Below are 72089 nucleotides of genomic sequence, written 5' to 3' on the forward strand. Positions count from 1 at the left end.
TGTGTGTGTGTGTGTGTATGTGTGTGTGTGTATAAGAACTGATGGATTGTCATATGGAAAGTCACTTATTCTGTGGGTACTAAAGAAGTAAAATCAAGACCAATCTGTTTAAATGACAAAGTAAAATGCTCCAGCAATTTTTACTCAGGAATAAAAGGGAGAAACAGAGTCCTATGCATCCCAGGGTAGAGACGTTTCTAGGAAAATTCAATTATTGCTCAAATAATATTAGACTAGTTGACTTTTAAGGCTTGTTATACCTTAAAAATTAAGCTCATACCCATTATATGTCCTTCATGTTTACATATGCATGGATATACATATATTGTATCAGAACATATTAACTGAAACTGAAAACGTGTAAGATCCCACAAAATGAGTGCATGCACACACAAACACAATTCTGAAAATTTAGATCCCCCAAATATCACTTTACAAGAAATCATTTTTTACCTTTTCTTTTACTATTGCTTAGTCATAAAATAGAAATACCTACTGTTTTTAAAGTATTGGTAAAATAGCTACTCATCTTTCCACCCCCAGATAAGCTATCTGGTTGGTGAAATTGAGAAACTGGAATGCCCATGAGCTTGATGGATATGCCTCTGGTTTTGCACCAAGGTAGCAGTGTGCCAAAATGGGAGCCAGGACCTGCCTTTCTTACTCTTGTCTGCAATCTGAGATCAGCTGGTGTGAGGTTTAAATGCTTACAGCTGGCTGATCACATGCTTAGGTGTGACCTCCCAAATAAATTTTGGGCAAAGGATTAGAAAAAAAGATGCTGTCTACAGACCAAATCACATCCAACACAAACATCCTAGAAATGATGATATTCTGATCACAATTTTTCTGATTATTTCCCAATGGATTCATAATACCAACCTCATCAGTAAATAATGGGTGCCATCAAAACATAAGAGAATATTTTTAGTTACTCCCTGATTTTCAGATTTCTCTTGTTACAGTTAAAACCACAGACCATAAATGGACTTGTTTATGCTAAGCCCTACATCACCAAACTGAGACTTAATTACAATTTTGTCTTTCCCAGAAATGGAATCTTAAACCAGTCAATCAGAAATCACCATAGGAGCCCCTGGGTGGCTCAGTCGGTTAAGTGTCTGACTCTTGATTTTGACTTAGGTCACGATCTCATGGCTTGTGAGTTGGAGCCCTGGATGGGGCTCTTTGCTGACAGTGTGGAGCCTGCTTGGGATTCTCTCTCTCCCTCCCTCACTGCCACTGCCCCATTCATGTTCTCTCTCTCTCTCTCTCTCTCTCTCTCTCTCTCTCTCTCTCTTTCTCTCTCTCTGTCTGTCTCTCAAAATAAATAAATACACTTTTAAAAAAGAAATCGCCTGACCAGCATCAGTTAGGTACAGTAAAACCTCATTTTTGCAAGCATAATTCATCCTGAAGCATGCTTGTAATGCTAAGTGCTTGTATATTAAAGCAAATTTCCTCATGAGAAAAAGTGGAAACTCAGATGATTTGTTCCACAACCCAAAAATATTCATACAAAATGATTATAATACAAAATAATAAAGAAAATACAAAATATAAAGAAAAATAAACAAATTAACCCACATTTACCTTTGAAAACTTTCGTGGCTGGTGTGAGGGAGACAAGAAAGAGGAGGGTTATCGTGTAGGACAATTTTCACTACCACTAATGGAATCACTGTTATCTCTTGACTCAATGGAATCTTTTCTTGCATGGGGACCATTGTATATGCTTGCACAGATGTTGACTATAGTACACTATTAGTAAACTCTGGTCACATACTGTATTTAATATAACTGGCAATAAGGCAGCAGAGGAAAGGGTCTATATCTGGCAGCCTGACCTAGAATGAAGCAAAGCATTCCTAAGCATACTCATATGGAAAAGCAAAGGACCATCCAGAGGTGCTTTGAACAGACAAAAAAAAAAAAAAAAAAAATACACTAGTGCCAGTTTGGGACATCTTCCAATGATTCTGAAAAGTCACTGATTTCTGCCAAACGCCGCAGCCTATGACCGATCATCCAAGCATGGGAGACTATCACCCATCATCCCGCAGGCAGAGAGAGAGAGAGAGAGAGAGAGAGAGAGAGAGAGAGAGAGAAGAATCATTGGCTCGGTTGTGATCATGTAGCATTTGGCATCACGTATTACTCACATTGCAAGAAATCACTCGTTTGTCAAGTTAAAATTTATTAGAAGTGTTTTCTCGTCTTGCAGAACACTCGCGGAACAAGTCACGTGCAATCCAAGGTTTTACCGTGATCCATCTCGTAGACCCCTGCCATCCCCTACAGGAAAGTAACCTTGCAATAACCAACCTGCTTTTGTGCCTACTGTAACTTCCCTGTTCCCACTCCTTCTGCCTATAAAAGTCTTTCAATTTGTATAGCTCCTTAGAGTTCCTTTCTCTCTACTAGATTGGATGTTGCCTGATGCATGAATCACTGAATAAAGCCAATAAGATCTTTGTAATTTGTTCAGCTCATTTTTTTTCTTTCTTTTTTTTTTAATTGAAGCACAGTTGACACACAATGTTCCATTAGTTTCCTGTGTACAACATAGGGGTTCGACTATATGTTATGCTCTGCTCACCCCAAGTACAGCTGCCATCTGTCACCACACAACACTATTACAATGCCATTGACTATATTCCCTATGCTGTACCTGTGATCCCTGTGAATTTTGTTTTTTAACACGCTGAAGGAACATAAATTACATAAGAAATACATATGAATTTCATATAGTGCACTTATGGGTGGAATCTTAAAAAGAAGAAGTCAAACTCAGAAACAGTAGAAAAGTGGTTGCCTGGGGTTGGGTGGGTGGGGAAGATAGGAAACGTCTGGTAAAAGGGTGTAAACTCTCAGCTACAAGTTGAATAAGGTTTGAGGATCTCAGGTAAAACAGGGCGACTATAGCTATAACATTATATTGTATATTTGAAATTTGCTAAGAGCGAACTAAATGTATGCAGCCCCCACCCCCTCAGAAAAAAAGATAAATATGTGAGATGATGGATGTGCTAATTAATTGGATGGTGAGGGGAGGGATCCTTTCAGAGTGTATACATATATCCAATCACCACATGGCACTCTTTAGATATCTTACAATTTTATATGGCAATTAAAACTCAATGAAGCTGAAATTTAAACGTATACATTAAAACCTTGGATTGCAAGTAACTTGTTCTCCAAGTGTTCCACAAGAAACACTTCTAATAAATTTTACTTGATAAATGAGTGATGTCTTGCAATACGAGTAGTATGTGATGCTGAATGTCACATGATCACAACTGAGCCAATGGTTCTTAAAATTCCCTTCGACACCTGAGTACTTTGGATTACAAGCATGTTTCTTAAGACTATAATATTTTCCTTGGTGATTAGTATGAAAGGAGTAAGTACTAGGGACAAGGCAAAGAGACTTCCTCATTCCTGGATTATCCTCAATGGTTTAGGGGTGGGGGGGACCATTTAGTGTAAAGGGAAAAACATTAAATTTGGGACCAGAGACTAGTACAGTAAAATCATTGTGGTTTTTTGGGAGTTGGTTAGTTTTCTTTTTATTTCTTTCGAAAAAAAATAAAGAGAAATTATGCTTAATGAGCAGTTTTCTAACAGATTGACCCCCCATGACTGCTCAAACTGTATTCTGTAACTCTTTCCTTCATTAACCACAGTGACCATTTTGCTCTTTGTGGAATCTGTCAGCTGATTTCCTTCCACCATTTACTCTCCCTCCAAAATGCTTTTGAGCTCCCCCAAGAACTATTGTCTCTCCACCATCCTTCGGAACCTTGATGAAATGTCACGTTCTCAGTGAGGTGTTCTACCTCCTTAGCATTCTGCGGGAAAAACTGCCTCATCCATGTCATAATCTTTGGGGATTTCATTTCTCCCTTATCTGTACATTGGAGAAAAAGATATACCAATGTTACAGAGTTTTAAGACTCTTGCCATGATCACGACGCATGTCTGTATCACCATCTAATTGACACGTATTATGCACACAAAACACATTTACTTATTTATTGTTTTCTGTCTCTGTATGAGAATATAAGCTTCATGAAAGCAGGCTTTTCATTTCTTTTGTTTCCTGCTATATTTTCAGTGCCAATGACAGCAACTGACATGTGATAGGGTTTTCATAAGTTTTTCTTGAATGAATAAAGAAATATATACATAAAGGGAAAAAATTAGAATTTTAGGCCAAGTACGTCTGACTCCAAAGCTAACATTTCTATCTCCCCTTTGTATGCTAACCTGCCTCTTTTCTCTTCAGAAAAGAGTCATTTTCTTCAGCAGAGGATTTAATATCTGATGTGAATCCTATTAACAAAATATTATAGTGTGAAAATGTTCATTACTCATTACATAGAAAGTCAGCAGTTCCCAAAAAAGTTCTTAAAAAATACATTCAACATGATACTTGTAATCCAGACACAGAAATGTGCATTCTATCCAGAAATCTATCCCCAGATATGAGTCCAGAAAAACCCAGAGACACAGACACAGCCATGCATAAGAATCCAGGGTATAATATAGGCAGAGATCATTTTGAGTTACAAAACACATTTCCACTTTTGATGCCAAGAACTGTTGGTGTCAGCATGGAAAAACATGATCTTATTTCACTCTTGTAGGCTTGGGAGAGGTTCAGAATGCCAACCTTATTGGATATTGGGATTTTTACAGAATCAGCAGGGAGATAGGGCTTTCTCTGTGGATTTTCACAGAAGCTCAGTCAAAAATAATAAGAATTTGAGATGGATTTCCTCATCCTTAACAGATAATACTGATGTCATCTTCTATACTCAGAATGTTTTCCTAATTACCCGTTGTTCAGAGTGAACATAGAAAGCATACAAAAACCACTGACTTTTAATTTTTAATTTTAATTTTTTTACCCTACAACCAGGCAGTTGCACAACTAGGTGTTTATCCAAAGGTATAAAAATGCTGATTCAAAGTTGCACATTCACCCCAATGTTTATAGCAGTCCTATCAACAATAGCCAAATTATGGAAAGAGCCCAAATGTCCATCAAGTGATGAGATTGATAGAGAAGTTGTGGTATAAGTATATATGGAATGGACTTTTACTCAGCCACAAAAAGGAATGAAGACTTAGCACTTGTAATGACATGGATGGAACTAGAATGTATTATGCTAAGTGAAATAAGTCAGTCATAGAAAGATAAATACCACATGATTTCACTCATGTGTGGAATTTACAAACAAAACAGATGAACATAGGAGAATGGAACAAAAAATAAAATAAGATAAAAACAGAGAGGGAGGAAAATCATAAGAGATTCTTGACTATAGGGAACAAACTGAGGGTCACTGGAAGGGAGGTGGGTGGGGGGATGGGCATTAAGGAGGGCACTTGTTGGGATGAGAACTAGAATCCCTGGGCTCTACTGCTGAAACCAATACTACACTGTATGTTAACTAACTGGAATTTAAACAAATAAATAATTTTTTTAAATGAAATCACTGGCTTTTGAATGAAGCAAACAGATCTGTTTCAACAGTTCTGTACCCCTTACTAACCAAACAAAGGAGTATTTCAACTTGAATTTTACTCCCCTTCTTTCTGAATGGTTTAATAGTACCCAAGTGGCTTGCTTTGAAAGTCCCTAGTCCTAACCACCATGCTAGGTGCATGTTAGTCCTTTTACTTCAAAAGGATCCCACTCTCTCCTTTCTTATCCTTTATATTATTCGCATGCCACTTCTTTCAAGAAATGATTTCTGACCCCTCGGCCCAGGTCCAGGTGCGTTACCTACTCTCACGGTGTCTTATGCCTTTCTTTGTAGCACTTTCTATGTTTTGTAATTTTTCTTCCACTTTCTATGATTATTTTATTATCATCTGTCTCCCAGGTAGACTGTAGGCTTTGTGAAGGCAGGGCTTTTGTGGGTCTGCTGAGAAACACCCTCAGTATTCAGCACAGCACCTGATGAGAGCAAGCTCTGAGCAAATGTGTTGAACAGACACATAGTGCATATGTTAAAATACGAAACAATGATTGTATTAGCAACTTAGAGGTCATCCCTCTGTAGTCTTTTTTATTTTTTTAAATATTTTTTATCTTTTAAATACAATTTATTGTTAATTCAGCTAACATAGAGCATATACAGTGTGCTCTTGGCTTTGGGAGTAGATTCCCATGATTCATCCCTTACATACAACACCCAGTGCTCATCCCAACAAATGCCCTCTTCAATGCCCATCACTCATTTTCCCCTCTCCCCCACCCTCCCCCCCATCAACCCTCAGTTTGTCCTCTGTATTTGAGTCTCTTATGGATTGCTCCCCTCTGTGTTTGAAACTATTTTTCCCCCTACCCTTCCCCCATGGACTTCTGCTAAGTTTCTCAAATTCTCTATAGTCTCTTTTAAATTCCTTTCATTCCCTGTGTTTCTGCCTGGACCCAGGAGGGTAACTGATTCCAGTCTGTGCTTTGAGTCATGCTAACAGTGAACCAGGTTTCAGCACCCCCATGCCCACTCTGAGTCACTGCCTGGGGAGAGATAATTAGCATGGCCAGTGGGCGAGAACTCCAGCCTTAGGTGGTGTTTAAGAGCTAACAATCCTCATAATTTCAATTACAAGAGGGCCTGAAATTACCGTATTATATTCACACTTTCTCCCCATTTTCCTGGCCCCCACATTAGAGCTGAAAAGCAGAACCCTGTCCTCCAGCCCCAGACTCTTCCTACAGCAAAACAAAGATTATAGACCTTAAATGAATCTCCCTGTGTTCCAGGAGTTAATTTATAGCTTGGTTACAGCTTATGAGGCTGCATAAGTCAGTTCACAAAAGTGAATGTAGGGAGAGATCAATCATGACCGTTATGTGTTCAGTGTGCTTCTCCAAATGCAAGGAGAGCTATATTTTCTTTTTTCTTTTGATGGACAATGGGCACCCAGCTCTCTGAGCTGTTTGGGAGCTCAAGAAATGATATAATCTATCGTCCTGAAAACTTACCTGCAGTGTTCTAAAATAACAGTGCCAGAGAGGACTCATTCTTTTCTTTCTTTTCTACTTTTCTCTCCAACTGCATGTCTTGAGGACTGAACAGATTTTTTTTTTTATGAGACTTAGTTTAAACCCAACATGATTACTTAGAGGCAAAAGTCTATATATTCATAGTGAAGGAGGATTTAATGGAAGGGCCGAGCTTAAGGAGAGGTAAAGCACAGGTCTGGATGTAAAATGTAAGGAAATGCCCCAAACCTCAGTAATCAAGACACATAATATTTTCATGCAAGGTATGAGAAAAAAATCAAAATAAAGCCCAAGCCTCCATGATGAGCAAAATGTCAACATTTTATATAAAGACACGATTAGCATTACTGATTTTTCCTTTTGCCTCAGGCTGCAGTATTGCTTAGTACATCAAGCCTTTATTTAAATTTTTGATATCTGGCTCACTGTGGAAGTTTTTGCTTTTTAAAATATTACATATCATATTATTTACCTTGATTACTGATGATTTGGATTTCCCTTGAATTTTGTGCCCGACATGAGTGCCTTATTAGCCTCATCTTTGCCTGGGCCTGGATCTGCCTAATGGAAAAGAAGTTAAGAGACGAATGATTCCAGAGTCATCCGTGTGATTTGGGGAAAATCAGAAGATTTCTGAGTTACTTTTACTTTCCTCTCAGCAGCATTCATAGAGGTCTGTCACCTACAGACGCAGCCTCAGCCAGTGTCTGAGTCAACTCTCATCAACCCAGGAGCCAAGGGCTGATACTAGTACATGGATAGGATTTAAAATAATACCAGTAATAGCTAGTATTTACCTACAACGCTTTTATGTCAGATTCCTGTATGTAGATAATAACAACAGTATTTGAAAAAAAAATTCAAACTGTTGCATTTTAATTTTCTTTTTTTCTCTAATCCTGAAGTTTTATTTTCCCCAGATAGGTGGCAGAGACTTAGCCTCCTTAGCAGGTCATTCAGCTTGAAAGCAAGGTCTGGAAGACCAGATGAACGGTTTCCATAGAAAGAATGTAGGAACAGTTATAGTTAACACAGCCCGCCTACCAAGTACTGTTGTAGGCACTTTTCATATAAAACCCACACACACCTTTAAGAATCTTATGAAATAAAGAATGTAATATTTCAATTTTCAGATAGGAAACTAGGGTGTGGGAAGTTAGTGACTTCCCCAAAGTCAAAAGGTTATTAATACTCTACCCGCTTAATTCCTATTCCACAGAGCCTCTTTGATACAGATGTGAATATTGAGACAGAAGATAGAAGCCCATTCTGGCTCTGGGATGAGTGCAAAGAGAAAGAGGGGATAATAGGCTGTGTCATGATGTGCTGCACTAACAACAAGTCTCAAATGTCTCCATTTAATTCTGAATTACAGACAGTCCCTTAAGGTCTGGTAGCTCACCAGACAACCATGTTTCTGTGACTCAGTGAATGAACCAGAATGCTTCTTTCTCATGGTTCCACCACCATCACGAGGTTTCCATGATCACTCATGGTAAGGGAGAAATATATTGAAGAATCCTTCAGGGATATTTCCCTACCACAGTGTAGAAGTGGCTGAGGTCACTTTGCTTATGTTTCATTGCCCCAAAATAGTAACAAGGCCCTAGCTAAATGAAACGGGGGTTGGAATAATAGTCTTTCATATGCCTAGACAGGAGAATTAGATTAAACATAGGAAAGCACTAGGGGAAAGGCAGGACTTTGAAGCTGCTTTGGTTTTTCTACCCCGAGTGTCCAAATCCCTGAAAGGAGACTTGCTGTGTTGTGTTATTTAGGTAAATACTTTAGGAAGAAAAAATATTCTTACTTTTCTGCTCCCTTGAGCCTTCATGAGGAGGCTGCCTGGCCATCTGTCCTCTCTGCCTTCACTTCCCTCAGGGGGTGGGAAAAGAGTCTGTCATGCAGGGTACATGTGTTGGTAAGAGGTAGCTGGGTACAAGAGAGGCCCTGAGTTTAGCTCTCCAGATTCTTAGATGGTGTGAGAGGATCTGGACGATTCTAAAAGCCCAGAATAGGGAGGATGCTAGTCTCTGAGGGTTTAGGTTAGTGAACTTGCCAGAGAGACCCTGCTGCAGGAACAGAGTGGACCTCCAAACAAGGCCTGCAGGAAGGACTTCCCTGGGCCAGGGGACAGATGGGAAGCCACAATGACTTAGGACTCCAACTTTCATTGAAATCAATGTGAGTACCACTCGGTCACAGAGCATAAATGGGATCCATTGGGAGTGGGGTAGAGAAGACTATATGTTTGAAAGCTGTAAACATCAGCGCCCCCCCCCCCACTCTCTGTCCCCACTTACTCCACATACATTAGGGTGCTTTTGCCAAGAAAAAAGTAGATTAGTTATGATATCCCCAAGAGTCATTGTTTTTACCCAAATAAGACTAGGCATTACTTGGGATTGTGTGCTGGGAAGAAAAATGTCTCCCACAAAGCCATTCATGTCCTAATCCACAGAATTCATGAATATGTCACCTTACATGGTGAGGAAGACTTAAACAGATGTGAGTAAGGGCACAGACTTTAAGATTGGGAGATTAAGGGGCACCTGGGTGGCTCAGCCAGTTAAGCGTCCAACTTCAGCTCATGATCTCATAGTTTGTGACTTTGAGTCCCGTGATGGGCTCTGTGCTAACAGCTCAGAGCCTGGAGCCTGCTTCAGATTCTGTGTCTTCCTCTCTCTCTGCCCCTTCCCTGCTCATGCTCTTTCTCTCTCCCTCTCTAAAGTAAATAAACATAAAAAAAATAAGATTGGAAGATTAACCTGGATTATCTGGGTGAAGCCAATCTAATCATGAGTCCTTAAAGGAAGAGAACCTTATCAGACCGGTCAGAAATAGAGACTGACCATGGAAGTCAGAGAGACATGGCATGAAATGGTTGGTGTGATTTGGAAATGGAGGGAAGAGGCCTTACACCAAGCAATGCAGTGCTCTCTAGAAGGCGGCAATGCCCTCAGATAACAGCCAGCAAGAAAATGGGGATCTCGGTCTGCACAACTACAAGAAAGTGAATTCTGCCAACCACCCGAGTGAACAGGAAACAGATGTTCCCCCAGAGCCTCCAGAAATGAATGCAGCCCTACCAAATCCTTGACTTTAGTCTAGCGAGACCTGCACTGGATGCCCAACCCCTAGGACTGCAAGATAACAAATCTAGCTTGTTACGAACCACTAAGACTGTGATAATTTGTAATGGCAGCAATGGAAAACTAATACAACCTCTCTAAATTTGAGTGAACTAAAAGTATTTTGTTACTGTTGTCATTGTTTTCTCCCTACTACTTTGTGTTTTAGGGCTCATGAGGAAGCCCAGACTACTTTTTCCTCGTTTCTATTTCCGCTGCATATCTGAGTTGTAATAGGAATGGTTTTTGTGAGTCTGCCACATATATACCTCGTGTCACTCTTTTCTCCCAATAACCCCACAAAGCATGCACTATTATGATTCTTATCTGGAGATGTGAAATTGCTAGTTAGAGAGGGTTAGCAAGAGATCCAGGATCAACCCACTAGTAAGGGGCCATCTAATGGTAGTGGGGCTCAACTGGGTCCATCTGATGGCAGTGATCAACAATAAGTCCCTGTTGCTTCAGTGCCTCTGGTCTCTGCTTGGAGGCTTATCTCTCTCAAGCACTTCCTCCTCAGCTATTGTTTCTAAAATGCAAATTTGGTTATTTCTTTTTGCAACATGAAACTATAGGCTGCTGATCTTGACTCTGCCTGATCTCTCTAGCCACATCTCCTAGTCCCCTTTCGATCACTATCCAGCTGTACTGACTACTTATGGTTACAACATGTCGTGAACTCATTGGGCCTCAGGGCTCTTGTTCAAGCTGTCTCTGTGGAGCTAGTCTCAAGGTCCTTTGGTAGAACATATATTCCTAGCAGGCTACAGTCATTTTCCCATGAGACCCAGAACTCTGCCACCATCCCCCACCCCCAGATGTCTGCTTTGGCTCCCATCTACACCCAATTATATTTTTCACCAAGTTCGTTTTTGCCATTCCCCTGATTTGGTGGCTAATTTTGACCATGACTTTCCGAACACCCTTAGCAATGGACTGCATCTCCACCAGACTCAACAAACCGTTTAGAATCCTTATCTCCACAGTAGTTTCTTTCAAGCCTTATTGATTTCAAAGAAATTCTTGATGGCACATTTTACCCATGACAACCAGCCTACCTTATGGGCCCTTTGTAATCAATGGAATTACATCGGAAAAATGAAGAGTCAATAGAATTCATCTCATACAACACACATTATGAAAATGCATTAATTGTCTCCCACTTTGTATCGTTTGAGAATGAACTGCACCATATGCTCACCAAGTCACAGAAGTGAATTATAAACACAGAAATTATACAAAATCCTCTTCTTTGAGCTCCTTCTAATTCCTTCCTTGTATTCAAAACTCAGGAATTAGAGTGTATACAAATTTTTGTCCTAACACACTGTTTCCAATATATGTTTCAAAGAATATTTGATTCATTAATTTCCCTGGGGTAAGGTGGTCAAATAATTTTGGGCAATGCTGCCTGTTATAACCTCTTCTTCAAGATTCAAAGTTTGTTAGCAGTATTGCAGTAGAGAAAGTATTTAGATGTGTTAAACCCAGCAATTTCCAAACCTATTTACTCAAAGGATCTCCTTTTTAATGAAACCTATTTTTACCCTCCCATGCCAATATTTAATCCTTTGGGGGTCACTAGCTTTGTCTTTTCTGATCATGATTACATCTCTATCTGGTCTATTGGGGTAAAATCCTGTTCCACTTCTTCCTTATGGAGTCTACCAGTAATCCAGACCGTGCAGGAAGCCTAAGTCGGCCACCTCTACCATCCCAATAGCATCCTCACACTCTCTTCCTGAAGGACTTTGCCCTATTAACCTGCCATGACCAATTGTCTGTCTATGACAAAGTAGTCCTCTTAAATCCTTTGGTGGAAACGTTCTATCCTTCACTGTGGAGAGAGGCATTGGGAAGCCCTTCTTTTGGGGACCCGCATAGCATTTCCTGCCTAGCATGACTTTAAATCCTCCTGCCCCACATCTCCTACCTCCAACTATTGCTCAGAAAGCTGCTCTTCCCACAGCTATTGAAGTTCAAGAGTGATTGGCACAGTCTTCACGATTCTCACATGTATGTTGTCTTCAGAATCCCCTGGAAGGCTTATTAAAACACCAATTCCTTGGGGTGCCTGGGCGGCTTGGTTGGTTAAGCGTCCAGCTCTTGATTTGGGTTCAAGTCATAATCTCACAGTTCATGAGATTGAGCCCCATGTCGGGCTCTGTGCTGACAGTACAGAGCCTGCTTGGTATCTTCTGCCTCTCTCTCTCTCTCTCTCTCTCTCTCTCTCTCTCTCTCAAAATAAATAAACATAAAAACAAAAACAAAAGCAAAAACAAAACACACCAATTCTTGGAGCCCACCCTGGAGTTTCTGGTTCAGCAAGTCTGCAGTGGAGACCAAGAATTTGCATTTCTAACAAATTCCCAGGTTATGCTAATTCTAGAGATCATATTTTGAGAACCCCTGATATATAGAAACCACTGACATATAGGGTTCCAGTTACCTTGGGCTGATAAGACCAATAAAAATAATAAGGAAACATAGGGGCACCTGGGTGACTCAGTTGGTTAAGCGTTGGACTTCAGTTCAGGTCATGATCTCATGGCTCATGAGTTCAAGCTCTGCGCTGGGCTCTGTGTTGACAACTCAAAGCTGGAGCCTGCTTCTGATTCTATGTCTCCTTCTCTCTCTGCCCCTCTCCTGCTCACTCTCTGTCTCTTTCTCTCAAAAACAAATAAATGTTAAAAAAAAATTCTTTTTAAAGTAAAAAGAAAAAGTAAAGAAAAAAATTAAAACACCATTGTCTGATTTTCAGGACAAATAATCTGAGGTCTACTGGGATGTCAACACCCTAATGAAGCAGTGCATTGGGATGCAGAAAGAAAATCAAATAGAATCCCAGTTATATTTTTAATCTAAAAAATAAGACAGACATTACACTATATGAATAGCACTGAGAAGGTCAACAAGGTGCCTGTGGGGTGCGGGAGTATTAGAACATACATAACACAGGCGACTGACAGGCACTTACGCTGACTTATTCACTTTTCGTGTATTTTATTAGTTACGATGTGAGTTTCAAAGTCTTAAAAAAAAAGTTTATGTCTAACTGCCCTAACTTCATGGGCATGAGCTGTCCAGGCTGACATAGAGGTTCTGCGGTGCCATGAGCTTGCCTGAGGCTTCCGTAGTGTGAACAGAGAGCAAAGCTTCAGCTTTTGCACAAAGTGGGGAAAAGCACAGGGAGGGCAGACTCCTTTTCTCATTAGGTTGCACCCCTCAGTTTGTTTACAGCCATTAGGCAGACCCTGCTCGAATGATCAAACTGGCTGCAAGGGACACCACGATATGTAATCTTCCCACCTAGCTAAGACTTCTAGTTTCGATAAGTGCACACAGGTATTGAGGGCGCAGTGAACAGTCTCTGCAACACGCATTGTAATGCGCTATGGTTTCGATGTTCTTGTTTAATTATATTTACAGGTCGTGTGATCTCATGTCAGCTAACGCTCAGAAAGAACAGGTGGTTTGGTGGGGTTTCTATGAAGAAATGATTGAAGATAATGTCAGTTACATAAACACATGTGAACAAGACAATGGAAGAACAGATGGATCTTCTCCTCCAAAGTCTTTGCTGGCCACATTAATGAATTAGAATCATGCCAGTCTAAATGGTTCTGACACACAGGGGTGCCTGGATGGTTCAGTCAGTTGAGAGTTCGACTCTTGATTTTGGCTCGGGTCATGATCTCACTGTTTGTGGGATTGAGCCCGCATCAGGCTCTGTGCTGGATGTGGAACCTGCTTGGGATTCTCTCTCTCCCTCTGCCCCTCTCCCCTGATCGTACTCTCTTCCTCACCTCTAAAATAAAATTTTGTAAAATTAAGCAGTTCTAACACAGAACAAGGCAAAAGCAAACAAACCAATCCTGAAATTATCTGGAAGAGCAATGAGAACATAGATTTATATCCACTATCATATAATATCATCTAATATCTTGCACTGTAAGACACATTTAAGGTAAAATGCAAAGTTAATAATAGTGGAGGGTACACATTATCATACATATATCTGTTCATGCATTGTATTCTACTTATAAAATTCTATATATTTATAGGTTATAGAGACCCTGTAGGTTATAGACAGGTTATACATAACCTATAAATTATATATATATATATATATATATATATATATGTGTGTGTGTGTGTGTGTTTATGTATATATACGTACATATATATATACATATATATGTGCATATACATACATACATATATATTCTATAAAGTGAATGAATACATCAGGGCATCTGGGTGACTCAGTCAATTAAGTGTCTGACTTGATTTCGGTTCAGGTCATGATCTCACGGTCCATGGATTCAAAGCTCCACATGAGGCTGCAAGCCAACAGCGGAACCTGCTTGGGATTCTCTCTCTCTCCTTCTCTCTGTCTCTGCCCCTCTCCTACTCGTACTCTCTTGTATCTTTCTCAAAATAAATAAACTTGAAAACAACAATTTTAAATCAATAAAAAATATAGTGAATGAATACAAACAATTACTACACGTTATAATTCCTTTTTTTCCCATATTTTTAATGTGTTTGAGAGAGAGACAGAGTATGAGCAGGGGAGGGGCAAAGAGAGAGGGAGACACAGAACACGAAGCAGGCTCCAGGCTCCGAGCTGGCAGCACAGAGCCCGACGTGGAGCTCAGAGTCACAAACCATGACATCATGACCTGAGCCAAAGTCGGATGTTTAACCAACTGAGCCACCTGGGGGCCCTTATAATCCCATTTTAATAATGAGCAACGGGAAAGTTATATAAGAAGTCCAAGTTTTACATGGTGCTATGGTGCCATCACAATTGGAAACATGTTTAACATTCATTTGTCATCTTTATCACCTCCTTTTATTGCCCACTCTTACAACACACAAAATATGTTAGTATTTTAGCACATATACACAACTTATTCATAAAAATGCATACATAAATTGGGTGTATGCTCAAGAAATTTAAATACTAGGGTTGTGCAAGCAAGTTGTCCAAAAGTGATCCTTGCTCTAAGAAGCTGAGCCTTGAGAAATGAGGACTTTCGATCTATACATGATTTTGTGTTTAGTGCTGAAACTTAGGGATGCGCCACTCCACAAACTCTCTTATCTTTTCCAGGCTCAACTTAACTCATTTTCCTCTCATGTGAGGAGGAGCCAATGCCTCGGTCATTTGCCCGGCACCGTGGGTCTGAATCAGATGGCATCATGTATAACCAAACCTCTCTGCAAACTACAAATACCTGTATGTCCTAACTCGTGTTGAAGGAGGCTAGGATTTGGATAGAAAGAGATGATGGCAAAATTATGTCAGGTAGAATTGAAGAATTAACATGTGAGAACCGTTATGCTTATAAGAGAACTAGCATCATTTATTTTACACCACGATTCATCACCTGGCATTCAGTGCCTCATTTAACCCTCCCTGGGACTCGGCAGGTAGCATTGTTTTTTTTGTTTTTTTGGTATTTTATTTTATTTTATTTTATTTTATTTTATTTTATTTTTTTCAATATATGAAGTTTATTGTCAAATTGGTTTCCATACAACACCCAGGGCTCATCCCAAAAGGTGCCCTCCTCAATACCCATCACCCACTCTCCCCTCCCTCCCACCCTCCATCAACCCTCAGTTTGTCTCAGTTTTTAAGAGTCTCTTATGCTTTGGCTCTCTCCCACTCTAACCTCTTTTTTTTTTCTTCCCCTCCCCCATGGGTTTCTGTTAAGTTTCTCAGGATCCACATAAGGGTGAAAACATATGGTATCTGTCCTTCTCTGTATGGCTTATTTCACTTAGCATAACACTCTCCAGTTCCATCCACGTTGCTACAAAGGGCCAGATTTCATTCTTTCTCATTGCCACGTAGTACTCCATTGTGTATAGTAACCACAATTTCTTTATCCATCCATCAGTTGATGGACATTTAGGCTCTTTCCATAACTTGGCTATTGTTGAGAGTGCTGCTATAAACATTGGGGTACAAGTGCCCCTATGCATCAGTACTCCTGTATCCCTTGGGTAAATTCCTAGAGCATTGTTTATTGCTATGTTACAGAGGAAGAAAGTGAGGCTCACTGAGATTTCCGAATCTCTCCAAGGCTACCTGGTCAGAATGTGGCACAGCCTTCCAGTGAAGTCCCATCTAACTCCCCAAATCTGACAGGTAACACAGCTTCAGCGCGCCAACCTGAGTCTCACTGAGTGCATCTGGACCAGAAAACACATTGGAACTGGATGGAAGGGATGAGACAATAGGTCTCAAGTGCTAGGATAAAGAATGTTCCCTTGATGTTTGGAAAATTCCACATTTTGTATACGGTTCCCGGCAGGATGCATCTGTCTTTGTCAGGAGGATCAGCTGCTGGAGATACGTCTGTCAGCCTGCGGGGGCGGGGGGGGGCAGGATTCAGAATGGCAGGGAACAGTTTGACGTATGGCAAGGGACCCAAGAAAGTTGGTAAGAACTCCCCTTGAATGTGAACATCTGCTTCAATCAGAGTTGCATTATACAACTAATGCTTAGGGCTTTGAAACACTGAGGCTCAGTGTACCCATTCTAAAGTATCTGCTTGTCAGGTTATGTTTCTCCAGCACAGAGCATGGTGTGGGCATAGAAACGCACTCAGCTTAATTGTCTTAAACCCTGAGGTCATGGACTGGCATCGAGGTATTTACAGAACACCATTGATATAGAAGGTGCTGTTAGGATTCTGAAGATGAAAACAAGTAATAAATACAATTCTGACCTTCAGTTGACTAGCAGGGGAGAGTGGTAAATACAAAGACAATTCCAATATACTCTGACATGCTACAGCCGGGGAAAGCCCAGAACACTACTGAATATTTTCTCCATCCCTTGTATTAACATCCAAGGGGGGTTGGACCATTGCTTGGACCACCGCAAACCCTCAGCTCACTGTGTAGAGATACAACCGCTAATCCCCTCATGTCTGACAATGGGATGATTCCCACACATGAGCTGTGGTGTGGGTGTACTGACATGCACAGGGTAATTGTCCTTTATAATTGAAAATGTGGCCACTGACAGTTTTATGTCCCTGACAGTCAACCACTGTCAACGGGATTTTATGGTGAATTTACAGTGGCAGGCTCTGGGTCCTGGGTTAATAGTCCTTCTGCCTCTGTAATAGGGACCCATTAGAAAAAGGAGGGAGAGGAACTTCTAAACACAGCCTGTTTCTCCAGCTCAGCTGCTGTGGGCTCTGGGGTATTACTTTCCTGGCTCAGGAGTCACATTACAGATGATATTTTCGTGAAGAGCAGCCATACTCTCACCTTCCAGTCGTCCTGCCCAGAATCTATAGCTATAAGTCATAATACCAAGAGCAGACCACTCCCCTCCCATCATAGATCTTTGGGGAAGGTTCTTCTGGGATGCTTGATGTTTGGCAAAATATCGGAAAATAACCCGGCAGCGGGGCATCCACAGCCTGAGAAGTTTGACAATCATGGCTGTCAAATTTCCAGCCGCTGTGAGTAGGTAAATGAGCAAGAGATGGAAATTGAGTCATTGCAAAGGGTCGTGATTGCCACAAACAGCTGCAAAGCCTCACGGTAAACAGAACATCAACATGTGCATTTAATTAAAACGTTGTCTATTTTTGCAGGTACTTAAAATGCCAGAAACTACTAGGCTAAGACTCATTTATTCTATTTAATCCTTATGGGAAACATATTGCTGTTCCCATTTAACAGTCAGGGAAACAAAATGTAGAGGTGCTGAACACTCTTGCCCAAGAAAGAAGAGCAGAGGGACGTTTCGAACCCAAATCTGTCTGATGACAAAGGCTGTGATCTTCACACGCCGTTACAAGTTCCTCTCCAAACGCCAAGCGAGGGGTTTGCTTTTATTTGGGTTTAGTTCCAGAATATTTTCCTTCTCGTGTCCCGTTATCTGAAAATAGTTGTAGTCACATAGAGCTGCTGAGAACCACTTTTCAAACCAGCAACTGAGGGAAAAGTCACAAATCCTTCTCTTCCATTTCTTCCAAGGGGAGGAGGATGTTCTTTGGATACGAAGCACACAGAACTCCCTGGAAAACCTCTGTTAAATGCCACGGTCACAAAACGGTTTTAGTAAATAAAACCCCTACCATGGGTGCCGCATGGTTGGGAGAGAGAAAGAAATGGTGTATGAATGCCCACAAAAGACACCTGCCATCCCTTCTCTGAAGCCAGCGGAGCCAAATATCCATTCGGGCTTCTGGGTTTTATGATCCCCCAAATTATGCAGTTCTCCCAGCAGGGGCTGGGGCAATACTACATAAACAAACACATTCATGTTTCTGCAGTGAAACCCACAAAAATTCACACTTCATTTAATACCCAAAGCCTATAAACTAACTCCCGTTAGGGTCAGGCCAGGTCAGAGGAGCTAAAAAATAAATGAAGGAAAGTATGCTTTTCTTTCAAAACTTCTGTTTCCACCCTAAGATATCATCTTCTTTAATTCTCAAAAACATTCTCTAGTGGAGAAGAAATCATTCTTTCTAGGGACTGCCGGATGTCCTTTAGCATCAAAGGGCAAAGTTCCTTGATCACCACCTCGTATCTCTAATTTGTGTCCTAGTTAACCCTGGAATTCGGATGCTGTGACTGTTTCACAGAGCATTTCTGTGCCGCACTGGACAGAGCAACAAATGTCACACAGGCTCTTCCTCTCCCTCCAGATAGACAGTTTCCACCCCTAGCTCCCACCTCTCAAAATGCAGAGAAGCTCGGGGCACCTGGGTGGCTCAATTGGTTAAGCATACGACTTCGGCTCAGGTCATGATCTCACGGTCCGTGGGTTCGAGCCCCGCGTCGGGCTCTGTGCTGACAGCTCAGAGCCTGGAGCCTGCTTCAGATTCTGTGTCTCCCTCTCTCTCTGACCCTCCCCTGTTCATGCTCTGTCTCTCTCTGTCTCAAAAATAAATAAAACAGTAAAAAAAAATTTTTTTTAAATGCAAAGAAGCTCAAACTGGGAGATGGTGGTGAAGGAAGGCTCTGTGTGTGTATGTGTGTGTATGTGTGTGTGGGGGGGGTGGGGGGGGTCCCCTCTGGGTGCCTTTGCTCATTCCATCCTCACCCATCCCTTAACACCGTCCTACGTCCCCTGCCTGTGAGTTGTCCAACTTGACAAGTGTCTGAGTGCCAAATGCTGCCATGAGTCTGAATACACCTTTCAATGCTTACACAGTTTCCTCTTTCTTCTCCTTTCTCCCTTTTCTTGGTTCCTGGAAGCGAAAAGAATCAGAGAAAAGCATGGACACATGAATCCGTGAGAAATCCAGGGTCCATGCTTTGTCCTCATCACTGTCCAGAATGTGACCTTCCTCGCCTGCGTCAAAAAACTCCTGGCTGTGGTGGTCATCTGCTTTACCGCATGTGGGTAGAGTGTGGCCTCCTTACCTTTCAAGAAAACAGCATGTGATCGAAACATAAAAGGTGACTAAGAAGTACAGCATATCACTTACTCAAAAAACAGCTATCTGTCTTTTTTTAAATGTTTATTTTGAGAGAGAGAGAGAGAGAGAGAGAAAGAATGTGCACAAGCAGGGTAGAGGCAGAATGAGAGGGAGAGAGAGAATCCCAAGCACGTCTGCACTATCAGCACAGAGCTTAATGTGGGGCTCGATCCTACGAACTGCGAGATCACGACCTGAGCCAAAATCAAGAGTTGGGCATTTCACCTAATGAGCCACCCAGGTACCCTATGTTTTAATTTTAATTTTTATGTTTTAGAGGTAATATGATTAAAGAAAATCTTAAATACAGACCAAAGGGGGGGAAAAGGGAGAAGAAACTGAAATATACCAATAATCTCACTTGTTTCTCTCTGGTGTCTCCTTTCTCCTTGTTCCTATGCATGTTTCAACCAGTTTATTAAATCAGAGAGGATATACAACACTGTTATTTTTTAACACATTTTTCAAAAGCACTTTCCATGCGTGCTGTGGCGTATTTTCAACGAACATTACACAGTCGTTAAGAATGTTTTCGAAGTCAGACTTTCATGGACTGAAGATTTGCTTCCCCAAAATTTGTATGTTGAAGCCCTGACCCCTAATGTAATGAAGCCTTTGGGAGGTGGCTTTGAATTAGGTCATGACGGTAGGGCCCCCAAAGAGGAAGAGAGACCAGAGCTGTCTCTCTCTTTCTGGCCTATGAGCACACAGCAAGAAAACCACCGTGTGCAAGCCAGGAAGACGTCTCTCACCAGGAACGGAATTGGATGGCTTGTTGATCTTGGACATCCCGCCTTAAGAAACTTGATAAATAAATGTCTGCTTACATTACATAGTCTGCAGTATTTTGTTATGGCAGCTCGAGCTGGCTAATACACAGACTGCCTGACTGACCACCTACTAACTGGATAAGCTTGGGTAAGTTCTATAACTTTTCTGTGCTTTGACTTCCTCAACTATAAATGGAGAGGGTAGCAGCAGCTGTCTTACAGAGCTGTTGTGAAGATAAAACGAGGAATTGCACACAGAGTACTTAGACACTGTTTGACACTTGACGAGCCCTCCATAGATACTATTGACTGGTGAGTTTCCAGTTTCCCCATCTGTTACTCTGAATAATCATACCCACCTCACAAGCTTTTTGTAAAGACAGAGGCCAAATGTGTGAGAGCCGAGTTCAATGCCTGGTTGAGAGCAGGTTTGGAATTACAAAAGACATAAAATCTTGAAAAATAAGAATACTTAAAAACTGTTCAACCTGAGATGTTTATTTGAAAATGCTTTTGAAATGCTCCAGGTGACACAGAAATTTCACATCAGGAACCGAAGATCAAACTAATGATCCTAGACTGTTTTGATCTGAGGCAGTGTTTCACTTCTCTATACTATTTCTCTAGAGAAGTCTTTTAGACCACGTGATGAGGAGGGTGTTGTTCAGGTTACTTACTGCTGTATTGTAAATCACCCCAAAACCTAGCAGCTTTGGCCACCATTTCGATATGTCCTTTGATTCCATGGGTCAGGAATATGGGAAGGGCATGGCAGGAATGGCTGGACTCTGCTCAGTAACATCCTGAGCCTGAGCTAGAAAATTCAGCTTCGGGGGTCACTCAGTCACTGGGGTTGAAGTCATCGAGAAGTCATTTTACCCACGTGTCTGGCATTGGCTGAGATCTGGGGTCTGCAGTCTGGAGTGCCTATACTCAGCCTCTTCATGTGGCCTCACAGCATAGTGGGCGCAGAGGAATGAGACACCTTACGTGGGGGCTTTGGGAGCCAGAAGCAAATGAGCTGTGAGCAAGCCCGAAGCTGGATTCCATTTTATGATGCAACCTTGTAAGTTACATGATGCAATCTCTGCTGCATTCTGTTGGCTTCAAGGGAGTCGCTCAAGTTGGTCCAGATGAAAAAGGAAGAACACTTAGTTCTAGTCCTCTCTCAATAAAAAGAATATAAACAGCATGCTTAAAACTGCAACAAAAATTTTAGCCCTGAGTATCAGGAAACTGCTTATTGGACCAATGAAATCAGACACCTCTTGTCCAAAGGTTCACTTGGTTTATAAACAGTTTCTGAAGGTGAAGGATCTTGGCTTCATTACATCTGCATTTCCTTATTCTACTCAGGCCAGGGTCCTTGCAGAGCTGATAATAATTGAATGTTCTCCGATTTACATTGAGGAGAATTGCTTTCATTATTTCTTAGCTGTGTTCCAGATTTTCATTATGATAATGCTAATTATACATATTACATTAAAATGGCCCATTTTTGCTGAATTTTATACTTCTCTTTGTTGTTATCCCATAAATACCATGCAATCTTACTTATTTTACAACTTGGTGATTTTTTAGCATATAAACATTCATATTTAACAACAACACCAATAATAATAATAACTATTATTATTGTAAGTCTTGATCAAACAATATGTCCTTATTTGGTCTTAAGAAAGCATGGCCCCGGTTAGATTCACAAATATATAGTTTTCCATACTTTAATGACTCTTTTTCCCAGGAAACATGAAAAGAAATCCCAGGCCAGTAATTATCATGGCAATTATAATGAGCATTTATTGAATACCTACTGTGTATTCAATAGACATTGAGCGAAGCATTTACACACACTAGCTTGGGTAGTGTGGCAGATACAGTCTCTGGAAAAAGACAGAACTAGTTTGGCATTGGGGTCTGTCCCTTATTATCTTTATAATCAAGGGCAGGTGACATCATCTCTGTGTCAACAATAAAAGAGGAAATGACTATCAGGTTGATTATATGAATATACACATAGCACTTAATATGAGATCAAATATCCAGCAAGCATCCTGGGCTGAGAGATTCTATTCCTTCCAAAAATCTTATTTTATACAGCTCACATTTACTGAGTGCTTATTAAATGCTAGGCTTTGTCACAGGATGTTAAATGTACTAATTCATTAATTTTCATCAAAACCTATGTGGCGAGCACTGTTGTCATCCCCATTTTATAGACGTTAAGACTGAGACTCAGAGAGACTAGCCTTCTCGAGGTCACAATTTGCGGCAGGACTACGGGGCTAAGTCACAGATTCAAAATTCAAACCCTGCCTCTGTTTCCAAAGTGCATTTGCTTATGCTCAGGACTCTGAAAAGCACAGAATGGTCCAGATGCACTATCATGTCAGCATGGTGATTCCATTTCTTCTTGGGATTGGACCAACCTGCTATATTAGGATTCTGCAGTGAGACGGAGAATGCATACAAACAGAGAGCAAGATATCTCTTAAGAATTGGCTTATGTGATTATGGAGGCTGACAAGTCCAAAATCTGCAGAATGAACCAGAAGGGTGGAAACCCAGGAAGAGCCAGTATTAAAGTCTGAAGGCCATCTACTGACTGAATTCCCTCTTGCTCACGGGAAGTCAGTCTTTTTGTTCGATCAGGCCTTCAACTAATTGGGGATGAGGCCCACCTACATTATGGAGGGCCATCTTGTCTTCTCAAAGTCTACTGGTTTAAATGTTAATCACATCCAAAAGAAATAAAGAAAAAGAAAAACAAAACCCTCCTAGAAACATTAAAATAGTGTTTGACCGTATATCTGGACACCATGACCCAGCCAAGTTGGCAAATAAAATGATCTATCCCACTCACTATCTAAATAGAAGTGAATAACAACTACCAATCGAAGATTATAAATATGAAAAATAAGTTATTTTAGAGGAAAAAATAGAAATGGTGAAACGGATGGTGAATGCATGTCCTAATTGCTTTCTTCTGTCACTGCGTTGAACACTGAAGGAAAAGGAAAAAAGAAAATATTCAACAGAAAAAAATAACAGCATAGAAAATCATACTTCAGTGCACACATAAGACCATTTATAACCTTAACAGATATGGTGCTTTTTGTTAAAAAAAAAAAAAAAAAAAAAGTGGTGGCAGGTGTGGAGGAGAGGCAGCAGGGGGTCTCATCTCTCTGGTTGTTATGGAATCATAGGGGTTGCCAAGACAAAGGCAGTATCTGGGCCCAGCAGGCTCAGAACAAGAGGGGACAAGGTCTCCCAGTGTTTGGCACCACAGGTGGTCCAAGCATGCAGAATGCAGCCTCCAGGGTTTGCAGCCAGAGCTAGGAATCCCTGCACCACTGGCAAGTTTAAGGTCCAGTATAACCGTAGCACAAATTCTCTGATGGTCTCCGTGGAAATTTATTATCAGTCACTCAGCACTCAAAGAGATTCTCTTGGGCTCAAATATTAATGCATGGACTTGGTGGTCATTTACTTTGACCAGATTGGTTAGGGATTGTTCAGCCGACAGCATGAACAGCAGAACCCAGGTAGTGGGAAGAGGGGGACATGAAATGCTTTAAAAAAACTTAAAAAAAATTCCTTTGAGTAATTGGGCACAAGACTTTTTTTTTTTCCGAGAGTATGTTAAAGATAAACTCCCTTTTTGAAAAATCTCCTATAATCAAGATACATGTTAGGATGTGTACAGTAAGAAGAGATCCTTGTGAGGGTCGCTATTTGCAGCCACATACTCAGGAGCTGAGGGAACTGTTGGATGTATCAGTCATTGAGAAAAAATAAAGACAGAAAAACCTGATTTATCTCTGTAGGATAAGAAAGGCTGCGGAGAGTTGAAAAAATTAGCTCAACTTCAATATAACTGAGCAACTATGAGAACATGGCACTGAACTTACCTGAATGTTCCTGAAGCTTCAGGAACATTCCACTCTGGACTTTCCTGAATAATCACAATTCCTGTCAGGTGTCCTACACAAGACTGAAACACTCTAGACATTTCATATTTTGGCATCCAAACCATAGCTTCTATACTCTTTCCCCAAAATTGGATACAAAAAAGGGAATGAGCAGGAAGCACTTGGCATATTTGACTTTATTCAATCTTTCCGGCATTACGTGACATAGGAGTTACTACTCCCTTATTATAGGGATACGTAAGCCACTTTTCCTGATGGTCTTCCTAAAGTGCCTTAGTCATATCACAGAAAATTGAAGAGGTGATATTCACATTCAGAAGGATTCTCCAATAGATGGATGGATGAACGGATGGATCGATGGGTAGTGGGTTGATGGGTTGTAAAATTAAATTATTTGCTTGAATTTGGGTCCCCGTATCCTTCAACATGACATTTCTTGACTCCACCTGAAGAGGGAAAAAAATGTTCAAGGTGTGTTCACAACAAATCTTGGAAGTCCATATAATCTTTAGAAATGTATTGACTGTCAAATTTATAGCCAGACTGGCCAGCTTTATGAAGGAGAGAGGGTGACGATATAGATATTAGAATGAAAGTATTTATTTCTGTGAGTTGCAAGTGACCATATAACTCACACGTAATTCTGAAGTCTGTATATTCTAGGAGATTCGTGCTGTATTGTATCATGGGGAATGGCTCATAATTCACGTGCTGGGCTTCTTTCGGTATGCCCAGCCTGAACATTTAGGCATAAAATTCCTTTTCTCTTTCAGAAATGGAAATGCAACTGTGATTTTCTGGCAGCAGATTTATGTCTTGGAAAACTGTTTTAAGAAATGTGTGGATACATGGCTCTGTTTGACAAATGACAATAGTGACAGGCAGGCACTGATGTTGCCCTACCACACCCACCACATCCTTTGTTTCCCCCAGAGTCCAACAACCACCCAGTAACACATCAGAGCCTCAAAATTACACTAAAAACGACATATATCGATGCATCTAAAAATGCAGAAGCGAATACTTAAAGAAAATGACTACAGGATATAGAGTAGCCAAAAGATAAAAGAAAAATCCTTCCAAAGCCTACTACTGAAATGAATTGTCTTCACTAAGATGAGAAATATATTTTATATCTATATGGTAGGAGCTGCATAAACCCTGTTCTAGCACATTATCCATGAGGTAGCTCAGTTCAAGGCTTTCCCCACCTGGCTGGAACGCTCAAGGATGACCATGGGAGCATCCTCACCTTACCAGGCACAGGGCTCTGGGTGAATGGACAGGTGTTCTGATGGAGTGAGGCAGGGAGTCCACATGGGACAGTCAGACCAGGACTGAGCATGATCCCTGGCCCTCCTGGGTGCTGTTTCTGCTTGGCTGTGAGCTGAGGCAACTTGGAGGAAGATCTCAATAACATCCTTCCCATATTTTAACGGCACTCCATCCTATAAACACGTCATTTATTTTAATCATGCACTTTTATCCATTTTACTTACTTTTTTGTAATGCCACATGCATTTACATTTGAAAATCATCTGTGAAATGAATTGGGGTGTTTCAAATATATATTAATGCTAGTGTCAGCTAAAATGACCAGCCTCTTAGGAACTACAAAATGATTGTCCTGGGGCACCTGGGTGGTTCCGTTGGCTAAGCATCTGAAATTCTTGGTTTCTGCTCAGGTGATGACCTCACAGTTGGTGAGTCTGAGCCCTGCATTGGGGTCCACGTTGTTAGTGCAGAGTTTGCTTTGAGATTCTCTGTCTCTCTCTGTTTCTCTGTCTCTGTCTCTGTCTCTCTCTTTGCCCTTCCCTCACTTAAGCTCTCTGTTTCTCTCTCTCTCTCTCTTTTTCTCTCTCAAAATAAATAAATAAACATTTTTAAAAAACGTTTAAAAATAAATAAATAAACAAACAAAAATAAAAATAAAAACTTGTCGGCCTCTAACTCTTTATTTCATGACATGTGGAAAGTCCAGTGCCCCTCCCCCCAAACGGATGTCTGCAAATTCTTAGGGTGCTGAACTACTCAAGTTCATATGCACCTCTGTGTTTATACTCTTCCTGAAGGTTTTTGTGTGTGCTTTCTCACCATGTTATCTGTGTGAATTCTTTTTTCATCTGGGTCTTGCTAGATAGTGGAATAAGGTCATAAAGAATTTAGCATTCCTCACTGCTCTGTAATACGGCATGGACCATTTTCGCTTTGTTACAAATATTTCTAATCATCCGAGTAGGCATGTAGACTTTATAATCATAGGAGAGAAAGAAAAATGGTTCAAAAAATCACTAGGTCCTCTCTTTCATATCTTTCTCTCTGATGTCCCTGACTTTATTCTGAGATGGGCAGTGACACCTGTTTGGATTCCTCTTTTCCCTTTCTGTCTCTCAGAGTAGAGTTCATTTTACACGTCTTCTTCATTTCTAAATCTTAGAACCTCCTTTAAAAGTGTCCTCTTTCTAGAACATGGACCCCAGACAACAAGACCAGAGCAATAGCCATCCCTCCTCTTGAAGAATGTAGGGTTTGGAGACGAGAAGGAAATGGATTAAAATCATGGGGAAAAAGTATGGTTTTTAGCAAAGTGTTTAACCACATTTAATTATCTCTTTTTTTACTCTGTAAAATGAAGCTAGTCATATGGTATAATAATATATAAATTAAAGGTCCTGTAATATTTTGACACTTAGATCAAAATTCCATTTTTTAAGCTTATTTATTAATCAATAATAAATTATTACTTATTATAGAGAGAGAGGGAGAGAGAGAATCCCAAGCAGGTTCCATGCCATCAGCACAGAGCCCGATGCACGGCTCAAACTCATGAACCGTGAGATCATGATCTGAACCAAAACCAAGAGTCAGATACTTAACAGACTGAACCACCCAGGCACCCAACATTTAGGTACTCTAAGAATCTTGGCACTACAGAAAAAGGAATGCTTGACTTCCCTACAGCTTTTCTTTTAATTCTGTGACCTTAAGCAAATCACATAGGTTTCCTTAAGTCTTGGCCTCCTTCCCTGTCAAATAAGGATAAGAAAACCACTGTGGACATTCATGGATATGCATAGATGTCAGTGAAGTGTCCAATCCTTAAATATTCAGGTGAAATTTGCTTGAACTCCATGTCAGGCACTACAGTACATCCATGCACGTGTGATTCAGACTTTCTGTGATTTCCGTGGGATGCAGTGAGGACAGGCAGACAAATACTTTCCTTCCTTCTTAAAACTCAATTAAATTTAATGAGTTCTGCCAACCCATGTCTTATGCTGACATGTTGACACATTCCACCCAGTAACACCCAGTCCTGTTCTTTTGAGCTCCCCAACAAATTCTTTTTTTTTTTTTAATTTTTTTTTCAACGTTTATTTATTTTTGGGACAGAGAGAGACAGAGCATGAACGGGCGAGGGGCAGAGAGAGAGGGAGACACAGAATCGGAAACAGGCTCCAGGCTCTGAGCCATCAGCCCAGAGCCCGACGCGGGGCTCGAACTCACGGACCGCGAGATCGTGACCTGGCTGAAGTCGGACGCTTAACCGACTGCGCCACCCAGGCGCCCCAACAAATTCTAACTCAGCAAGGTGAGTGGATGCATGCTGACTTTATTGAGTTTGGGAGCAGGCCGGAAGGATTGCCAAGAACAGTGTACTGTCTGTTTAAAGGCGCTTGGCCTATTTTCAGTACCGCCCCCACCACTCTCCGAAAGCTTGTTTTTTCCTCTCTTTAATATGCCCCAGGATATCATGGACCACCTTATCTTAGGCTTGCCCCTCAGAGATCTGGTGGAAATTCCACATTTCCTTCCCTTTTCTCTGCCCCCTTGTCTCTTCCAAGGGAGGAGATAGTGATATCTATATCCACATTATTATGCCACCTCCCTTCAGGGCAGAAGCAACCACCATCTCTGGGTTTGAAATATCGTGTCCTTCCTTTTTCACATATAAAGCATCTTATACTGAGTTAGATCCTAAATGAGTATTGGAAGAGAGGGGGAAGGGGGACGATCATACACTGTGGATGGAGGGTATGGTCAGGGCAGAAGGAAAATCAGTAACAGGAGGGAAAAAAGCATAGAACTGATGTGACGGAAGATAGGTTCCCAGGCCAGGTGATCCTGTTACTAAACACTCCTGATACCTAATACCAAAATGTTCTTAATGCCGTGTATGAAAGCATAAGCTCTCAACTCTCTAAGCCTGGATAATGGCCCCATGCTCTTCCTACTGATGTAGAACCCTCCCTTGGCCTCCCTCCACACACCCCAGCACCTGTGAGTTGGGAGAACATCTCTCCTTCCTAGGTGGGAGCACAGATGTAGGAAGGCAATGATTTCAGAGGGTTTATTTTAGAAACAGAAAACAGCTTCCTAATGACACGCTGGCTGGAGGGGGGTTGCATCTCATTGGTTATGCTGGCAGATCACCCTCTGCTGATCTGTTTTGTCATTTTGTTGTCTGTTGAGGAGACAACAAAATGTTGGTGAGCAGCTGGTGGCAGAATTATGTTTTATGTACAAAATGTGGAAGAAAATTCTGGCCCAGTGCTGTAATTGCCTGATTGGATGGGGGCGGGAGAATGAGCTATGCATTTATCTGAATTAAATGTGCTTTCTCTCTTCAAGGTTCAGCACGCTCAACCAGGATGGGAATTAGTATGCGACACCCTTTGCGCATTTCAGATCGGATTCTGTAAAAAAAATATGGCTCAGAAATTTCTGGAAAATCAGAGTCAGCCAGGAGTCTAACAAGACTAGGACGATATGGTATCTCGGTTTATCTGCCAGGATTTAGGGGTCCTCAGAGAAATGACTCAAGACAGTCAACATGTTAGTAGGGAAGCAGGCACACAGAGGACTGGGGAGAATACCCAGCAACAGGACTTGGGGGAGAAATACAGTTAGGGAGGCAAAATCTAGTACAGAAGACACTTTAAACCCAGATCCTGATTCCTTTTGTAAAGCATATCTAACAGCCATGGCACACTAATTTCTGGGAACAATTACACAACTGTCTAGTACATCATATTATTTTACGATGTGTTTCTTAAGGGTTATAAGTGCTTGTTCCCTAAACTGTTTATGATGATTGTACTTCTATGTTGATTACATAATTTAATAAACTAGTATAAGTGAATGTAAAAAGGAAGCTGGTTTCTCTTTGAAAATTCAGTTGAAAACCTTATTAAAGATGGGTCACTAAAAATATTCATATCGAACGTGGTGTGAAGAAGCTAACCTGAAGGCTGCAGGGAAATCACAAACACGAAGCTCTATGCTCAGATTGACTTGTGGGTACGCGCAAGGCATCACTCCATGTGAAAGAAATGCGAATTCGAAGTTGGAAAGGACTCATTATGAGTGTGTTGTTTTCAAGGCAGAATAAATGGAACGCCAATCACAATGCTCATGTTCAAAGAAAAGAATATGACATTAAATGAAAAATTTGGCAAACACTCGTGTCATTAAAATGCTTATTGCATGCGTCTATGCGTGTGTGTGTGTCATTTTTATGACTTCCCTCCTTAGCCATATTTTTTATTAGTTTGTCAGTCTCAGGTCTGGACTGGAAGGGATCAGATGTCTTTAGCTTTGCTGGGAGTGTGTATGAAGTCATTCTGGATGGATTAGCGGACGTCAGAGGGACCAGCAGATGTCACATGGCACGGGAGGGTAGATGAAGGTGAGGGACATGTGGCTAGTCTGTAGAAGGGAGGGCTGTCGCCGTCACCAGGAAGCAGAATCAAAGTCTCTCGGGTAGGTCTGGGGCTAGGACTTCAGCCCATGTGAGTTGGAAGACTGGCTACAGAAGGCCATGGCTTAGCCCGAAGGATCTGGGGAGATGGGCTGGGCTGGATAATGGCAGCGAGACTTGGGGACAGAAAAAGCTAAGTAGCTGGACAAACACAGAAACACTGTGGACCTCATAGTTCAGCACAGCTGCCACACCACGCCCCTGCTGTGACGACTACTCTCTCTGATCCCCAGTTCCCTCATCTGTAAACTGTGGACAGTCATAACTGTTGTAAAGTAATTAGGAGGATTAAATGTGTGACATATTCAGACTACCTAATCCACGAATTATCATTAGCCGGAGAGTAAGCTTCTTCCTTCCTTTCTTCCGTCCATTCATTCCGAAATATTTACCTAATATCTCCTCTGTGCCAAGAGCTCTGCTAGCTGTAGAGGAGACCACAGTCAGAAACAGTGGTGGAATCCTATTCCCATGACACTTTCTGTTGAAAGGACAGACACTAATGTAGGAATATAATGTAATAACAGTGATATGCGCTATGAAATGAAGTGGAGGAAAGAAAGGGAAGACTTTCATGGTGGTATAAAGAAAGATGGGAGCGAAGGTGGTATTCATCCACACGCTCTCTATTTTTACTCTAACTGGGAGAAAAATGGCAAGGTGGCCGTGTAGCTATTGTGTAATTATTGATGATTCCTCAGCTGTCTGCAGCCCAAAACAGCAATGAGTCATGGCCAGTAAACTTCAGAGAGCTCTTAATTTTTAATTTTTAATGAAAATAGCTTTACTGGTTTTGCTCTAAGTACCATATATGGAGAACACTCAGAACAATGCAGCAAATTATGAAAAAGTAAAAAAATAATAAGAAAAAATAAAAATCACCATACATGTCAGCATTCAGATATAGTCACTGTTAACATGTTTTAGGCTGTGTTTCTGTTTGTTTGTTTTAGTGAACTTTCTGAAAGGAAAGCCTTAATGCATATCAATTCCCTTGTTAACAAGACAAATATTGGCACTCAACCAGCACTCTTAAATGCATGTAAATATATACAATACATATAATACATACGTAATACACACATCACAAACATATATACAAACACACATACAAATGTGTGTATGTGTATGTAAATGTGTATGTACATCACCCGAGAGATACGTATGTGTGAATGTGTGCATCCGGAGAGAGAAAGACAGAGAGAGAGACAGACAGGAGAGGGTGGGATAACTTTGTCGGTTGTGACTTCGAACGAGGCATTTAACCTACAGGGACCCTCATCGACTTGTTTGCAAAGTGAGTGTGTGGGGGCAGAAATGGCAGGGCTCACGCACAGTGTGTTCGCTCCCTGACATTTCCTGGCTCCCTAGCCTTTAGGGAAGGCCTCGCTTATGTGACTCGTTCCACAGTGACAGTGTGACAAGCAAGTGCAATTCCCCAGTGCTTCTCCTTCTCTACTGCGGGGACCAAGGTGGCAGACAGACCTGTGCTGAGACAGCAACCTCACCTGCCTGGTGCATGAGTAGAACACAGCCCTTTGCACTCTCTGATGGGCAAAACGCATGAGCAGGGAGAAACACAACAAAACAAACGCCGACACTTTTGTTGCATGAAGGCACAGGGTGTTTCAGTCGCTACAGGGTAACCAAACTGCCAGACCAAAACCGCCGGAGAAAACACGTGGCTGCCAGTCTGAGAGCTAAACAAGACCAGGTGAGGCCTGTGATAGAAGCTCAGTCATTACGGGTTGAGTCTGAACGACAGGGGCTAATGGAGAGGAAATTAGTCATACTACAAATACCTTTTTTTTTTCCCTTGAGAGACAGAGACAGAGAACCCCAAGCAGGCTCCGTGAGGCCAGCGTGGAGCCCGACGCGAGACTCGAACTCACAGACCACGAGATCATGACCGCCAAAACCAAGTCAGAGGCTTAACTGCCTGAGCCACCCAGACGCCCCCTTTGCTGTGACTTTTGAGAGGAACATGCATAGAACGCTGGTAAGAGATTTCTGATTCCCTCCAAGTTGTCTATTTTCTCCAGACCTGAGTTAAGGTTTCTCTACGCTTGTTCCACTTGGCCAAGAATCCCTCTAAGACCCCTGAGCAGCCATGACCCACTAAAAGTTCTGCATCACTACCGTCTTCTGCCTCTGGGCCCCACCACCCAGGCCTCCTGGGCTCCTCTTTCCACCGCCCGCCATGCACTTCCAGGTGGTTACACTTGCTGGTCCTCATTGTCATGGGTCTCCACTCAGAAACACCTCCCAAGTATAGAAGTCCTTGAACTTGTGATCTAGTGCTGCCCCCAAGCCTCACATTGTCCACCCACCTTCTGTCACAAACCCCTCTTTCATATTTTTGTAATTCTTGTCAATGCCAAAACTTAATATATTCATGTATCTGTTTATTTACTGCCTGCACCCCACCCTCCACTAGTACGTTCCATGAGAACATAGACTTTGCCGTCTTGGAACAATGCCTGGAACATTGTGTTCAGTAATATCTGTTGAATAAATGCATGGGCACTTGCTATGCGCCAGATTCTCTGCTAGACGCCCTAGGAACTACATATTAGAATAAAATAAAGTAGGAAGAGAGGAGTACAAATTAAAGGCAATGGCAATTTTCTGTAAAACTACCAATAGACGGAGCAGTTACTAAACTGCTTACTAAATTAGAGGCAGCAGGGAACTTTTCCTAGAGGTGAGATTATTTAATCTCAATTGTGGAGAATGAATAAGATTCTGAATGGTGAGCTGTCAAGAGTGGGAGGGGAGAAGATAAACTCGACCACTTGCCAGCCGAAGGGTGGGATCAAGACTGAAGCAAGGACAATCCAGGGCTGATTTCACCAACAGTGAAGTGGCCTCTGTGGCCAGCCCTTGACTGGTTGCAAGGAGAGAAAACTTCCCATGGAAGACAGTGCCCAATGGTGAGGAAGCCTTGAAGGATTCACTATTGGGTGGACCTGATTCTCTTCATCATGGAAGGTCATTCAATGTTTATAAGCAGGTATAATAGTTTCCCAGAGCTACTGTACCAAAGTGCCACAGACTGGGTGAGTATCCTGAGACAACTGAAATTTATTGTTGCACAGTTTCAGAGGCTGGAAGTCTGACATGAAGGGGTCAGCAGGGCTCTGCTCCCCATTAAAGTGGAAGGGAATCCTTCCTTGCCTCTTCCTAGCTCCTGGCGGTGTGCTGGCAATCATTGATGTTCTTCGGCTTCTAGATGCATCCCTCCAATCTTCCATCTTCACATGGCCTTTCCTGGTGCCTTTGTCTCTTTTCACAGCATTGTATTATTATGTTTTTAATAAGGAAATCAGTCATACTGGGTTAGGGGCCCACATGAGTATGACCTCATGTTAGCCAATTTCATTTGCAGTTACTCTAGTCCAAACAAAGTCACATTCTAAGATACTGGGGACTAGACTTCAGCATGCCTTTTTTTTTTTTTTTAATTTTATTTATTTATTTTGAGAGACACAGAGATGGTATGAGCAGAGGAGAGGCAGAGAAAGAGGGAGAGAGAAAATCTGAAGCAGGCTCCTGGCTGCTAGTGCAAAGCCCAATACAGGGCTTGAACTCATGAAACTGTGAGATCATGACCTGAGCTGAAACCTCTCTTGGTCCAATTCTTATTGGACCCTTAACCGACTGAGCCACCCAGGCACCCCAGCATGTCTTTGGTGAGGGACACAATTTAACTCATAACACCATGGACTTGTGTTTGAGAAGTCATTCAGTTAATGGTTGATCAATGCTTTTCAGCTGGGACATTGTTTTGGTTTTGGTTTTGGTTTTGTCTTCTATTACCCTTTTCCCTGAAACACTGGCCCTTCCTCAGTCTCAAAACTGCCAGCCCTCGGCCTGGAACCATGCTATCATGTCTCCGGATTGCCAGTTGCAAGACGTCTGATTGTCACTTGTCAGCTTCCACAATGACATGAGTCAATTCTCTAATTCTTTACTTAAGTGTATATAATATATTATTATAATGCATATTTTAAATTTATACATATATAATTTATATTTACACATAATATATATTTATAATAATATATTATCATGACGTAATAATAAATATATTATAATAAAATAATATAATATGTAATATTACATGAGCCAATTCTCCAGTTCTTTCTTTATAGAAAAATGACCCTTGTCAGTTGACCCTTGAACAACACATGGTTGAGCTCCATGGTCAACTTACCACTTACATGGTCCACTTACATACAGTTTTTTAAAATAAGGATAGTACGGGGTGCCTGGGTGGCTCAGTCGGTTAAGCATCCAACTTTGGTTCAGGTCATGATCTCACACTCCGTGAGTTTGAGCCCCACGTCGGGCTCTGTGCTGACAGCTAGTAGCCTGGAGCTCGCTTCGGATTCTGTGTCTCCCTCTCTCTGACCCTCTCCCATTCATGCTCTGTCTCTCTCTGTCTCAAAAATAAATAAACATTAAAAAAGAAAATTTTAAATAAGGACAGTACATTTCTGTAAATGTATTTTCTTTTCCTTATGATTTTTAATACCATTTTTTCCTCTAGCTTACTTTATTGTAAGAATATGTTATATAATACATACAGCCTACAAAATGTATATTAATAGACGATGTTATCAGTAAGAGTTCTGGTCAACAGCAGGCTATCAATAGCTAAGTTGTTGGAGAGTCAAATGTTATACATGAAGTTTTGATGATGTGTAGGGTTAATACCTCTAACCCCCGCATTGTTCAAGGATCAACTATTTATGTGTGTGTGTGTGTGTGTGTGTGTGTGTGTAGGTGTACGTATGTACGTATATGTCCTGTTGGTTCTATTTTTTTCTCCACAGAACCCCAGTTAACACAGATTTGGGTCCAGTGAAGTGGGGTGTTGCTGTAACAAATGTGGAAGTGGCTTTGGATCTGGGTGATGAACAGAGGTTGAAGGAGTTTTGAAGTACATGCTAGAAAGAGCCTAGATTCCTATAAGGAGATTGTTGGTAGAAATATGAATGTTAAAAGCCTTTCTAGTAAGGTCTCACATGGAGCAGCTTATTGGAAAGTGAAAACGAGGCAATCCCTATCACGAAGTGGCTGAGTTGTGCTCTGGCATTTTGTGGAAGGTAGAACCTGTCAGCGAGGCGATTAACTATTTAGCTAAGAACATTTCTAAGCCAAGTGTTGAAGGATCATTGTGGTTCCTTTTGATTATTATAGTAAAATGTTGTTGCAGGATTTTTTACCTCATTACCCAGGGTTCATTATCTCACCACTTCAAAGAATGAAGAGGTGGACAGAAAATGAGCAGCAGGCATAAGTTTATTAGAGTATAAGATTAGGAATGAAGAATAGTATGAAAAGTCTCTTTACACGGAGGGGGCATTCAAAAGTGAATACTTGCTGACAATGAGCAAGGGTCCTTGTTTTATCAGGTTCTGGTCAGCCCTCCCTTCCCTTCCCTTCCCTCTTGTTCCTTCTCAGGTCCTACCTTCATTGCCTTGATAGCTCTTGTCCTTTCCTGATTGGCTTGTTTCCATTGTATGAGGGATGGTCTACGGACGTATCATTTCTTGTGGGTCCTTTGTTTTATGGTCTATGACTTATTTTTAGGTCTTTAATCAAATTCCTGAGAGAAACCTGAAGGGAAGTAGGTGGTATCTGTTACATTCTTAAGAGGAACCTTACATCTGAGGGGATTGTCTGTGGTGAGACTCAGACACTTGTAGCATTGTTCCAAAATATGTTTTTCTCCATCCAGGGACCTCAGGTCCTATCTTTACCTCTCTTTTTACTGAATCCTATCTGTTCCTATCATAATGTGAGAAGAGAGAAATAAATTGGAAAAATAGGGAAGCAAAATGAACTAGAACTTGAAGATTTGGGAAATTCTCAGCCTATCTTACTGCAAAAAAAAAAAAAAAAGAGAGAGAGAGAGACAGACAGACAGAGAGAGAGAAAGTTTATTCTGAAGAGAAATTAAGGGTGTGGCTGAACAACCTTTTGATAAAGAGATTAATGTGGATATGGAACACACATTTAATCACCTGATCAACCATCTCAGCACAAGTGAGGAATGGACAGGACAGACAGGATTATAGTAGCAGATACTCTGCAAGCAGGAACTAAAAGGAACAGAACATATGGGGTGGAATGAAAGAAAGCTGTCTAACTTCTGGGATTCTACAGGACCAGACAACATGGTTATTCAGTTGGGAATATGACTAATCCTCCCAAAAAAGGAAAGAAGGACCCTGAGGGCGATCCAAAGACCTGCAGGGCTACCCCTCCACCAAAGGCCAGGTGGTTAGGGCTGGTTTCTCCTTGGTTTACAAGTGTAGGCCCTCTTCAGTTTCAGGGACTAGAATGCCACCAGCCAGGGCCTAAGGAGCAAGGCCAAGGCCCAGTGCCACACGGGCTGGATTGTCTTGCCACACCAACAGTGGTAGGAGCCACCCCACTGAGCTATGGAGGGACATGACCCTGCCACCTCGGTGGGCCTGGAGGGCAGGGCATTGAAACAAAAAGAATTATTCTCCTGCCTTCAGATGTAATGGACTTTGCCTTGCTAGATGTTTGCTTGGTTGGGACCCATCACCCCTTTCTTCCTTCTGATTTCTCCATTTTGGACAAATCATGTCTGTGCTATGCCTCTGTCACCATTGTATTTTGGAAGCACATAACTTTGATTTCACAGGTTTACAGCTGGTGAGGAATTTTGCCTCAGGATGAAGTGTAGCCTGCATTTCACCCACATCTGATTTCAATGCTACTTAGATGTAACTTTGGCCTTTAGACTTTAGAGCTGCTAAGGAAATGAATTAAAACTTTGAGGGCTGCTGGGATGGAATGAGTGCATTTTGCACGCAAGAAAGGCATGAATTTTGAGAAGCAAGGGGTAGAATTGGACTGAATGTCTGTGTCCCCCTGAAATTCATGTGTTGAAGCCTTAACTCCCAATGTGACTCTATTTGGGGATAAGCAACTAAAGTAGTCACTAAGATTAAATTAGGTCAGAGGGCACTTGGATGGCTCAGTCGGTTAAGCCTCCGACTTCCGCTCAGGTCGTGATCTCACAGTTTGTGAGTTCAAGCCCCACATCGGGCTCTGTGCTGACAGTTTGGAGCCTGCTTCAGATTCTATGTCTCTCTCTCTCTCTGCCCCTCCTCCCTCTTGCTCTCTCTCAGAAATAAATAAACATTTAAAAAAGATTAAATATAATCTATAATCATTGTCGTAACAATGGGGCAAGTATCAATAGGATTTGTGTCCTTATAACAAGAGAAACTAGCTAACTCCCTCCCCTTTGAATGTGCACAAAGGAAGGCCATGTGAACACACAGCAAGAGGGCGGCCATCTACAAGCCAGGAAGAGAACTGTTACCAGGAACCTAATCAGCCATCACATTGGTGTTGGACTTCCAACCTCCAGAGCTGCGAGAAATGAGTATCTGTCGTCTGAGTCCCCAATCTGTGGTGTTTTGGTATAGCTGCCGGAGCTGACTGACACACTCTGGCTGCAGAGTAGAGGGGGACTGAGGGATGGGGGTGAGGAGTGAGGAAACCAATGTGGACATTGCTGCAGGAGAAAGAACGTTGATGGACAGAATTAGGGCAATCACAGTTGGAGACGATCCTTAGTGGTGTTCACTAAGGGCAATTAGAAACAGGAATCAGTGTGTTAATGAGGAAGATAAATGTTATTACAGACCAAACCAAAAGGCTTTCGGCCCTTCACTCGATTCAACCCGGGTCACACGGTCTTTCCTCTGAATAAAATCTGAGCACAAAAGGGTGAAGCTGTATTAGTTCCTCTCTGCCACCCCTTCCTTCTCACTCCTTTCGTCTGCCTCGGTTTGCTCATCTTTAAGGTGGGGATGCACTGATCGCACTTTCGAACACACCAGCCCATTGAGACCACCAGACACGCTGAGAGCACCATGCAGGAGAGGGCATTCTGGAACATTTGACGCTCTTGTTACGGCGGCTTTGTGACCTTTCTTGACTCTTTTCCACAGTGGGGGCATTTGGGATCAAGGAGATGAAGAAGAGGAGGTAGAGGAGGAACCATGAGTAGCCCCGATTTCCTGGCCTCAGCCCGAGGTGAGCCTAGCTCTCTGACATTTCACTAGGAGCTGTAAGGGCAGGGTGCCCAGAAGGAGAGGTAAAGGAAAGGGGGCAGGGTGACAGGGGAAGCAGTTGCCAGCTGGCCCCCCTCCAGGTCACAGAGCCAGTGCTCAGCAAGAAGAGGCATTTTCACACAGGTATGCAGGAGCCCCTGCACTGACATGCCTACTGCAGGGTTCAAACAGGAATTGACCTGCCGATTCCCTTCTGTTTCCTGCCGCGTGTGGTAAAGTCTGCCTCTCAGAGAATTCAGCCCTGACTCACATTAACACTTCTGACTTGCATCATCTGACACCTTTGTGCACCTTCTGGGAAGTCGGGTTCTCTACCCTGCCCTGAGACACGTGCTCCACTTGAGGCCAGATACAGTTAGAGGAGCCAAAGACTCCTGGCCATGGCCTCCGGCAACTCTCTAGGAGCCTTTCCAGGGTTGGTCAAGATGGCCCCTGTGGTAGAGGAAGCAGTGAGATTCTGGAGACAGATGTGGGGCAGATAACGTGGGGCAGTACCTACCAGATGACCAATGCAAGAAAGATGTAAAGTATTTGTGGGATATTTTACAGTGTATTAATCTTTCAAACACATCCTCTTTTTTGATCTTCACAACTTCCAGTGGAGTGATCCAGAGGGGCACCTCGGGATGGCTGCTAGGCACTTCCTGAACTCATAGAGCTTCATTTGAAACACCCCTGATTGTTACGTGTCTCTGAAAGTCCACATAAATGGAAGAATGCCTACCAAGTCTAATGAGAGGGGATCGGGCTTGACCCACACTATCACTCAAAATCATTCAGTTGGGGCTGCAAGGCTCCCCCAGGAGTCTCAGGGGGAGAATGTGGGATGGGCTGGTGACTCCAGCTATAATTGCAACTGATCAGTTCTTTAAAAATCCCTGACACAGATACAGCCACTTTATTTGCCAAATACAAACTCTACAAGAGCAGAGGTATTTGCATGTTTGGTTGCCAACCACATCCCAGGACCCCAGCTCATTCATATCGACATTTGTGGAGTCGATTAATATGTGAAAGCTGGATGTTGAGAATGTAGGGGTCTTTTGTAGTTTCTTTTTCTTTTCTGTATGTTTTATATATGTTTTTGTTGTTGTTAAGAGGAACTCTACTATCAAAGGGGGGAGAGTCAACATGGAAGCTTGGCAAACCGGAGGGATGTGAGAAAATAAAATTTGACAGATTTGTTGAGAACTCCCAAATGAAGATAGACTTTTTCCTCTTACTATTCCTATTTATAACATAAACTGATTCAACAAAAATTAGATACTTGTAAAGGTCAGACAGTGAAAATTGTGGGTCTGGACCCAAACTGAGCATCTATAGGTGGTACGAACTTGAACTTTGGATTCAAACGGACTTCAGATTGAGTTTTGACCTCATACGCTTTCATGTGTTGGGGATGGGAGGTGTGGAAGGAGCTCAAAAGGCTTAATAATATTTTTTTCAATAAAAAAAGTGAGTGCCTATGCCAGATATCACTAGAGTCAGTATGTGCCAAATGCAACAATTGAACAGCATCCCTTTTAGTTCTCTCATGACTTCTCTAAGGTTGACAGATTAAAAAATGGTACCACGGAAATGTCCTGTAACTTGACCAAAATCATACAGCCAAAGGCTCCAAGTATGGTGGTCTGTGGAACTCCAAAGCTCACGATGTTGATAACCAGTCTTTCACCCACAGTCAAATGTGGAGAAGAGATAGTGTTTAGCTACCAAGGTCTGTGTCACTCCAAAGCCATTTGTTTCTTTTCTCTCTGTCTTTGTCTCTCCCTCTGTCTCTGTCTCTCTCTCTCTCTCTCTCTCTCTCTCTCTCTCTGACTCCCTCACTATGGCTCTCTCTTGTTCTCCAGGGCCTGGACAGTTGATCTGAAGATCTTTATCTTGCTCCTGCCCTGAGCTAAGACATTGGCTCGGCATCACTCATCTTAGAATTCATGTGAGTAAAACACCCTTAAATGTGTGTCAGTGGCCGCTTCATTATCATGCCCTAAAAGCTGCACACACCAGCTCTCTAGTGGTTTGGTCGGTCAGATGAAGAAAGTACTAAGAATTCCAAGTATGGGTCTCCTAATGGTATAAAAATAATCACATTTTGGACACCAAACAACCCATCTCTAACCTTTCTATTTGTGTTTGTGTTTTACCAAATTATAAAGCCCAGCCAGCTGTGTAGGTATTGGTTCTTAACGATTTCTAGAAAAACTGGTTATAAATATGAAATTAAAGGCTTGAAATTTACAGAGGAGTGCAGAGGTTTTTTTGTTTTGTTGTGTCGTGTTTTCTCGGTGGAGCCTTTTACCTCCTAAAGCCGGGGAAAGGGTAGGAAAGAGCTGAAGTCAGCCTTAAATATTTAATTTCCTTCTTCAAATCTCAGATGTCAGGAGAGCTGTGGGGCGACCGCACACCTAAGTTAGGCAACCAAAGAAGTTCCAAAGCTGTCCTCCTTTTCCGGCTCACGTGTCATGGGACTTTCACTTGCTATTTATCTCCCCAACCCAACTCCCCCTACAGGAACTAAAACCCCATTATTCTTAAATGGTCTGGTTTGATGTCGCCACAGCAGTGAAAGTCATTATGATTCTCCAGGGCAATTTTCTTCCTGGACTAATAACGCTCCATTAGCATCTTTCAAAGCCAGAGGAAAATCTGTTGTAGGAAAAGGGAGAGAGGTAGCTAGCAGTGGAAAGCGGGATGAAATATGTCCCCCTGACTTTACATAATCCTTTGCTGACACACAATTTCTCAATTAGACACCCTGGCCTCCCGGTTTACTGTTGGTGAAGGACGGAGGCAGCCGTCAAACTGGGGGAAAGGCTTGTTTCCTTCTGTTGGATCTGCCTGTCAGCAGACGCGCAGAAATGACCCTCGAGACTTCCAACCCAGATGTGATGGAGAAAATTGGTAAAGCTGAATCGTTTCAACAAATTGGCAGGTCACTGTGGGTGGATAATACAAAATGTCATGCAAAAACTTATCTTACTAAAAAACTAATATTTGCGACAAATCCCATCTCCTAGATGTATCTTAGAAAAGAAACATATCCTTTTACTCTCTCACAAGCGACAGTAACTCTAAATCATATAGGTATACGAGTGCTCATATATATGCACATATGTTGCACACAGATATAAAGTCTATGTATACACACTTCCACACAAACACACCCCAGGACTAAGTATTTCCTTCTGTGTTCACAAATTTTTACCATCTCTTGTTCATGCTTTATTTCTACCCTGCTGATCCTTTAAAAGTTGTCCTGTCAATCAGGATGCTGGCTAGAGAAATAAGGATCTAAGAGTAATTGGTTCTATTAAGGTCTAGGGGATACTCACCGAAGAGGCAAAATGTATCTTAGAAAATATAAAGAAGCAATAGGAAAGCTCTAGCCATCTGGGCTCTCAGAGTTTTAGAGACTTTTGGATATTATGAATGCAAGCCGATGGCAGTAATTATTTCACATCACTTTTTAATTATTTCTGGAGAGCAGACTAGTATGTCTTCTGATTGTTGCCTCCTGCACAGAAGAATCATTAAGCAGCAGTCCAGCTTTATGGGAGTACATATATATTAATAAATTGATGCATAAGTGTACAAGCGCAGGTTACAGACCCAATTTAAGAGTGATATTGACAGGGCACCTGGGTGGCTCAGTCGGTTAAGCGGCCGACTTCGGCTTAGGTCATGATCTCATGGTCTGTGAGTTCGAGCCCCCCGTCAGGCTCTGGGCTGACGGCTCAGAGCCTGGAGCCTGCTTCAGATTCTGTGTCTCCCTCTCTCTCTGACCCTCCCCCGTTCATGCTCTGTCTCTCTCTGTCTCAAAAATAAATAAATGTTAAAAAAAAAATTAAAAAAAAAAGAGTGATATTGACGAAAGGTGGTGAAGTAAGTGACCTCTGTGCTAATGGTACTATTTATATCAAAAGAATTTATTCAAGCAAATAATATATTCCTTGTCTCTGGAAACAATGCAATAAATACAAATGCCATTGTATCTCCTGAAATAGTCTCACGAGTTAATTTCAAGAGAGCACAGCAACTATACGCTAGAGAAATGAACTCCTATAACCAAGTCGTTACTTTGCCATACAATATTATAGGTAAGACTGCAGACTACACACCTGCTTGCCTTCAAATCTTATTTGATCATATGCCAGCTGCATTGCACAAGTGACTTTGTTTCTCTGTACCCCAGTTTTCTCATCTAAAAAATGAGGATGACTGTTCTTACACTAGGCGGTTGATGAGACCATTACTATTAATGAAGTAATGTATGTAAAGCCTGTAGAACAACGGCTAGGATAAAGTAAGTGTGGAATCAATGCTAGCAGTCATTTGCTGATGACCCAGTTTCACTATCTATCCAATAAAAATGATCTTACGTTCTGCAGAGGGTGGTTGTAATAATTAGAGAGCGTGTAATTTAAAAGTTCCTAGGACAGTGACTGCCATATTCTTCTCTGCCCATAGGGTGTTTGTTTGCCACCTGCTGACATAAATTATATATATATATATGTATATATATATATATGTATATATACACACATACACACACACACACACACACACTAACAAAGTGCATAATAATTATATGCCTCACATTTATACAGCACGTTACAAATTACAGAGAAGTTAATGTGATACCTTATTTAATCCTTTTAAAGTCTTGTCAGGTGCACATCATTAGCCCCCCCTTTAAAGGTGAGGTTTAACATGCTCAAGTGACTTTCCTGAGGCTACACAACTATAAATGAAAACTAGAAGCCGGGCAGGATTTGTGAGCCCCTATTTGTACCGATAACTGCACTTGGCATTTAATCTTTATGATGATATTTAATCTTCCAAGAATCCCCAAAGTTAGAGATTATTGCTTATGGGCTGCAGAAAGCTTAATCCAACACCCACATCTACACAGGGTTCGAATCCAACTTTATACCGAGGTCTGTCTATAGATTCAGGGTGTTGGTTCTTTAAACCACATAGCATCTCACTTTCATTTAGGCATTTTGTTTTCAGGATTTTCCATGTTAAAAGAAAGAAGAAAAAGAGGATGTGTTCACTTCATGCCTCATGCATGGATATGTGAAATGATAACTACATCTGTGAGGTCTGATTGATACATTCTCCCATCCACCATCTCCTTTTCCCGCCCCCGATTCACGTGAGTTTTGATGAGGAAATGAAAGGGGGAAAGAGAATAAGGGAGTGAGGAAGGAAGGAAGGAAGGAAGGAAGGAAGGAAGGAAGGAGGGAGGGAGGAAGGGAGCACTGAAAGCTTCTGGGTGTGTGCACAGGTGGTGAGCCTTCTCTAGGGTCCCTATCAACAATACCAGCCCTTTTATCTTCCAGAGCCTTAAGCTACTGTGATCTGTTCAGCCTTCTGTGGCTACATATGTCTCCAAGCAGAGTGATGGTTCCTAACAGCATGAACTCTGCATTATGATCCCCCCTGCCTTAGGAATCACTCTAAATTAAGCAGTGGCTGTGTGCACCAGCAGGAGGAGAGAATGCTTTGGCCCAGCCCAGCTACCCAAAGTTTGCGGTGTTTTAAGATCTCTCCAACAACAACAACAACAACAACAACAACAAAACAAAAAAAGAAGAAGAAGAAGAGAGGAAATCTAACTCTCTTCTTTAAAAATAGCATAAATTATGGGGCGCCTGGGTGGCGCAGTCGGTTAAGCGTCCGACTTCAGCCAGGTCACGATCTCGCGGTCCGTGAGTTCGAGCCCCACGTCGGGCTCTGGGCTGATGGCTCAGAGCCTGGAGCCTGCTTCCGATTCTGTGTCTCCCTCTCTCTCTGCCCCTCCCCCGTTCATGCTCTGTCTCTCTCTGTCCCAAAAATAAATAAACGTTGAAAAAAAAATAGCATAAATTATTCTCTTTCCTTCATGCAGGCTTCAGTAGCAGGAAAGCAGAGCTCGTAAGAGGTAAGGAAAATTATTTGCTCAAACACTACCCTGTGAGATCCATCGCCAATAGAAGGAGGGATGTGAAATTCTCAATAGGACAAGGCGTTCACCTTGGATCTTTGGTTGAGACACAAAGGCAAATGATGATATTGGAAAATAAGAGCTAGCCAAGAAAGGAGAACAAATTAAGGGATGGAAGACATTTGCTGCGACTAATCGCTAAATTGTTCCCAGTGCAAGCCAAGCGTCATGGGACACCGGTTTGCCTGACGATGCACAGACATTAGCACCGTCCAGTTTGACTGCACTTTGTCGTAGCACCTCTGGCAAGGTAACTGTTGGTGGTTGTACAGTGTGTAGGCCGCAGAAGCCAGGCATCCTGACCTGAGCGTTCACAAGGGTAGACAGCTTCCCAGGACACCATTTTCTGGGAAATGTCAGGTCACACCGCTGCTGCTTCTGGCTCCGTGGCTGGTGGCCTCGTGGTCTTGTTCCATCACTTTCCTTACTCGAAAAAAGAGAGATTTGTTGTGCGACAGATTAATCTTCAGCCCTTCCTGTGTACAAAAGTGCTCTGCCGGGCACACAAAGAGAGAAAGGAAGGTGTAAGGCGGCCAGACCATGGTCCCCTCCTCGAGCGGCATAGTGTAGACTGTGGGAATAAGACTTGGCCAGATTGCTCTTAAGGGCAAAGGAGAGCTGAGGCCAGAAGTTGTTGAGTGATGGCAGGTTCCCATCACTGCCTCCCACAGCACGACTGCAGGCAGGACAACGTGTCTCCATCCTGCCTCACAGCACTACACCTGCGGCCCTCCCTGACACAGGCCATCTCAGTCCCATACACCTGCTAACATTATTCTCATGCAAATTCAACCTGCCTCAGTTTCCCTCCCTGATTTTTTAGTTACATACTTTCCATGCTTTTTTGCTTTAAGATGAACTCCAAACATTTTTGACAAGATCTATAAAAATGTTCATGATCTGTTCCCTGCTGTCTCTTCCAGATCCCCTTCTCCCTGCCAGCTCCCCCTCCTATAGATCTAATTGACGTTCCTCACATGGGCTCTACACTCTCTGCCCCAGGGTTCTGCATCTGCTTCTCTGTCTCTCCAGAAAACACTCACCCCCTTTCTCTGGCCTGGTCCGTGCTAATTCATATGTCAGGTCTTCACTGGTCAAAATGTCACTTTCTAGAAGAGTCTTCCTCTACCCTGATTTCATACTGACATCCCAAGATTGTGCCACCTTAGGAAGGTTTAAAAAAAATACCATTACTTGTCATACCATTGAATTCAAGCCTTTTTGAAGGCAGGAATCAATGTTTGAAAAGTTCTTCAGATGATTCTACTGTGTAGCTGGGCTTAAGAGCTAGTACGTACCGACCCACTACCCCCTTCCCAATTCTGTGACAGGCATTCTGTCCCCTAAAGCAGAGCCTGGAACCACCTTCTGGAGGGGGTTCTGCAGGTCATTCCCAGTCACAGCTACTCAACTTTGACGTCGTAGTTTGAAAGCAGCCACAGACGATATGTAAACAAATAGCCATGGTGTGTTCCAGTGAAATTTTATTTGCAATACAGGCAGCATTCCAGAGTTAGCTTTCAGGGAGACATTTTCCACACTAGGCAGTGATTGATCGTCCATATACACATCCAGCTCCATGCTAGCGGTTAGTTCCCTGAAGAGGCAGAGAATCTGTGTTACTCAGCGTAGTAGTCACATGCCCAGCACAGTGGCTGACGCCACTGGTACTCAACGAATATTTGTTGGGAGAACACGTCAGTGAATGGCTATCAGGATGGCAATGTGAGCGATGTCTAAATCCTCCTAGAAGCCTGGGTTCTTATCAGAAAATGCTTCACGGGGGTGCCTGGGAGGCTCAGTCAGTTGAACGTCCAACTTCAGCTCAGGTCATGATCTCATGGCTTGTGAGTTCGAGCCCCGTGTTGGGCTCTGTGCTGACAGCTCGGAGCCTGGAGCCTGCTTCGGATTCTGTGTGTGTGTCTCTCTCTCTCTCTCTGCTCCTAACCCACTCACATTCTGTCTCTGTCTCTCTCAAAAATAAATAAACATTAAATAAACATTAAAAAGAAAATGCTTCATGGCTCTGGGTTTAAGAAGCAGGCTGGGCAAAGGAGGGAGGGGCCCATCTCACAATTGTAAAAACCCATCTCACAATTAAGATGGATGATGGAGTTTTATTTTCTGAAGTCTTTCCAATCTGACAACCTATAACAGGTAAATCATCTAGAAAAATGCTGTTAACAGATATTTGTTCGAACAAAGAGAATCCCATCCCAGTTTCCTTTCCTTTATTCTCTAGTGACTCACCCTGAAATGTGCTCAAGGCAGCCAAAGAATCATGCGTGGGGTCCTCACGATGTTCAAAGCTTTCAAACACATTATCTTATTTAAATACCTCCCCCCGCAATACACACACACACGTCCATCAGTCTTAGGTTCGGATATCTGGTTGATATTTCAAAAATGGTACCTTGGATACCATCCCTGTTCCCAAAATTGGTCCATGGTTAGCTATTTCCCCAGGCTAAAATCTAAAAGGATCACCTAGCCATGCAGATCTTCCACACTCTTCTCTGATTCATTTGAGAAGTCATATCCTCAACTGCTTCTCAAGGTGCTGCCTCCAGTTCAGGTGAACCAGAAGTTAGAATCCATGGCAGGTGTCGTGTTCACAACAGGGAACATCGCCTGTCTCAGCACCAATGGAGGCAGCCCCCCTGCCTCACACACACACACACACACACACACACACACACACACACACATATTGTGATCTACTTTGGAATTAACAAAATATTTCCCACGTGATTATCCATGTGACCTTGAACACATTATTTAACCTCGCTGGACTTTAGTTTCCAATTCCTCAACATTGCCTGAGTCATAAAGCTGTCACAAGGATTACGAGATGATGCATGTTGAACACTCAGCACTCTATAGACAGCTCCCCAGCTATTCCCATTAATTTATTATTATTTTTATATTCTTTGACCCTCTCCAAAACTCTGTGAGGATAGGCAATGCAGGGAGAATTATCTTTTTTCGGTAGATGAGAAAACGAAAGCCCAGAGAAGTTAGGGCATCTGCCCAATATAACAGAACAATTACACACAGCATTAAGCCATAATTAGACCTAAGCCCTATGGTTCCTAGGGTTTTCCCATCATACCCTGCTTCTTTTGAGACTTTACCTATTTTTGGAGTTATTATAATATATAATATAATATAATATAATATAATATAATATATTAAAATGTATTATTTTAAGTGAAATTGCCCTGTGACTAACGTGGGATTAGAATTTTTTTCATGAAACTACAAGGTAGAGAAAGCTGAATATCTGGGGGGTCACCATATCTGCCATTAGCAAGCTATGTGTCAAGGGGCAGACAAATGATCCTCTCTGATCCTGAGTTTCCTCATATACAATATGAACATTGGGCAAGATTTTCCTTAAGATGTGATCCAGCTCCAGAATCCAGGGAAACTGGATTCTCAATTCATGCTCATAGAGAGAGAAGTACTGGGTAATTGAAATCCACAAATAATCCCTCAAGTTGTCTCTGAATCCTCGCACACCAGGCCTTCATCCTTTTTTTTGGTTGCTGACAAGTGGACATAATTGACTGATTTGGACTTGATCTTCCTTCTGATCTTATTCATCCTCAGGAGGAAAGAACTAATGAGCAGAAAAAGTGCCAAATGGGGGAGGAGACACAAAAGCAAAGGCATCGATGATCTGTAAGTTGGTTATTTTCTTCTTCAGTTACTGAAAGTGTCTCCACAGCTTTGCCTCATGCCATCAAAGGTATGTTCCTGAAGAACTCTGCAAACCAAATTTCTGTCAACTAAATCATATGTGCTATGCAGTGGTGAATTGTTGAGGTAAATTAAAGCAAAGCAAAACAAAACAAAGCAAAGGAAAACGAAACAAAAGAAAAAGCAAACCACAATGACAAAAGAATCTTGTGCTGAATGTTTGCCTGCCTCCCTCCACTCTTTCCCTTGTTTTATGAAGTCACATGAGCATCACCTTCCTCTTCCATCAAATGGAAGCCACTGGATGTCCTTCTCTTGGAGAAAAGAGTAGAGAGAGAATAGGCATATATACAAGTGACAGCTCTCAGAAGGGCTCAAAGTTTGATGTCGTTGACTTTGACGGTCGAGTTTGCAATTTATATAGGTATACCTCAGAGATATTGTGGGTTTAGTTCCAGACCACCACAAGAAAGTGAGTAACAACAAAGCAAGTGAAATGAACTTTCTGGTTTCCCAGCACATATAAAAGTCACTCCAACACCACATTGTAGTCTATTAGATGTGGTAGCATTGCATTAAAAAAAAAGTACACACCTTAATTAAAAAATACTTTATTGCCAAAAAATGCTAAGCATAATCTGAGCTTTCGGCGAGTCATAATCACTGATCACAGATCTCCCTAACAAATATTACAACGATGAAAAAGTTTTAAATATTACAAGAATATTACAAGAATACCTAAATGTGACTCAAAGTGAGAAAATGTTGTTGGAAATAGGGCACCAATAGATTTGTTTGTTGCCAGGTGGCCACAAACCTTTAATTTGTTAAAAAAAAAAACAAAAAAAAAACACAGTATCTGTGAAGCACAATAAAGCAAAACTCAATAAAATAATGTGTGCCTGGATACTTTGGGGAAAGACAGATTTTAAAATGTATTTTAATGTGGAGATGAATTTCCATGTGGAGAAAGGGGAACTGCTTTTGCACTGTGTGTGGGAATTCAAACTGGTACAGCCCCTCTTTAAAGCAGTATTGAAGTTCCTCAAAAATTTAAAAACAGAACTACCCTATCACGCAGCAATTGCACTACTAGGTATTTATCCAAAGGACACAACAATGCTGATTTGAAGGGGCACATACACCCTAATGTTTAAAACTTTTTTTAATGTTTTTATTTATTTTTGAGACAGAGAGAGACAGAGTATGAGCAGGGGAGGGGCAGAGAGAGAGGGAGACACAGAATCCGAAGCAGGCTCCAGGCTCTGAGCTGTCAGCACAGAGCCCAACTCGGGAGTCGAACTCATGGACCGTGAGATCATGACCTGAGCCGAAGTCGGATGCTTAACCGACTGAGCCACCCAGGCACCCCATGCACCCTAATGTTTCTAGCAGCACTATCAACAATATCTAAAGTATGGAAAGAGCCCAAATGTCCATTGACTGATGAAAGGATAAGGAAGATATGCCCCCCCCCAAGCAAACACACACACAATGGACTACTGCTCGGTGATCAAAAATAATGAAACCTTACCATTTGCAACAACAGGGTGAAACTAGAGTGTATTATGCTAAGCAAAATAAGTCAGGCAGAAAAAGACAAATATATGATTTCACTCATATGTGGAATTTAAGAAACAAGTGGACATAGGGGAAGGGAAGGAAAAATAAGATAAACACAGAGATGGAGGTAAACCATAGAAACTCTGAAATACAGAGAACAAACTGGGGGTTTCTGGAGGGAGTGTGGGTGGGGGATGGGCTAAATGGGTGATGGGCATTAAGGAAGGCACTTGCTGGGATGAGCACTGGGTGTTATATGTGAGTGGTGAATCACTGGGTTCTACTCCTGAAACCAATACTACACTGTATGTTAACTAATGAATTTAAAAAAAATAAATGTGTGTGTGTGTGTGTGTGTGTGTGTGTGTATTATAGAATTTCAATAAACAGGGAAATCTGATCTCAATGTGAAAGTTGGGATAGATTGTAGAACAAATACAATCTCAATTAGTAGACAGGGAAGAGATGATAAAATGTAATTACAAAAAATTTTCAGGTCATAATTTCTGCAAAATACAACAAATACGGATTCATGTCCATAAACTGTGGGAAAGCAATAGAGGATGAAGGCCTCTAAATCTGGCACCAAATCCCAGCTTTGGACCTCTGTGCGTTTTTGCCCTAGGGAAGCTACTTTGTATCCCTTTAACTCAGTGTCCTCATTTTTAGAATAAAGATAACGAAAGTAACTATTTCGCAGGGCAATTGTAAGGAATTAAACAAGTTAATATACATGAACCCCTCAGAACTGTGTGTTCAGGTAATGTGTTAAATATTTATTATTCATAAGATTATTTCTATCTAAATTACAATAACATGTGCATATCTTATTTCTGTACATTGTCATCTCAAATTTCAAACATTGCTGTGGAATAGAAACCATTAGTCTTTCCCATAGAGAAGGCCAAAGTGGGTCTAAAATTTAGGTTTTTCTGACTGCAATAATGTGCTCAACTTAGATACATCTCCAAGTTCAAAGCTGAATCTCAGGTGACAAGTCTGACATAGCCCCCTCCATCCCTCTGAGGATGTCTTAGATTAGTTTTTGTATTAATCATGGCAACCACTGGCTGTTGGTGTTGATATGATTCTTGCAAGGCATTGGAACCCAGTTCCTCAGAGTTGTTTGGAACCTATATTTCTTTGATTGCTTTTTTTTTTTTTTTAAATAAGAAACAAATATTTGTACTACTGATTAGGGCATTTATACAATTCAGTAGAATAAGAAACCCATCTGGTATGAGAGGATTAATTCTAAAAGGAACCTCTTTTCAGGTTTATGGGAAGCTTCCATTCTGATGTAATCAAATCTCAGTCTAGCCAATGTTTAGAAAGGCCTGTTTCTTCACATTCTCACCAATTCTGAATTATATCATTTAAAAATTGCAAAGCCCATAGGTGGTTTCTTATTGTGACTTGTAGAAGAAGTTGACTAGCCTTTTATGTTTATTAGTAATTTGCTTTTCATCTTTTGAGAATTGCCTTTTAAAATATCTTACCCACATTTCTATTAGATGATCTGTGTAATTCCTGTTGGTCTCGAGGTACTATTCACAGATTAAGAATAACAAATCTTTGTCATGTATATTTCAAATGCTCTTTCCATTTTATTATAGCTTTAGCCTTTTAAAAAACACAAATACACTACAGTCAAATTTATTTTTAATGTGTTCTGAATTTCTTTCATTTCTTTCATTTCTTACGACATTTTTGTCACTGAAAGGCATAAATATACTCTAGGGCACCTGGGTGGCTCAGTCAGTTAAGTGTCGGACATCGGCTCAGGTCATGATCTCATGGTTCGTGACTTCAAGCCTCACATCTGGCTCTGTGCCTTTTTTAGCCCTAGTACTCTCCATCCTAATCCTAGCAATCATCCCAACCCTACACACCTCCAAACAACAAGGAATAATGTTTCGACCACTAAGCCAATGCTTATTCTGACTCCTAGTAGCAGACCTCCTAACCCTAACATGAATTGGCGGCCAACCACAGCTCAGAGCCTGGAGCTTGCTTCAGATTCTGCGTCTCCCTGTCCCTCTGACCCTCCCTCGTTCATGCTCTGTCTCTCTCTCTCTCTCTCACTCTGTCAAAAATAAACATTAAAAATTTTAAATAAAACTTAAAAAAATAAATAAACTTTAACTTATCTTCTAATATTTTAGATTTTTAAAAATATTTAAATGTTTTATGCACTCTTATTGTATTTCTTCCCAAATGAATAATAATTGTTTGCAGTATTTATTGATAAAATATTATATTTTATGGAATTATAATGCTATTTTTCCATATATATTTAATATAGAGTTTCATTGATTTCTTGACTTTATTCTTTTTCTGTGATTGATTGGTTATTCTTGGGTGATATCTATATGGTTTTAATTATATGGCTTTATACAATTTTCTAATATGTGGGAAAAGATATTTCCTTCTTCACTAATCCACGTTGTCTTTTTGTTGTTGTTGTTATTGAAGATATTTATTGCTATATTAATTTTAAAATTTTTGTAGTCAAGTTAAAACATCATCTAATTAAAATTACATATGCTTACTAATTTTTAGAGTGACTGATATTTATATGATATTATTTATCCTTATCCAGAAACACATAGTTTCTCTCCATTATCTCAGGTCTTACTTTATGTGCAACAAAAAAGATTTTGGCTGTTTTCATATAGATTTTGTTGTTTTCTTTTTTAAATTTATCCTTTGGTGTTTGTAGGTTATATTTATTGTATTTTTTTTTGTTTGTTTCCTTTACAACCTGGATATTACTAGCATAAGGGGAAAACATTAATTTTGTATATTTATATTGGGTCCAGGCACCTTATCACCTTACTTAATTCTAGTACTTGACTCCCCACCCCCCAAGACTTTCCTTCCTTTCTATCTACCATCTTTCCTTTGTCCCTCCTTTCCTTTCTTCCTTCCTTCCTTCCATCCTTCCTTCCTTCTTTCCTTCCTACTTCCTTTCTAAAGTCTTCAATCATACAACATTAAGATAAAGATTATTTTATTTTCTAAAATTTATGCTGATATTCTTTATCTACTCTTATTGCATTAACTAAAATCTCCAAAATAATGTAATAGCTGATGTTTCTGCCTTATGATTAACTTTAATGAAAGGAACTGAGCATGTCTCATTTAATTTGATGTTTGCTATTGGAAAATAGTATTTCTTACATGAAGTGGTTTTCTTCTATTCCTGTGATGTAGGGTTTTTAGTACCAATTTGTAGAGTAAGTTTTTAGGTACCTTATTGATAGAGTCCTATTTTTGTCCTGTGATCTTTTTAGTCATGATAAATTATTAGCATGGATTTACTGAACTATTCTGTGATCTTGGTAATGGTATATTATTTTTGATTTTTTTTAGCCTCATTTTTTTCAAGTTTTAACATATATATGTATAGGTAAAATAAATGTGTTTCAATTTCTTTGTATTACATTTATAAAGTTTGATATCAACTTTATGCCTTAATCCTAAATCTAATTGAGAAGCTATCCTATGCCACGTAGAACCTGGAATAAATCTTGGAAGTATCTTCTATTTAAAGTTTAGATAGAAATTTATCAAGGGATTAGAGCATGTTTCTCTCTTAATTGGGATACTTTTATCTACCTTCCTGAATTGTTTGTTCATAGTGTCTACCTTTTTTTAATCAATATTAGTAGTATATATTTTGCTATAAAACATCAATTTACTCTACAAATTCAAATCAATTCCAATGCAACTGCACGTCTGTGTTTATACATACTATCTCACTGCTTTTTAAAATATTTTTTCTTTTTTAAGTTTATTTATTTATTTTGAGAGGAGAGTGTGTGTGTGTGCATGCATGCATGCATGCTTGAGTGGGGTAGGGGCAGAGAGAAAGGGAGGGAGAGAATCCCATGCAGGCTGTGCTCAGAGCAGAGCCCAGCGCAGGGCTCCATCCCAGCACTGCAAGAGCACAACCTGAGCCAATATCAAGAGTCAGACACTTAACCTACTGAGCCACCCAGGTGTACTGTATGCTATCTCATTTCTTATAGTCAATTTTTAAGGTGTTTTCTCAATTTTACTTACCCTTACTTGTCAGAGATTTATATCCTTTATCAGGTTTCTTTTCTCTCTTACCGCCTGGGGTATTTTGTAATTTTCCCCCTATTTTTTTAAGTTTATTTATTTATATTTGAGACAGAGTGAGAGACCAGAGGAGGAGCAGAGAGAGGGAGACAGAAGGAGAATCCAAAGCAGGTTCTGCACCAGAAGCACTGAGCCTGATTGGGCTGGAACCCACAAACCATGAGATCATGACCTGAGCCGAAGCCAAGAGTCAGATGCTTAACCGACTGAACGACCCAGGTGCCCCTCCCCTAATTTCTTAAAAAGAATGTTTACTTCTCTCTTAAGATTTTATGACAATGTATTATATAGATTAAGCCATCTATTCATAAAATACCTATAGAACTCTAAGAAACTAAAACAAACATCACAATGAATTTTACATACAGCTATTTTGAAAGGAAAAATATCATTGAGAGCAGAAATATAGAAGGAAGTTGGTCATGAGTGATATGGCCTAATAGTTGAAAGGCAAAAGGAAGGAAATGATATTCCCAAAACTGTATGAGCTAGCAGGTATTTCCACAAAAAAAAAAAAAAAAAAAAAAAGCTTATAGTTAGTTTGTTATGGTATCACCATCTGGGTTAGAAATACTTGTGCTGACAGCTCAGAGCCTGGAGCCTGCTTCCAATTCTGTGTCTCCCTCTCTCTCTCTGCCCCTCCCTGGCTCTCTCTCTCTCTCAAGAATAAATGAACATTAAAAAAAAGAAAAGAAAGGCATCCTGGCAACTAATTAAAATTGAAGAATTGTTTCTGTGTTCAGACCCTGACTTTCATTAAACTTTCACTTAGTTCACTGGATCTAATAAAATCCAGGCTCCCAAACAATGGAAATAAGAAGAAATTCCTATTAAGAGAAAGGTCATAAATGTAGCTCACCATTTTGACATAACTTGAGCACTAAAACCACATGGATGGTCACAATGTCTGCTTGAGGTTAAGAGAAGTCTCATATGGGCTTGACGAAGGCTTACACATGTCAATGGCCTATAGGCAAAAAACTCAATTCAATGAAAGTTCTCAATGTAAATATCCTCATTTGAAATGAAAGAAGCAAAAGGGGAAGGAGCAATTTCCTTTGGAAATGTCTTTTGAAAAATAATAGTATATTAAGAGCATGTAAAAATACGAATATTTAGTGTTTTTAAGATATGTATTTGATTTACATAAGGAGTGAATGGACTTCGCATGTTCACAAAATAACACAACAACTACCTTGACCTCAACCTTCATCTGTAAGACATGTTGTCTCAAAGTATGGGATAAATGGTTTTTATTCAAGGGAGAGAACCCAAAGGAAACATTTGTGTCTTAAAAGAGACTTTTGCCTTCATTCAGAGGTAAAAAGAAAATGCAAAATGAAAGGACCCTTCTATGTCATGTCAGCATATATGTAATATTTCCAATTTTCTTTTCACGACCTCTCAGAAAAACATGGTCTCAAAAGTGCTGTTCAACTGGAAAACGAAATTGCCCAACAATTACAGATTCATTCAATATAAGGTGTGTGGTCTCTGGAAAACGCAGCAAAAACAAAATCTTCCATACTTCGCTACCATTTTAGTGAATCATAAAGAATTTCTTGAAGGCCTAGTGCTTTGTAATAAAAAGTAATTTTGCTAATATATTCCCTAGACATAAGGTATTGTGTTATATTGGATTGCATACATTAGACCAAAATGCTCTCTTGTTCAAACTTTTATAATTCCAGAGACTTCCTGCGAGTTTTATGTATGTGGTGGAATTTGCTTAGAGGTCGTTACAAACAAGTTCTTTTTCTTTGTGAGGAGGAGTGTGGAGGGACTACTTTTGGAATGCAACAGGAGAAACGCAAAGCAAAAAGAATGGCTGAGATTGTTGACTATCTTATTCATAGGATACTGAAACAAGAAAATCGGAAAGGCTGCATTTTTCCACCACCATTTTTTTTAAAGCTCACAGTAATTTATTGACGCATAATTTACTTGCAATAAAATGCATAATCAAAATTGTGCATCTGAATGCATTTTGCCGAATGCATATAGTAGGGTAACCACTACCTGGTAAAGATACAGAACATTGTACTCTAAGAAGTTCTTTTTTGCCCTTTTCTCTTACTTCCCCTAAAAAGCAATCAATAATCTGATTTCCATCCTCATGGACTGGCTTTGCTTGAATTTTATATAAATGACACCATGCAACAGGCATCAGTTTGTTTATTTCTCTTGACTATATAGTTAGGAATGAGCTTGCTGGGTCATATGACATGGCATTTTGTTTTTAATCTTCAAACTAAGGAACAATGTCAATGACAGTACAAGTAAATTTTTCCCTTGCCTATTGTTCCCATGATGTCTACCTCCTCAAACTCTTTGGTGTGTGTTTCCATAGGTAAGAATATTCTCCCACATAATAATTGCGATAATGAAAATAATATTGATATTTTACCACCATCCAACGTTCACACCCTACTCAAGATTTTCAATTATCCAAATAATGTATTTAAAGGAAAACAGTTAAGTCCAGAATCAAGAGTTGCATTCAGTCTTGATAGATCTTTACTCCAACTTTTATCTGGGAACTTTCATCGGCTTTTCTTTGACTTTCATGATCTTGACACTTCCATGATAAGCCAGCTATTTTGGAGAACTCCTCAATTTAGGTATGATTAGACTCAGGCTGTGCATCTTTGGCAGGAGTATCACTGAAGTGATGCTTCCTATTGGGTCCACATGATTTTGCCTTATCTCATTAGTGACGATGTTCACTTTTGACTAGTTGATGAAGGTGATGTCTGCCCAGCTTCTCCACTATGGCATTACTCTATTCCCTTTTCCATTTCGTACGAATTTTATGTAGCGAGAACTTAAATCTGCACAAATATGGTTTCATTAAACTTTTAATTTATCCATTTATATGTTTGTAAAAGTAGACTCATGGATTCCTGTTTTATCTAATGGGTTATAACCCAACTCACTCATTATTTTGATACTGAAATTATCCCAAATTTGGACCGTGGAAGTGCTTCCAACTAGTTTAAGTATCCTTTTGATAATCCCCTTCTTCTTTTGTTTAATTTTTTTTAACGTTCATTTAGTTTTGAGGGAAAGGGAGACAAAGTGCAAGTGGGGGAGGGGGAGAGAGAGAGGGAGAGACACAGAATCCGAAGCAGGCTCCAGGCTGTCAGCACAGAGCCCGATGCGGGGCTCGAACTCACCAACTGCGAGGTCATGACCTGAGCCGAAGTCGGACGCCTAACCGACTGAGCCACCCAGGCACCCCTGTAATCCCCTTCTTCTTTGAGCCTTTTCTTACTTTCTGTTACCGCAAAATAGTCCACTCTCATCTTATACTTTCCCTGTCCCAGCACTGGAATCAGTCAATTCGCCAAAGCTGTGACAAAGTCCCTGGTTCCTTTTAGTGGAGCATGGTATTTAGAAGCTAAGGTCCAGACCCTTGTTCTACTTGTTCTGCTCCCAGACCCTCTCAATGGGATAGATGAGTTTATATGTTCACACACGTACATCTGTGCACACATTTACATCTATATTTTGCTCTCAGTAGATACTTTTTCATGTGTTTGCCATAATTCTGATGCTAATCTAACACTAGAGTTTCAATTATGATTTTCTTTATTTTAATATTTGTAAGTCCTTTCTCTGTCAATGATAAATCTGGCTCCCACTGCTCTGAATATTTACTTATTTGAGAAAATCTTCCATATGCAATTAATATCTCATGGTCGCCACTACCTCCCCTGTATAGATGTTCTCTGGACCACTCAGGCTCCAACAACCCACACTGGGCTGACACTACTATTACGATCCTTGGATATTCTCTTCACCACACCTAAGTGCTTTTCCAATTATTTAATTCTAGAACACTCGTCTTAATATAGACTTAACTGATATGTCTAGAGACATACTTTGAGAAATTATGAAAATTAGATAATCATATTTCACATCTGGAATAAAAGCGGGGGGGTCTTTTGGAAAGCAAAACTAGGAATCACACAAACCATCACTCTTAACTAAATGTTTGATCTCAGATAAGTCACTTGACTGCTCTGACCCTAATTTTTTTATATGTAGCCTGAGGAGCTTGGACTATACCTCAGCAGTTTCTATAAACATGTTTCAATCTAGACTCTGTATTCATAAATGGGTACAACTTCTTACTTGTTTTATGGGAAATCAGTGAGTGACTATTACATGCCTGAAAGGCTCTGAGTTTGTAGAGAATATCCCATAGATCATATTCACATCGAATGCAATAAATACACTTTTCTCAAAAAAGACTATAATACAAAGTGATACCTATAACACAATTGAATTTGACAAGGGTGATGTGCAGGAAGAGGGAAGCAAGCAGACCAGATAAGACAAAGAACATACTAGAAACAGTTCTTTGCTGGTGCTTTCTAGGCTGGAGGTATCGCTGGATTGGTCTGATTCTCTCACATTTCCAGAAAGCTCTGAAGGTTTAGCACTTCCAGGTAAATCTCAGTGCCCTTTTAAGCAATACCCCTAAAGCCACAAGCTGGCCTTGACCTTTTTGATGCTGACGCTATAAGATAGAACATCTTCAAATTTGTTTCTTACTTTTTAGTTCTCAACTCTGTAGCAACAAAATCTTAATTTTGTTTCACAGCCTTCAAACAAGTAAATTGGTGTGTTCTTGGTGGTGTTTATCTTTAATTTTTTTAACATTTATTTATTTTTGAGAGAGAGAGAGAGAGAGAGAGAGAGACAGACCATGAACAGGGGAGAAGCAGAGAGAGAGGGCGACACAGAATCTGAAGCAGGCTCCAGGCTCTGAGCTGTCAGGACAGAGACCTACAAGGGATTCAAACCCACAAACACGAGATCATGACCTGAGCCGAAGTCAGACGCTTAACTGACTGAGCCACCCAGGCACACAGATGTTGGGTTTTTTTTAACACAAGTTGATGTCTTTGTGGATTGAGTCAGTCCTGAGCGAGAGGTAAACACAGGGATGAACTCTGTTAGCCCCAAGGACATGGTATTTCTCTCCTCCTTCAACAAGATGGCAAAAGCAATATTGTAATATGCTTATGTAAAAAGGCTGTAATATTTTAATATACATATGTAATATGCTTATGTAAAATGGCTGCTTATGACTACAGCAAAAATGTAGAAAAGAGCCTCAACTACTATAACCCAAACTGTTCTAGGCCCATTAACGGACACAGAGTGCATAGATGGTGTTCCCTAGCACCCCAGGCACTTGAGATATGGTCGACAATGGCATTGTGTCCCACTTTAGAGAGACAGTATTACAAGACAGAATTTGGGGTGAATGTAGAAAACAGAGAAAGAGGTACAGTGTTCTGGAAGACCAGCAGGAATTAAACCAGCCAGGATGGAGAGAGAGTAGAATAAGGCAAATCTTTTTGAAGAGGTGATATTTGAAATGAGTTTTAAGATATATAGATAGAAATGAATCAGGGTATAAAATATGGGAAGCAAATAGAAGCTTTTCTGGCAGAATGTGCACATCCAATAGATGCTTGGATATAGAAAAGCCATGTCTAAGTGAGATGCACAATTCTTTGTCACCCATGAGTCCTCCTACATGGAAACATGTGAAGAAAATGCAGAACCATAAGTGATAGTAAATATGCCTTTTGTTCTAAAAGGAGAGGATTAAGTGAGATTTTCTTTTACTTACTTTTCTGCAACTTCAGTTCTAAATCTACAGCTTTACACAATGAGGAAGTATTCAATGTTTTTAAGTGAAACAACAGCCTAATGATATTGTAGGGAGATTAACCGGAGAGGAGTATGAGGAATGGACTTTAGAATAGGTCTGGAAGTTCTCTGAGCATTTGGGAGGTTATTGAAATGGTGCAGAAGAGAATGAAGGTGGTGGGAATGGGGAGAGGAGGTGGAAATGGAGATCAGAAGTAGAAGTTGCAAGCATGACGAGATGATGTGAGCAACACAACTAAGGAAGAAGTTGAGGCCTCCAAATACTGAAGCCTGAGTCATGAGAAGATATTGAAATCCTTAACCATAATACCCACAGTAAAAATGCAGATCAGAGGAGGAAGAATGGCTTCTAGAGCTGTTTTGAATAGACCAAGTTGGAAGATTTCCAGGTGGACTTGCTCAGCAAGAAGTTGTAAATGAAAGGTCAAAGTCAGGGCTGCATATATTTGATATTGCCTTCCCCCTACAGAATGAAAGTCATAGCATGGATGGGATTCCCTGAGGGACACACAGAAAAAATCTAAAGTCCCAACAATCTAGGAAACTTTTCTGTTGAAGGAAGTGGTGATCAAATGAAAACTAAAAGCTGACTTCTCTCACAGATGTTTTAAGTTAAGTTTAAGTAGGATATAAGAACTTGCCCTAATAGTTCAATAATTAAAGGTATAATACGTGTCCCAGGAGATTCTTTGGTAGCCAAATTAAATGAATTTCTATTACTAAAGCAAAATGCACATAGAAATGGACCCCAACAAACATAGCTAATTCATTAACATATTTTCTTTAGCAGTATCCTGAAAATGGCAAACTGTCTTAAAGTCTTCATGGCTTCTGATGACCACCAATAGTTCCTTCCAAATGTCACATTGGTCAATTGGCTGGTGATTTCCAGACTCACCTCCTCACTTCACCCTGTTCTGTAGTGAAGAGAATTCAATTTCCCAGAATCCCTTACTGTCTAGCTTCCAGGTAAATCTGGCCAATGGGCAACAATATCACCAACTGGCCAGAGCCTGGAGGGTGAGAGGAAGGTGTCTCTACCCACTTTTCATCACTTTGGGTAGTATTTCTGGCAGCAGCTTTTTCTCTTTTGTGGGTCCACATCCCCTAGGCCAAGTCTTCCCTCTATAAAACCATGATAATTCAACTTCTGCTAAGTGGTCCCAAGTCCAGGCTCTGGTAAGAGCCTCCAAGCTAAGTGGCTTTTTCATTGAGTTGCCTCACAGATCTCAGCTGGGATTTTCAGTTCTTCTGTCACCCATGTAATCAATTCCTTGCATTAAATTCTTTCACTATGAAATGCTGAGAGTGGTTTCTCTTTTTTCATAAGATTCTGACAACTACAAATGTCTTCTTTAGAATTTCTCTTTTGCTCAGTCATCTGAGAGGTAGAAAAGGTTGAAATGATATGTTCTATCTTAGGCAATTAATCTGAATGGAAAGGCATTTGACTTGGTTTAGAAATCTGGATTCAGATATTTTCTATACATCTTTTTAAGTTTCTGAAATAAGAAAGTAGATAGCAAAGGTTTCAAATAAGCTACAGCTAGCATTATTGTATTTGTCTTTCTATATATTTTTCTATGTAGTTGCAATGCTATTCATAGGTAGAAAGAGAGAGATAGAGACAGAGACAGAGACAGAGAACATACTGCATAGTTGTTTCCAAGAAATGATATAATTACACATTCATCTTGCCCTTTTGTTTATTTAACAATCCATCTTAAACATCTTTCCAACTCGGTGCATTTGAATATACCTCATTCTTTTTAAAGGTTTTATTTGTTCATTCATTTACTCATTCTGCAAATATTTATTTGTTGTGTTCCTAGTAAATACAGGCAGTATCCCAGGAGCTTCTGGTAAAACAATGATTAATGTAGCAAAATTCCTTCCTTCAAGGAATTTACATTTTAGTGCAGATAGATAAATAATTAATATGTAAACAAGTGAATATATAGTCAATTCTACAACTAAATCTTGACAAATATGTTTATGGGCATGTGTTAAATATTTCTATAAGCAAAATTCCCAGAAATGGAATTGTTGGATTAAAATACATGCACATTTTAAATTTTGAAAAATATTGACAAATTGTCATTTTTCCGACACTGCTGAAATCATATACTTGGTATAATAGGCAAAAACATGGCACTGAAAAGATATCCATGCTGTAAGTCCCAAAATCTGTCAATATGCTACATTACAGAGCAAATGGGACTTTTCAGATGTGATTATGTTAAAAATCTGGAGATGGAAAGGTTATTCTGGATTATGTCACTACTAGCAGAAGACTCACTATCAGAGTGATGTAATGTACTCCCTGGCCATTGTTGACTTTGAAAATGGAAAGAAGCCACCACCAAGGAATGAAGGCAGACTCTAGGGGCTGGAAATAGTAAGAAAATGGATACTCTCCTCAAGCCTCCAGAAAGGACTTCTGACTTCCAGAACTCTAAGAAAATAATTCACGTTGTTTTAAGCTGCTAAATTTATGAATATTTGTTATGGCGGCAATGGGAAACTAAACACTGCGCCAAGGCTTTTGCTCCCAAAGCAGAATGAGGTATGCATTCTGGAGCTGGCCCTACTGAGTTGGAGCTCCTGCTCTGACACTTACTAATTGTGGGAGCGCGATCATATTAATATCTCCATGCCTTCATTTCCTCATTTTTAAATTGGTCTGATTTCAATAGTATTTATCTCAGAGATTCGTTTGTGTTTCCATGATTTTTTTTTTCAGAATAAAATGAGTTAGTGCTCAAAAAATACTTAGAACAAAGTCTGGTCTTCAGAGCCCCCTGTGTAATAGCTACTTTTATTGCAATTATATAGCTATTCTATCGTTCCATGATGCACAGCAGAACAAATGCCAAACTTCCGGATATATTGTGGGTGATTTTCTTCTCTTTTCTTTCTTTTTTCTTTTCTTTTCTCTTCTTTTCTTTTCTTTTCTTTTTCTTCTCTTCTTTTCTCTTATCTTCTCTTTTCTTTTCTTTTTTGAGAGAGAGGGAGAGACCAAGTCGGGGAGGGACAGAGAGTTAAGGGGCCAGAAAATCCCAAAACGTCTCGATGCCAGGCTCAATCCCACAACCCTGGGATTAGGACTTGAGCTGAAATCAAGAGCCAGATGTTTAACTTCCTGAATCACCCAGGCACCCCATGTGAGTAATTCTTTTCTTACTATTACTACGTTGCATGGCAAATGTAAATATACAGGGGTGTGTGTGTGTGTGTGTGTGTGTGGTAACCATATCTCTTCTGCTCTTTCTTTTCATGCACGTGTGCATATAGGTGTGTACACACACACACACACACATGACATGTACACATAGAGATGTAGGTGCAGATATTGACACGTACAAGCACTGAATAAACATGAGACAATGAGAGTCCTCAGTAAATGTTATTTTGAGTTGGCTTAGGGTTGAGATGGGATTCGTGCTGAGTGCAGTCCACCAAGTACGAAGAATATCTGCTTCTTTTCCACCTGAATTTTATCCAGAAAAACAAAAAGTGAAGAAAACACAGCCAGGTAAAGCAGTACACCTTAGTCAAGCCCAAGGGCTAATCCATTTCTCAAAAAAATAGCATTTAGGAATGCTTGTTTTTCTTCCCTTTCTTTGGAAGCAGGGAATTTCCCTAAGGTCATTGGAATGGGCCTCTTCACTTTTGTCTTAAGAGGCTTTGGAAAGAACCTCCCCAACTCCCACCGATCCTGTTTTCATTTCCTTTGTCTCTTGCGTGGTGCTAGGAATTGAGGTGTGGTCGTATTGCCCACTCATAATGAATCAAGGGTTTCATTAGAGAATTGTGGCTGTGCTTGGTCTGGTTTGCAGATTTAAAGCAGGTAAATAAGATATGGGGATTCTTAGCCATCCTTCCAAGTGCCCTTGATGAGAAATGCCAGCTGCTATCTTCTTCATGAACCTGGGCCTGAGGAGTATGTTCTTGACCCTCTGCTGCTAGTGCAGACACATCCTGGTAAGACCCGGCTGTTGAAAGCAGGCAGCTGTAGAGGAAAGAGAACCAGGGGAGATTCCCAAATAACTGTGTTCTAGTCCAAATTTGGCTACATATAGACTTTCTGACATTGGCCAAGCATTAGCGCTGTGGGTGGCTCTACACTAAAAAGTGTGAGAATACTCTCCATGCCTTTCTGACAAGGCTACTGGGAGGTCAAATGCAATGACCATGTTTGGCTCGTACTTCAGGCAGGTCTTTCTTCCCCACTGGAGTCTGAGCTTTGTGTGAGGTCAGTGACCTTGTCTTTCTTTCCCAGAGTGGTGCACAATGTCAGATGCAGAATAGGGACTCAATAATTTATTGATGATGGATTAAATGAATCACACAGACTTCTATTTTAAGTTATAGGGCAATGGACAAACATAACATGGCATGATTTTTTTTATGATGTTTCTAAATATCTACCCAGATTATCAGAAACAAGGAAACTTACAGTGAGGAGTATTAGAGGTTTTCTTTCTTTTCTTCTTCTTCTTCTTCTTCTTCTTCTTCTTCTTCTCCTTCTTCTTCTTCTTCTCCTTCTTCAGGTTATTTATTTATTTTGAGAGAGAGAGAGAGCATGAGCTGAGGAGAGGTAGAGAAAGAGAGAATCCCAGGCAGGCTCTGTGCTGACAGCAGGGAGCCTGATCCTACACAGGGCCTGATCCCACAAACTGTGAGATCATGACCTGAGCAGAGATCAAGAGGCTGACACTCAACTGATTGAGCAACCCAGTCGCCCTGAGGTTTTCTTTTTTTGTAGACACTTTGGCAGAATCATCCAGAACCTCTCTATATCCTGTTGGCATATTGCCAGAGACAGGATGCTCACTTTGCCCCAAGCAATCTCTTATCTCAGAGGTCCCTTCCAGAGGGATTGTCTGGTGCCTGCACTTCAGGTGGGACAATATGCCACGAAGCCTGTGAGTATAGTTTCTCTAAGAATTAGTGCGCAACAGGGGCATCTGTGTGGTTCATTCGGTGGAGTATTGGACTCTTAATCTCAGGGTGGTGAGTTCAAACTCAGTGTTGGGTGTGGAGCCTACTTAAAAAAAAATCAGTGCACAAAATATGAAAATATTTAACAGGTGTTACTGCACATTGACTTTTTTTTTAATTCCACAACTCTGCTAAAAAGTTTAATTAGAAGCTATTAGAGGTGATAATGAATTTACCAGATTACTGCAGAACTACTAAGGATTCTAAAAAGGAGGAATCTGGTTCTCTAAGGGCTATCAGGTTATTCCTTAGGGATAATCATTCTGAGGGTCTTATCTAGACTGATGAACCATTCTTACCAGCTTACCTCATGTGCAAAATAAAATCAGCTATTCCTTTGGGTATGTTGTCTACACACCTCAAAAATTAAAACATTGTGCAACTTGAACTCTTCTTTAAAAGGATAAAAATAATGAAAAGTTTCTAAGGATTTTACTTTTCTGATCATCTACCCAGTAGTCTTAAAATGACCTCTTGGGCATTATGTAATCCTTTTAACCTTCCCCCCCCCCCCCCCGCCCCATTCCATCTCTTTTTACCCCTCAAATCCCTTTTCCACCCCATTACATCTTATTTATTTATTTATTTACTTACTTACTTACTTATTTACTTATTTATTTATAACTGACACACAGCATTATATTAGTTTCAGGCACACAACACAATCATTTGATATTTTTATATATGGTGAAATGATCCCCACATTAACTCTAGCTCACATCCATCACCTCGCATCTAGTTGTATATATTTTTTCCTTGTGATGAGATCTACTCTCTTAGCAAGTTTCAAATTTATGTAGGAAGTATGGTCTTTACACAACCAGGTGTGGTCTTGCCCCTTGTCTTCAGAACAATCTCTGGAACTCTGAAGTCTGAGAAAGTTCTGTGCCTTTCTCACTCCCTGATGCATAGAAAATGACAATATCAGTATGACACTCAAGGACAAACATGTAAATCTGCTTGTGGCCAAAGGTGACTGGCACCACTTTGGTGAATGAGATAGGAAACCTTGACCTGGAGAAAGTTCTAATTCCTATGCATGGCATCCAAGCTCTTTTCCTGTCACCAAGTCATTATTCCAAGACTCCACTTCTGTTTCTGCTTCTGCACCTGTTTCAGCTTGTTTATTATGCAACTTTCAGAGATTACTGTCCTTTCCTGCCTCATGTCCAGTGTCTCTTAAACCACTGGTCTGCATATTTTCTGCTTTACATGCTTGTTTTATTCATGTCAGGCAGGAAGGCAAATCCTAGCCCTGTGTAGTGGGTGCCAGGTATATTCTCCCTAATCTTCTTTCCCTGGTCTTATACAGTTTAATTACATCCCAGAACAAATGTCAAGAATATTTAAAGGAATATGGGGGCGCCTGGGTGGCTCAGTCAGTTTAAGCATCTGACTTTGGTTCAGGTCATGATCTTGCAGTTTGTGAATTCAAGCCCCTCATGGGCTCTGTGCTGACAGCATGCAGCCTGCTTAGGATTCTCTTTTTCCCTGTCTCTCTGCCCCTTCCCCTGCTCTCGCACAATTGCATGCATATGAGCTCTCTCTCTCTCTTTATCTCTCTCTCTCTCTCTCTCTCAAAAAACAAAACAAAACAAACTAAAACATTTTTAAAAAAGAATATTTAAAAGATTACAAAAATAATCCAATACTCAATAAGGTAAAATTCACAATATCTGGTATCCAGTCGAAAATTACCAGGAATGCAGAGCACCTGGGTGGCTCAGTCAGTTGAGTGTCCGACTATGGTTCAAGTCATGATCTCACAGTTAGTGAGTTCAAGCACAGGATCTGTGCTGACAACTCAGAGCTTGGAGCCTGCTTCAGATTCCGTGTCTCCCTCCCTCTCTGTCCCTCCCTCACTCACACTTTGTCTTTCTCTCCCTCTCAAAAACAAATAAACATTAAGAAAACAAATTAAGAGGGGCACCTGGGTGGCTCAGCTGGTTGAGAGTCCAACTCCAGCTCAGGTCATGATCTCAAGGTTTGTGGGTTCAAGCCCCATGTCAGGCTCTATGCTGAATGCCTGTTCGGAGCCTGGAGCCGGCTTCGAATTCTGTGTCTCCTTCTCTCTCTTTCTCTCCCCCACTTGCGCTCTGTCTCACTCTGTCTCTCAAAAATCAATAAATGTAAAAAAATTTTTTTTTAATTTTAAGAAAATTACCAGGAATGCAAAGAAGCAAGAAAACATGACCTATAATGAAGGAAAAAAGACCAATCTAAACTGACCAAGAAATGATATAAATGTTAAAAGTAGCAGAAAAACACTAAAGACAACAACACTAAATCAGTTAAGTACAGACATAGAAGATATTTAAAAAAAAATCCAAATCAAACGTCTGGAGATGAAAAAATGTGTGAAATGGAAACAATCAATGAATGAGACCATTGACACAATAACATTTTAGAAGAAAAGACTAGTGAACACAAAGGCATAGCTCTAGAAACTCCTCAAAATGAAACACAGAGGAAAAAAGAGAATCAAACATGAAAATACAGTGATATGTAAATGAATGGTTGTGGCTGTGTTTCAGTGAAACTTTAGTTACATAAGTAAGTGGTCAGCGCACAGGCCATAGTTTGCTGATCCTCATTTTAGATGAAAGCAGAAACAAACTGATGTATTCCATCTTCCACAGTGAACTAAAAGTCCACTGTGATCCTCGCAATGAAATATATCTATTTCTTATGATTATTCCGTATACCAGGTACTGAATGAATTGATATTTGTTTAGCGAACGAATGAATACACCACAAAATTTTGTCGCATGAATGAGATAATGAATTAATCTAGTCGTATAAATTCTCAGAAAACATCAACCCTAGAATTTCTTCCTTCGAAAAAGTTATTTAAACCTACATCTTCCTTTCCCACAAAGGGTAGGGACTGTTATGAAATGTTTATATCCAATTTAATGTGTTTATGGGACAAGAAAATAGTTTTGGAGCACATTCTTCAGTGAATTTCTGGAAATAGATCGAGAACTTTCTTCCATTAACTTGGATTAGGTAGATGCCCTTTATTTGAAATTCATCAATGTTGCAAAAGCCATTCGTGGTGAAAACACAGGTGCTGTTTTTCCATAAATTATTTGGGCCTCTGTGGATCCAAAGCAAAACAGAAACGGCAGGGAGTTTACAAAATCGTTTTCTATATTTGAAAATCCCACCTAAATGGGAAATGAAAAGGAGAAGCATCTGGCCAAGTAAAAGTTTTTGTGGAGTGAGGAAGAGGGAGGAGGCAGAGCCCACGAGGATTTTATCTCAATTCAAAATATTTCTCTTCCCGCAGGAAAAATTTGGGGTTATTTGATAAGACAGCAAACATCATGGTATGGAATCATAACATTGCAGACTTTCATGAATGCATGGCCATTAAAGACCATCTATTCTGGTCCAAACTCCATTCAGTGTTTGAATTCCCTATACCATATTCCACTAAGCGGTTAATATTTCTCTTGTGTTTGAGCGCATATCTGAGATACTATTCTATACTTATATAGCTTGCTTGTTCTTTTTAATATACATCAAGAGACTCTATTTATTTAAATTCGTTTTCTGTTTTCCTGTCACATAGCCAACAAATGAAGGGTATTATTGTTAAGGACAGTTTCAGAGGCAATCTCTCTTAAAGACGGGCACAGAAGAAAGAACCAGGAATGTAAGTTCATCTTAACACAAGACATTTGTTTTGTTATTTGCAAGTTGTTTGAAGTTGACAGTCTCCGAAAGGTTTTTGAGACTTTGTTTCCTGACCTATAAAAGAGTAGTATCAGGAAAAATTAATGTTTATCAAACTCTGGTGTGTATCTGAATCCCTAGAGGGATTGTTAAAATTCAGATTGCCAGGCCTCACATCCGCTCAGAGTTTCTGATTTAGAAGGTAAGGCTGGGCCTAGAATTTGCATTTCTAACTAGTTCCTAAGCGATGATGGTGCTGGTCCATGAACCACACATTGAGAACCATGAAACCAGATGATCCTAAAGACAGTTCTTTAACACGAAGCTGAAAACCACATGTTTGGTGAGAGGCTCTACAAATAAAGACAACATGGTTAAATAGATTTTGGAAACTGTTGATATTCCACTCACCTCTTGCAAGTGCATATCTTATGCTGGCTTTGCCCAGGTTCTAGGAATATCTCATAGTTAAAAGCAAAAGCAAAAATTTTTTAAGTTCATTTTACATTTTTTAACCTTTTTGATATATTGGCTGATAACCGATCTGTGAATATCATAGATCACGAAGAACGGTGAATAAATCTAAGATTCCTCTACATTTTAAGCTTGTTGAGTCCTGTGTACCTATGGAAAACATCTGGGCTCTGGAGGGCACTTGTTGGGATGAGTACTGGGTGTTGTATGTAAGCGATGAACCACAGAATCTACCCCAAAAATCAAGAGCACACTTTACACACTGTATGTTAGCCAATTTGACAATAAATTATATTAAGAAAAAAAGAAAAAATAAATAAGCTTAAAAAAAAAAGAAGAAGAAACCAGGGAAGCTCCACTTAACTTCTGTTCTTCCTAAAACCTGTACAGGGAGGCCTATAGTTGATCAACATTGCCTTGATTAAATGGAAAGAGATTGAATAAATCTAAGCAAAGAGATGAAAAATCTATACACTGAAAACTATACAACGCTTATGAAAGAAATTGAAGACACAAAGAAATGGAAAAAGATTCCATGCTCCTGGATAGGAAGAACAAATATTGTTAAAAGGTCGATATTACCCAAAGCAATCTACATATTCAATGCAATCCCTATCAACACCAGCATTCTTCACAGAGCTAGACCAAATAATCCTAAAACTTGTATGGAACCAGAAAAGACCCTGGATAGCCAAAGCGATCTTGAAAAAGAAAACCAAAGCAGGAGGCATCACAATCCCAGACTTCAAGCTATATTACAAAGCTGTAATCATTAAGACAGCATGGTACTTGCACAAAAACAGACACTTAGATCAGTGGAACAGAATAGAGAACCCAGAAATGGACCCACAAACGTATGGTCAACTAATCTTTGACAAAGCAGGAAAGAATATCCAATTGAATAAAGACAGTCTCTTCACCAAGTGGTGCTGGGAAAACTGGACAGCAACATGCAGAAAAATGAACCTGGACCACTTTCTTACAGCATACACAAAAACAAACTCAAAATGGATGAAAGACCTCAATGTAAGACAGGAAGCCATCAAAATCCTTGAGGAGAAAGCAGGCAAAAGCCTCTTTGATCTTGCTTGCAGCAACTTCTTACTCAACACGTCTCCAGAGGCAAGGGAAACAAAAGCAAAATGAACTACTGGGACCTCAGCAAAATAAAAAGCTTCTGCACAGTGAAGGAAACAATCAGCAAAACTAAAAGGCAACTGACAGAATGGAAGAAGATATTTGCAAATGACATATCAGGTAAAGGGTTAGTATCCAAGACTATAAAGAACTTATTAAACTCAACACCCAAAAAACAAATAATCCAGTGAAGAAATGGGCAAAAGACATGAATAAACACTTCTCCAAAGAAGACATCCAGATGGCCAACCGACCCATGAAAAAATGCTCCACATCACTCATCATCAGGGAAATACAAATCAAAACCACCAAGAGATACCACCTTACACCGGTCAGAATAGCTAACATTAACAACTCAGGCAACAACAGATGTTGGCAAGGATGCGGAGAAAGAGGATCTCTTTTGCATTGTTGGTGGCAATGCAAGCTGGTGCAGCCACTCTGGAAAACAGTATGAGGTTCCTCAAAAAGTAAAAATAGAACTACCCTACAACCCAGCAATTGCACTACTAGGCATTTATCCATGGGATACAGGTGTGCTGTTTCAAAGGGACACATGCACCCCCATGTTTATAGCAGCACTATCAACAACACCCAAAGTATGGAAAGAGCCCAAATGTCCATTGATGGATGAATGAGTAAAGAAGATGTAGTATATATATATACAATGGAGTATTACTCAGCAATCAAAAAGAATGAAATCTTGCCATTTGTAACTATGTGGATGGAACTGGAGGGTATTATGCTAAGTGAAATGAGTCATTCAGAGAAAGACAAAAATCATATGACTTCACTCATATGAGGACTTTAAGAGACAAAACAGATGAACGTAAGAGAAGGGAAACAAAAATAATATAAAAACAGGGAGGGGAACAAAACAGAAGAGACTCATAAATATGGGGAACAAACAGAGGATTACTGGAGGGGTTGTGGGAGGGGGGATGGGCTCAATGGGTAAGGGACACTAAGGAATCTACTCCTGAAATCATTGTTGTACTATATGCTAACTAATTTAGATATAAATTTTTAAAAAATAAAAAATAAAAGAAGTTAAAAAAAAAGAATCAGGGAGGCCCCTTATCTACAAAAGTAAGCCACATTCTTCAACATCAGTGTTTATCGGTAAAGAGGTCATATTTTGATTACCTGCCTTAAGAAAAAAAAAAGTAAATATGTGGAAAGATGAACTCTCAACTCAGAGTTGTTTTTGAACTCCAGTCCTGAGATTGCTAATATGTAATCAGTGTCCAATCTGGAGAGACAAACTTCATAGTAATTTGAACAGGATAAGTTTCATATAAGGAATCATTCACTCAAAAAGGGTATTGGAACGATGAAGGATTGGTAAGAAGTAAAGGCAACACTGATGGATACAGAAATCGCAGACATAATGTGGTTACTTCCTCTAGGCCTGAGATAGAGGACAAAAGAACAGGACCCCACCCTCCAGGGCTCATATAGAGAGCGTTTTAGAAAGGGCATGCCAATGGCTCATGAATGACAGAGAAGTCTCTGTACTGCCATGCTAGAGGAACTTTCTGGAAATCCCTCTTCAAAACTTGCTAGAAATTGGACCTCGAAGGTCTCAGAGAGGACAATTTATGGGTAGGTGCCTCAACAGAGGAAATCTACTATAAACTTGCCCAAGGAAGAACTGGCTACTGGGTGTTGTTGACCACCATGCACTACCAGAGCCAAGGGCTGAATAAGTCAAGTGCCCTGTGGGAGTTTTCCAAGTGAGCAAACCAGAACCAGGAAGGAAACCCTCTTCCTCTCACATTGTCTTTTCAGTGCCCTCTGCTAAAAAGTTTAGCATTGTGCCAGGTAGCAAAGAAGAACATTTACAGAACCCACTTCTATTGTCATAGATCAGGCAATGAAGGATAGATGAAGATCTAAGAAGCAGTAAATTGAAGGCTGGTATTTGTGTCTTGCTTTGGCATGACATGATATTTAGCTTTCAGAAATTCTATTCAACAAAAAATTGATTTACCATGAGTCAAGCATTGTTCTGAGAACTTGGGTAGATACAAAATACATTTTAAATGTCTGTAAAACTAAATATATTCATTTATGCCCATATATATTTATTATACAAATATTTAGGGAGAATTAATTATGACCATGACATTGTGTTGCATGATGGTCACTGTCCCTTTCCGTAAGGAAGTGCAATCTGGAGGATAAAACAAACAAGTAAACAGATATAACCCAAAAACTGCTTGAAATTTAAATAAGGTTAAAGCTAGCACTGAAGCTTTTGTTACCATGGTCACCTATGAATCTGAGCTCCTGGTTCCAATGAATTTGATACATTAGTGGATCAGCTTGTTACCTGTTCTACACTTCATTAATCCAGATATGACCATTTTCTTTTTTTAAAAAAATTTTTTTAACGTTTTATTTATTTTTGAGACAGGGAGAGACAGAGTATGAACAGGGGAAGTTTAGAGAGAGGGAGACACAGAATCTGAAACAGGCTCCAGGCTCTGAGCTGTCAGCACAGAGC

The 72089-nt window shown here is 40.5% G+C and overlaps 1 long non-coding RNA gene across 1 annotated transcript; it reads left to right on the forward strand.

Moving 5' to 3' along the window:
* Nucleotides 1–28662: 28662 nt before the first annotated feature.
* On the forward strand, nt 28663–51447 carry LOC121033774 (uncharacterized). The gene is made up of 3 exons (XR_005792119.1): nt 28663–28673; nt 29693–29698; nt 51280–51447. It is a non-coding gene; the product is annotated as an uncharacterized LOC121033774 (long non-coding RNA).
* Nucleotides 51448–72089: the final 20642 nt, after the last annotated feature.

This window comes from Herpailurus yagouaroundi, unplaced genomic scaffold, assembly GCF_014898765.1.
Source record: "Herpailurus yagouaroundi ecotype Mexico unplaced genomic scaffold, PumYag 28, whole genome shotgun sequence".
NCBI lineage: Eukaryota > Metazoa > Chordata > Mammalia > Carnivora > Felidae > Herpailurus > Herpailurus yagouaroundi.